The sequence below is a fragment of the Oncorhynchus clarkii genome, chromosome 11 (assembly GCF_045791955.1).
Source record: "Oncorhynchus clarkii lewisi isolate Uvic-CL-2024 chromosome 11, UVic_Ocla_1.0, whole genome shotgun sequence".
NCBI lineage: Eukaryota > Metazoa > Chordata > Actinopteri > Salmoniformes > Salmonidae > Oncorhynchus > Oncorhynchus clarkii.
This window is the reverse complement of record NC_092157.1, coordinates 19,496,619-19,567,046: the sequence shown is the minus strand read 5'-3', so window position 1 is coordinate 19,567,046 and position 70,428 is coordinate 19,496,619. Positions and strand designations below refer to the sequence as shown.

Below are 70,428 nucleotides of genomic sequence, written 5' to 3'. Positions count from 1 at the left end.
AGGTGCATTTATACGGAGACTTGATTACACACAGGTGGATTGTATTTATCATCATTAGTCATTTAGGTCAACATTGGATCATTCAGAGATCCTCACTGAACTTCTGGAGAGAGTTTGCTGCACTGAAAGTAAAGGGCACTCTGTCTCCTAGCTGAATCAAGCACTTTGTTACCACGGTATGGTCAACTTTGTTGAAGGCTTTGCCTAAATCTGCAGTTATTATAGTGCCTATATAATGGTCTTGCATCAATGGATTTTACATCATGTCTAGGATGCTGACCAAGACATCTGTCGTCGACCTTCACTTTTTGCATCCAATCGGTGGCAAATTTGTCAGCCACCTTAGCTCCAGTATTCCAGAATTGTTCCAGTGTATTACAGCTGCCTGTGTTCATGATGTTTCTTAATCATGCTTCTTAATTAAGTTTGGCCCGAGAAATTAGCACCAGAAACAGTGGAGTTTCAATTTCTCACGCTGGCAGTCTATTGAAAAAAGGTCAATGTTATTATGACCATTACAATTCCACAGTAGCCTGTCAAGTACAATATTATTTTGTTATTTGACAGATAGTGACAATATAAGTCTATAAAGAAAAATTATAAATGAAGGCTAACAGAATTCTATCTGATCTAACTAAGAATATGAGGGTCTACACCCTACAACCTCACCCCAACAATGATCATGCCTTAATTTAGAGAATTTTGAGAAATTTGTGAATGCTATTCCTTTTTACATGACCAAAAAAGGTAACCATTTGACTTCAAAGACCCTGTTTACCACAAGATATCCTGTCCTTTTATCGATGTGATCTAAATACACGTATAAAGTCACAAATATATGCTATATTAATAATGGAGATTATAAACTGGGTGGTTCGATCCCTGAATGCTGATTGGCTGAAAGCCGTGGTATATTTAAGCAATAAGGCACGAGGGGGTGTGGTATATGGCCAATATACCACGGCTAAGGGCTGTTCTTACGGATGACACAACGCGGAGTGCTTAGGACACAGCCCTTAGCCGTGGTATATTGGCCATATATCACAAACCCCGAGGTGCCTTATTGCTTAAATATTGTCGTGGCTGAATCAGAATTAGTTAGGTAACATTGATAAATAAGATGTTTTATTTACATAATAATGCTTATGTGAGATATTTGTCATTAGGATGTTTTCTTTTGGATAATACTGTTGGCAGTTGCATTTTCCTCCCTTCTCCCAGGGCTTTGTCACTAGGGGCCCAGAGAGGGGAGAGGTCAGGCTTGTCTTCATATGTCAATATATCTGTTAAACCATGTGATGCTATGAAGAATATCAGAAGGGGAGGAGGACAGAATGGAGGCTTGTCTTCTTATGGGAATGTGTCTGTAACTATTGTATGTCCCCTCTGAGGTTGCCCTTATCTTGATCTAGTATATGACCTAAGAGGCTCACTGTCTTGGTGATCTTGTCCAGGAGAGATTGTATTTGAGATGGGAGTATCTAGAATTGACAATTGAGATATGCCATTGGATGATGTTTTGGTACTATGTTGTACCAAGAATGAGAAGTAGAACCTCGTCTTAAGAGAGCAAACTGAACGATAATTTATAGCTAATGCTGTCTGGCTATGGGATACTCCTCTCTCAAGTAAAGTCTTCCTTTGTAATGTTCCTAAGATATGTTATTCGTCATGTGAGTTGAGAGGGGTGTGTCTTGGCTATAAATGTTACTAAGAATTGTTTTGTAAGCACTCTCAGAGAATTCATTTATAGATACTGAATTGATCTGAGAGTCAAAAAGGGCTATGGTGAAGCTCATATAATTAAAGATGGACTTTATAATATAACTGACTTGTGTGTGGTTTGCCCTCTCATTATTTGGTAATACAGGAAATTTCCACCACAATATAGCACAGCTTTAGGTACGATTACGATGAAAAAGTATGATTAATTTTGATTAAATTATTAAATATGATTAAATAAAATAGTCTTCTTCGGAGTCTTCTTCTGCTCCACCTCATCCTGTGGTCTTTGCCCACCAAAGGGATTTCCAACCCTTACATCTTCAGGTGGTCCTTGCCATTCACCCTTGTCATCTCCATCACCAGGACAGTCCCTTGCTAAATGTCCTGGCTTGCCACAGTTGTAGCAGCTCCAGTCTCCTTCTCCAGAGGTGCATTGCACTCCTCGCCCTCTGCCTCTTCCCCCTTCCTCTACCTCCTCCTCAGTCTCGTCCTCCACCTCCATGGTATCCTCCTCCTCCAGCGAAAAACATCAACTATGCACATTGTAGTTTCGCACCAGTCTTGGAGTTCTTCTGCCTGATCTGTCTTTCTGCATGGGTGATGTGAGGTTTGACATCAGAAAGGGTCTTTGTCTCCCACCCAATGCATGTAGTGGTCACAGCTGTCTTCAGGTCTTGTTGCAGGCCAGTAACCACAGCATGGCACAGCAGGCTGCCATATGATCTTGGTCAGGGGTCTGGCCACGATGCTGGAAGAAGATCTTCTCCATTCGTTCCTGATAGACCTCAAAGCTCTCATCGGCCTTCATCATGGTGGAATGTTTTTTTCTGCCGGTCTGTGTGTTTTGGGTATGTTGTCTTTATATTATCAAACACAGCAGTGAGTTGGTCTGCACGGTTGGCTATGGTTGCATCACTGTTCCAAACTTCCTTACACTGGTTCCACTTGAACTTTAAACACTGACAGAGTATTTCCTAAATTTCACAGGTGATGGGGTTATACATGGCAGTCACGTCCTTTACAATGGCTTTCACCTCATCCACGTCCCAGAGTCAATCCACAGTCATAGTAGCTCCCCCTGAGGGTTTGGTTATGATATCAGGAGGAAGAGCTTCTTGAGTGGGGTCCGCTCGTCTCCTTTGCGGTATTGATCATCATCATCATCATCAGAGCTGCATTCTGGGGGGCTGTCGGCTTTGTCCCTTCATCTTTGTCTAAGGTCGTAGTCAGTCTTTTGTTTTGGCCTTATCTTGGGTTTAGTTTGGCTCTCGCCCCCTGCCCATAATAGGCTGGGGGTGGCTGCGGTGCGGCAGGTTCCATGGTTCTAGAACTGGCCCGTACCCGGGGTTCACTGGTCCGGCAGCCAGGGGTTGGTTTTGGCCTGGCTGTTGGTCATCCCCTCCAAGAGATCTTCCCAGAGTTAACCAGAGGGGGTGATGGCGGGGACCTGGCTGTTGGTTACCACCACCAAGAGGTCCTCTTGGCCTGGCTGTTGGTCACCCCCACCAAGAGGTCTTCCCAGAGTTAACCGGAGGGGGTGATGGCGGGGGCCTGGCTGTTGGTTACCACCACCAAGAGGTCCTCTTGGCCTGGCTGTTGGTCACCCACCCCCACCAAGAGGTCTTCCCAGAGTTAACCGGAGGGGGTGATGGCGGGGGCCTGGCTGTTGATTACCACCACCAAGAGGTCCTCTTGGCCTGGCTGTTGGTTACCACCACCAAGAGGTCTTCCCAGAGTTAACCGGAGGGGGTGATGGCGGGGGCCTGGCTGTTGGTTACCACCAGCAAGAGGTCAGTCTTCTGCTTCTCTCGTCTTCCTTTTATTTGTCTTCCACTTGCTTTACCATCAGTCACTTTACTGTTTTCTCCTTCAGAGAATCTTCTCTCTCCCGCTTTATAAAATCATCTCACTTGACTTTAATCTTCTTATTACTTTTCTCTTGCTTTTCCAGCTGCTTTATTAATTCCACCAATTTGTCAGAGCTCAGGGTGCCATCCTCAAGGAAACCATCATCAGTCCATCCAGTTTGTCAGAGCTCAGGGTGCCATCCTCAAGGAAATCATCATCAGTCCATCCAGTTTGTCAGAGCTCAGGGTGCCATCCTCAAGGAAACCATCATCAGTCCATCCAGTTTGTCAGAGCTCAGGGTGCCATCCTCAGGGAAACCACTATCAGTCCATCCAGTTTGTCAGAGCTCAGGGTGCCATCCTCAGGGAAACCACTATCAGTCCATCCAGTTTGTCAGAGCTCAGGGTGCCATCCTCAGGGAAACCACTATCACTCCATCCAGTTTGTCAGAGCTCAGGGTGCTGTCCTCAGGGATACCACCATCAGTTCAGTAAATTTGTCAACAATACAAAAATCGTTGCACTCACTTAATATTCTTAAATTCCTTAACATAGAGTTCCCAAAACTTTCATGTAGTTCCCAGAACTACTTTTTTATTTTGTATTTTATTTCACCGTTAGTTAACCAGGTAGGCTAGTTGAGAACAAGTTCTCATTTACAACTGTGACCTGGCCAAGATAAAGCAAAGCAGTTTGACACATACAACAACACAGAGTTACACATGGAATAAACAAACACAGTCAATAATACAGTAAAAAAAAGTATATATACAGTGTGTGCAAATAAGGTAAGATAAGGGAGGTTGTCACATCCTGACCATTGAGAGTCCTTATTGTCTATGGTGGAGTAGGTCAGGGTGTGACTGGGGGGTTAGTCTAGTTTATTATTTCTATGTGGGTGTTCTGGTTTTCATGTTTCTAGGTTGGTGATTTGTATGATTCCCAATTAGAGGCAGCTGGTAATCGTTGTCTATAATTGGGGATCATATTTAAGTAGTGTTTGTTCCCACCTGTGTTTGTGGGATATTGTATTTTGATTAAGTGTACGTAGCACCTCTGTAGTCACGGTTCGTTGTTAGTTTATTTGTTTTTGTCTTTGTTAAGTTTCACTTTATCATTAAAATTATGTGGAACTCAACATCCGCTGCGCCTTGGTTAATTTCTACAAACGATCGTGACAGAGGTAAGGCAATAAAATAGGCCATACTGGCGAGGTAATTACGATATAGCAATTAAATACTGGAGTGATAGATGTGCAGAAGATGAATGTGCAAGTAGAGATACTGGGGTGCAAAGGAGCAAAATAAATACAGTATGGGGATGAGGTAGTTGGATGGGCCATTTACAGATGAGCTATGTACAGGTGCAATGATCTGTGAGCTGCTCTGACAGCTGGTGCTTGAAGATAGTGAGGGAGATAAGAGTCTCAAGCTTCAGTGATTTTTGCAGTTCGTTCCAGTCATTGGCAGCAGAGAACTGGAAGGAAAGGCGGCCAAAGGAGGAATTGGCTTTGGGGGTGACCAGTGAAATATACCTGCTGGAGTGCATGCTGCGGGTGGGTGCTGCTATGGTGACCAGTGAACTAAGGCGGGGCTTTACCTAGCAAAGACTTGTAGATGACCTGGAGCCAGTGGGTTTGGCGACGAGTATGAAGCGAGGGCCAGCCAACGAGAGCGTACAGGTCGCGGTGGTGGGTAGTATATGGGGCTTTGGTGACAAAATGGATGGCACTGTGAATGAAATGAAATTCCCAGAACTACGTAAGTATTCTTTGAATACTTACAGACAACGTTGCCGACAAGGTCTCTCTACCCACGCCTAGTCCCCTCTTGGGACTCTGGATCTTTTTCTAAGCTTCTCAAAACAGTTAGAAATTAATTTAAATTGACTTACTGAAATTCAGTTAGTCCTTCCAGGTTTCGTAGATGATGTGTTTTCTCCCGTGCAGCCCACAGTGAGTGGCTGATGTGGGCGGGTCCTCGCCGTCTTTGGTCAGACAGGAATTTCCCTTGCACGCCTTCACATGGAATGTGACACCGGTGTTCCCTCGCAGACCCTCACTGCCAAGCTCCACAGGTAGAGTAAATCATCCTGTTTTGTGACGCCAAATTGTAGTGGAAATTACCACTAAGGACTTCAAGTCAAAGTTAAATTAACAAATCTTTATTATCACGGCCAGAGAGGTTACAACAAACTTAATACTCAAAGTACAAGTCTGTCAGAAGCTCTGAAGGGGTGCTTCATTTTTAGCACTCTTTATACTCATGCACAAACCAGGCATCTCTGCTCTCATTGTGCAATAGGCTGATCATGACCTTGCACACACAGTTTCTAGGCGTTGGGCCAAAGTAAAAATGTGTTCCCTTCTTTCTGTTCTCTTTCTATCAGTTCCCTTCTTGTGAGCAAATTCACAGAACACAATTACAAGAAACAATACCCTACATGTAGTCACGCATCTGCAGAGACACAGAGGACACAAACATTTCCACTACATAATTCACACTGTTGCCCCAGTGGACGGTTTTCAAGCCATTTCCCTACATCAATCTTGAACTATCTCCCTGATTTAGCTATCTACAGTATTATTTCCCTTTCATCTGTATTATCATAACCAGCCTGGCTAGCTAGCATTATGATATTATGTTGTATAACCAAAAGTAGCTACTAGCTAGCTAGTACCAGCTATCTACTTAGCTAATATACTCACCAACCCCAGTGGTTTGATGGTTGACATACAGCAGGAGTGACCATGTCAGATGCATATATCTCCTATGAAATTACTAGAGGGGACTTTGTCATAAACCCTCAGTTCCATAATGGGAAGAAAATGGCTGCCATCTTGGTCTGGGAGAAATCCAAAATTAGTCTATTTGCTTTTACTTATGCAGGAAAATAAAAGTAAGACGTATCAGAAATGTTGTCATCTAAAATAATGTCATATAATTATAAATACAGTTAATATGGGGTTTATGCCAATGTTCTGTATAAATAGTCTCTAAAATATATGGAAACAGACAATAAATGTCTCAGATGTTGTTTTCTTGGAAAGCTGTGAGTGCCATTATATAATACAATACATCAGTATGTGTTGCATTTACACTTTGTCTGTCCTATCATCAAATAATTTCAGCCAGTGCAGGGATGTGGATTGACTGCATTGTTTGAATTGGCAGTTAATCTGACAATTTAATGGACTCATTATTTTCTAAACTGTCTGGCTAGATAGCTAACACACAGTGCAGATAAGTGTAAAACGGTGAATTGGTTGACCAATGGTTGACCAACTCCCTGACCAATATGGCTGTTCTTTGGACCAACATAAGAAGGTTCATGTCAATTCTAGGATTTCTATGGTCAGATGTTGCGTTCCTGGCCACCTGGCAAAATTGTTGAAATGCATTGGAAGTTTGCACCAACTTTATTTTGCCGAGCAAAATGTGCATTGCACCGATATGCAGATATGACAACAAATGTTCACATGGCAGATCACAATGTGTTGTCTCTGTGCAATTGGGCATCTTTGCCAAAAGTGGGCATGTACTGTAAGTAATCCATACCCAACCCCCCAGTAGGCTAAGTCGTGACCAACTCACTTACAAAACTCAGTTTTGGACGTGACTGACTTTATAACCATAATTATCCAATGTACACTTTGTAGTCATTTTTCCCCCACCGGACCCTCCTCCTCCCGTTTCAGGCTGGCCTTCACAGATTATGCCATTATCTCCTGAAGTTGCCAGTAATAGGCTTCACAATATTGTTGTAACTATATTTGAGAAGGTTAAGTAAAAATGAAGAATTATTGTTTAACCTGCAAACCAGCAGAGTTCACCACTGAAGATTGTTTCAGAATCGCGGACAGCGACCAGCGCGGGAGAAAGCGCTCACAAGATTCAGTTTAGCACCTTGGAGAGCGCCACTGCAGCGGCAGCACTCCGCACCTACAGCACCGCTCATGAGCCAGTTCTGCACACCTGTGGCAGAGTGGGGAACTGTATGCTACAGAGACAGAAATGTTTGGCGTGGCAGGAGACGGCTGACGGACGAGAGAATGCCATCTGATTTGTTCCCTTCCCGTTTCCACAAAACGTTGGAATTGGAAATGTGTAGGGAATAAACCCGAAACTGCATTTTTTATCACAATCTTGCTTCTAATCTACTGGTTATACACCACAGGCCTATACTTGTATTTGACAACAACCAGGTAACAACTTTCTAATCGCTTTATCGTGGTAGTTAATCTGAATTAGACCTACAGTAGCCCAAACTAAAACAACCGAAGCTTATCACTGACTCCGAGCACGAATGTCTCTCAAATATGATATATTGCTGAATGGGAAAAATCCAATAGGCAAAAAAATAAAGAGCAGTTAAAAATAAAAAACGAATCAATTATTAAGAACATTGCAGTTACAGCCAGTAGGCTTACAGCCAGTAGGCCTTGTATTCAATCAACAGAGTTTAACAGTATTACAGTAAATATATTGTGTTTAATAACGAATAAATGAATAACAAAAGAAGTTGTAGTCTATGACAACAGTAGACTAGGCTATTTAAAGAAGCTTATGAAATCTAATGCTGAACATAAAATGTATTGTATAGGCCTAGGTAAAAAAATAAACAACGTATATTGCACCATTCCAAATATTTAGCAGCAGCATGCATTATAGCGTCATGTTCTCTCTATCTGCCAACTGTATCGGACTGGCCTGCGTACTCACATAGACCTGGGCTGCCACCTACTTCCCCAATCTTTTCAAGTTATGAGACAGGATTACCAGCTTGTCAACATTTTCTGCAGAAGGCAGCTCCTCATCCGCTCTGATGGAGTGGAGGTAGCGGGATGGAGAGGCGGTATCTCGCTGCTCTGGCCAGCTTCGGATACCTGTCCTAATTTTCCCCCACCAAGTTAGCAGTCCAGCGTTGACATTGATGTAGGCTTCTACCCGTTTTGCATCGTCAAAGAACGAAAAAGCAGCATAAAAGCGGGGGTCTACGGCTTGGACATAGACTATTCTCAAATAGTCGGCGGTGAGCTGTTTCCTCCACCAGAATTTGCTTTAAGACTTAGTGGTGGGGCTGTCATCCCCCACTGAGGCCAAGTGGCGGCGTTTGAGGTTGGCCAGCATGGGCATGGATGCAGATAAAGATGCGTTGTCCTCCTCGGCGTGCAGCGCAAACATGCATGAAGCATGAAACACCTGCACAACACTCAAAATCAATGACATATAATTTTAGAAGCATTAGCTCGCTAGCTAATAATGTCCCTCACAGACATTGGTCTAAAAGCCTTTCATGGGAAAAATATTGAGCAAGAGTCAATCAAGCTAGCTAGCTAACCACTTTAGCTATGGGCTAGTTAGTGACTTTTAAGTGTTTCCAAAAAATGTTGTACAATAAATCTGACAATCAAATATGATGTAAAGTTTAATTGGACTACCAAATGACAACAAGACAAGTTTGTTTGAAACTCACCCTCTATTCTGCCTTCTCCCTACAGTTCTCAGCCATTAGCTTCGCCCACGACTGCCTCACGTGAACTACAATCCCGACGCTGTGTTTGAATGTTCAGAAACGCCAATAATCATCGCTTGTGATACGGCTTTCGAAACACATGGCCCTTATCTTTCAAATGAAAAACACACACGTAACTGTAGCAGTTTTGCACAGATCGATACAGCTATGGAGCCTCCATCTGACACAACTACACTTCCACTTTCAGATCGAGTGTCGGGGATCTTAACAAAACTCCCCCCTACAGAAGACGCCATTGTCCAATGACTCTTAAGTTGTATTCAGAAAGTATTCAGACCCCTTCCCTTTTCCACATTTTGTTATGTTACAGCATTATACTAAAATGGATTAAATAATTTTTCCCATCATCAATCCACACACAATACCCCATAATGACAAAGCATTTTAGATTTTTTTTTGACAATTGAGCTCCGGTGCATCCTGTTTCCATTTATCATGCTTGAGATGTTTGTGCAACTTCATTGGAGTCCACCTGTGGTAAATTTAATTGATTGGACATGATTTGGACATGATTTGGAAAGGCACACACCTGTCTATATAAGGTCCCACAGCCTCAAAAAATGTCTGTAACATAGAAGGTCCCGAAGAACACAATGGCCTCAATCATTCTTAAATGGAAGTACAGTTGAAGTCAGAAGTTTACATACACTTAGGTTGGAGTCATTAAAACTCGTTTTTTTCAGCTCACTTATGACCTCCACAAGAGACAGCCCAAGTTGACTAGGGAAATGTGCAGATACATGTTGTGTAAGGTGCTGTAAAATCTAAAAACAAATTATTGGCTCATCTCAGCGAAGGCTAGAAATAGCTAATAAGACACTTGATAGTGCTGCTGCAAGTTTTATGTATGTTTTTTGTATTGTTCTTTGTGAGTACGTGCAGGTACAGTGCCTTGCGAAAGTATTCGGCCCCCTTGAACTTTGCGACCTTTGGCCACATTTCAGGCTTCAAACATAAAGATATAAAACTGTATTTTTTTGTGAAGAATCAACAACAAGTGGGACACAATCATGAAGTGGAACGACATTTATTGGATATTTCAAACTTTTTTAACAAATCAAAAACTGAAAAATTGGGCGTGCAAAATTATTCAGCCCCTTTACTTTCAGTGCAGCAAACTCTCTCCAGAAGTTCAGTGAGGATCTCTGAATGATCCAATGTTGACCTAAATGACTAATGATGATAAATACAATCCACCTGTGTGTAATCAAGTCTCCGTATAAATGCACCTGCACTGTTATAGTCTCAGAGGTCCGTTAAAAGCGCAGAGAGCATCATGAAGAACAAGGAACACACCAGGCAGGTCCGAGATACTGTTGTGAAGAAGTTTAAAGCCGGATTTGGATACAAAAAGATTTCCCAAGCTTTAAACATCCCAAGGAGCACTGTGCAAGCGATAATATTGAAATGGAAGGAGTATCAGACCACTGCAAATCTACCAAGACCTGGCCGTCCCTCTAAACTTTCAGCTCATACAAGGAGAAGACTGATCAGAGATGCAGCCAAGAGGCCCATGATCACTCTGGATGAACTGTAGAGATCTACAGCTGAGGTGGGAGACTCTGTCCATAGGACAACAATCAGTCGTATATTGCACAAATCTGGCCTTTATGGATGAGTGGCAAGAAGAAAGCCATTTCTTAAAGATATCCATAAAAAGTGCAGTTTAAAGTTTGCCACAAGCCATCTGGGAGACACACCAAACATGTGGAAGAAGGTGCTCTGGTCAGATGAAACCAAAATTGAACTTTTTGGCAACAATGCAAGACGTTATGTTTGGCGTAAAAGCAACACAGCTCATCACCCTGAACACACCATCCCCACTGTCAAACATGGTGGTGGCAGCATCATGGATTGGGCCTGCTTTTCTTCAGCAGGATGGAGCCAAATACAGGACCATTCTGGAAGAAAACCTGATGGAGTCTGCAAAAGACCTGAGACTGGGACAGAGATTTGTCTTCCAACAAGACAATGATCCAAAACATAAAGCAAAATCTACAATGGAATGGTTCAAAAATAAACATATCCAGGTGTTAGAATGGCCAAGTCAAAGTCCAGACCTGAATCCAATCGAGAATCTGTGGAAAGAACTGAAAACTGCTGTTCACAAATGCTCTCCATCCAACCTCACTGAGCTCGAGCTGTTTTGCAAGGAGGAATGGGAAAAAATGTCAGTCTCTCGATGTGCAAAACTGATAGAGACATACCCCAAGCGACTTACAGCTGTAATCGCAGCAAAAGGTGGCGCTACAAAGTATTAACTTAAGGGGGCTGAATAATTTTGCACGCCCAATTTTTCAGTTTTTGATTTGTTAAAAAAGTTTGAAATATCCAATAAATGTCGTTCCACTTCATGATTGTGTCCCACTTGTTGTTGATTCTTCACAAAAAAATACACTTTTATATCTTTATGTTTGAAGCCTGAAATGTGGCAAAAGGTCGCAAAGTTCAAGGGGGCCGAATACTTTCGCATGGCACTGTATGTAGGATATGTATGGGTGTGAATGTATGTGTGTGTGTGTATATATATATATATAAAAAACGTATTATTTTTTTTTATTATATATTTTATTTTTTAAGCCTGTCACATCTGTGAATGTGGAATGTGTTTTGTTGGTTGATTGAAAAACAAGAACTTAATAAAACTTTAAATTGAAGAAGAACATTTTTTTTTTCAACCACTCCACAAATTTCTTGTTAACAAACTATAGTTTTGGTAAGGACACTTTGTGCATGACAAGTAATTTTTCCAACAAATGTTTACAGACAGATTATTTCACTTATAATTCCTTGTATCACAATTCCAGTAGGTCAGAAGTTTACATACACTAAGTTGACTGTGCCTTTAAACAGCTTGGAAAATTCCAGAAAATTGTCATCTGTACCTGTGGATGTATTTCAAGGCCTACCTTCAAACTAAGTGCTTGACATCATGGGAAAATCAAAATAAATCAGCCAAGACCTCAGAAAAATGTTGACTTCCACAAGTCTGGTTCATCCTTGGGAGCAATTTCCAAACATCTGAAGGTACCACGTTCATCTGTACAAACAATAGTACGCAAGTATAAACACCATGGGACCACGCATCTGTCATACCGCTCAGGAAGGAGACGCATTCTGTCTCCTAGAGATGAACGTACTTTGGTGTGAAAAGTGCAAATCAATCCCAGAACAACAGCAAAGGACCTTGTGAAGATGCTGGAGGAAACGGGTACAAAAGTATCTATATCCACAGTAAAACGAGACTTTTACCGACATAACCTGAAAGGCTGCTCAGCAAGGAAGAAGCCACTGCTCCAAAACCACCATTAAAAAAAAGCCAGACTACGGTTTGCAACTGCATATGGGGATAAAGATTGTACTTTTTGGAGAAATGTCCTCTGGTCTGATGAAACAGAAATAGAACAGTTTGGCCATAATGACCATCGTTATGTTTGGAGGAAAAAGTGGGATGCTTGCAAGCCGAAGAACACCATCCCAACCGTGAAGCACGGGGGTGGCAGCATCATATTTTGGGAGTGCTTTGCTGCAGGAGGGACTAGTGCACTTCATAAAATTGATGGCATCACGAGGAAGGAAAATTATGTGGATATATTGAAGCAACATCTAAAGACATCAGTCAGGAAGTTAAAGCTTGGTTGCAAATGGGTCTTCCAAATGGACATTGACCCCAAGCATACTTCCAAAGTTGTGGTAAAATGGCTTAAGGACAACAAAGACAAGGTACTGGAGTGGCCATCACAAAGCCCTGACCTCAATCCTATAGAAAATGTGTTAAAAAGCGTGTGTGAGCTAGGAGACCTACAAGCCTGACTCAGTTACATCAGCTCTGTCAGGAGGAATGGGCCAACTTATTGTGGGAAGCTTGTGGAAGGCTACCCAAAACGTTAAACAATTTAAAGGCAATGCTACCAAATACTAATTGAGTGTATGTAAACTTCTGACCCACTGGGAATGTGATGAAATAAATAAAATCTGAAATAAATCATTCTCTCTACTAGTATTCTGACATTTCACATTCTTAAAATAAAGTGGTAAGCCTAACTACCCTAAGGCATTACATGTCATAAATTGTGAAAAACAGAGTTTAAATGTATTTGGCTAAGGTGTATGTAAACTTCCGACTTCAACTGTAGTTTGGAGCTACCAAGACTCTTCCTAGAGTTGGCCGCCTGATGGTCACTCTGACAGATTTCTAGAGTTCCTCTGTGGAGATGTGATAACCTTCCAGAAGGACAACCATCTCTGCAGCACTCCACCAATCAGGCCTTCATGGTAGAGAGGCCAGACGCAAATCACTCCTCAGTAAAAGGCACATGACAGGCCGCTTGGTGTTTGCGAAAAGGCATCTAAAGGAGAGATCCTTGTTGAAAACCTACTCCAAAGCGCTCAGGACCTCAGACTGAGGCAAAGATTCACCTTCCAACAGGACACCAACCATAAGCACACAGCCAAGACAACACAGGAGTCTCTGAATGTCCTTGAGTGGCCCAGCCAGAGACTTGAAGCTGATCGAACATCTCTGGAGAGACCTGAAAATAGCTGTGCAGCGACCCCATCCAACCTGACAGGTCTTGAGAGGATCTGCAGAGAAGAATGGGAGAAACTCCCCAAATGCAGGTGTGCCAAGCTTCTGGCGTCATACCCAAGAAGACTTGAGGCTGTAATCGCTGCCAAAGGTGCGTCAACATAGTACTTAGTAAAGGGTCTGAATACTTATGTTAATGTAATATTTCATTTATTTTTTTACAAATTTGCTAACATTTCTAAAAACGGGTTTTTGCTTTGTCATTATGGGGTATTGTGTGTAGATTGATGAGAAGAATATTTTTTTTTTTAAATCAATTTTAGATTAAGGATGTAACGTAACAAAATGTGGAAAAAGTAAATGGGTCTGAAAACTTTCTGAATGCACTTTGTGTACTGAGATTCATGATCAAGGGCTGCAAGGTGCGGCCTCATAATGGCGTTGATGAGAATGTTGAAGGCAACAATGGATATTGGTGGGCTGACTTGTTATGTTTCTTAAGCTAATTAGAGTAAAACAATTACACCATAACTAGAGGTTATCTACAACCACACTAGGGGTTGTTCGATACTGCAGGTTGTTCAACCAAATACAGTGTCCTTGCTATCAGGGATCCTTGAGACGTCCCAACTCTGACATCACCTCATTGAAGTTGACATTTTAACTGGTTAGGGTTAGGGTAGGGGTTATGGTTTGTGGTAAGGACGTCCTAAAGATCCAGTATTGCACTAATATATGGGCGTAAATAGTTTTGACACTGCTAATTTAACACTGATTTGTACTCTACTCGGCCTTGTCTCAGGATGGTAAGTTGGTGGTTGAAGATATCCCTCTAGTGGTGTGGGGGCTGTGCTTTGGCAAAGTGGGTGGGGTTATATCCTGCCTGTTTGGCCCTGTCCGGGGGTATCATCGGATGGGGCCACAGTGTCTCCTGACCCCTCCTGTCTCAGTCTCCAGTATTTATGCTGCAGTAGTTTAGCAGTAGTTTATGTGTCGGGGGCTAGGGTCAGTCTGTTATATCTGGAGTATTTCTCCTGTCTTATCCGTTGTCCTGTGTGAATTGAAGTATGCTCTCTCTAATTCTCTTTCTTTCTCTCTCTCGGAGGACCTGAATCCTAGGACCATGCCTCAGGACTATCTGGCATATTGACTCCTTGCTGTCCCCAGTCCACCTGGCCGTGCTGCTGCTCCAGTTTCAACTGTTCTGCCTGCGGCTATGGAACCCTGACCTGTTCACCGGACGTGCTACCTGTCCCAGACCTGCTGTTTTCAACTCTCTAGAGACAGCAGGAGCGCTAGAGATACTCTCAATGATCGGCTATGAAAAGCCAACTGACATTTACTCCTGGGGTGTTGACTAGTTGCACCCTCGACAACTACTGTGATAATTATTATTTGACCATGCTGGTAATTTATGAACATTTGAACATCTTGTCCATGTTCTGTTATAATCTCCACCCGGCATAGCCAGAAGGTGACTGGCCACCCCTCATAGCCTGGTTCCTCTCTAGGTTTCTTCCTAGGTTTTGGCCTTTCTAGGGAGTTTTTCCTAGCTATGGTGCTTCTACACCTGCATTGCTTGCTGTTTTGGGTTTTAGGCTGGGTTTCTGTACAGCACTTTAATATATCAGCTGATGTAAGAAGGGCTTTATAAATACATTTGATTTTACTGTGCAGTGTTTTTTTCAAGAGACCACCTAATTTGGCCACAAACCTTAGTAACCTGTTCAACCCACTTAGCCGCAGAACAAGACCCACCAATTGGACATTGTTGGTGAACTAGGCCTATGTCCCCGCTGTCCCCTAGTGTGGTCGGTCATGCGTGCGGTGTCCGACTCCAGCCAGCAGTTAAAAATGCGCACGCCGACCTGGATGCCTAACCCTAATCTTCTATACTGGCCGGTGTTTCCTGAGGCTCGTGCGTGTGATCTGCCTCTCGGTCTAGTCCGCTACACTTGCACGCAGTGTGTCAGTGTCTGGGTCTCGCTGCCTGTTGGCAACGAGGGAAGGGAAAATCTAGGACCGTTTTTACATACTCAATGGTTGATTGACGACGGACATATACGGTTCTCTCAAGATGGTGGGGCGTACAAGCAATGAAACTCACAAGTATGCATGCGATCCTGTTGCACCGGGTGTGGCCGGACGCAGGAGGGAATCGGGCACGGTAAGTTAGCTAACCAACTGTGTACACTTACCTATAGCCTAAGTGTACTATGACACGATGTCAGGACCATTATGGCACGGGACATAATGGACTTGGGCTATTCGCATGTTAGAAATTAAGTGGACTATCAGATACTTTCTCCCATGTTACTTTTAGTGGCTGTAGTGAGGTAAGCATGGATCATGAAATTCAACACATGACAACCAAAGTTGTCTCTGACTATGAGACAGTGTCTTATATGTTTTTGAACTTTCATTTCAAGATGAAAAGTCTAGGAGACTCTTACATTAAGTGGTTGAAAGACAGAAAGTGAGAGGATGGTCTGGAGGTAGAGAGAAGTAAAGATACACAGAATATACCTTATTACTTCTCTATCAGTGGAATTCAGTGGAAAACAGATACTGTCCCCTGTATATTCTTAAATGTGTTCTCTCCTCTTTTCTCCCATAACAACTGGTCCCCAAAAGCACTGGATAGGTGTGTCTACTGCTGTAAAAGCCTTCTGCTTTCACCTATCCTGATGTGGTCAGAGGAAAGGGGACAAGAAACAGAAGCTGGTTAAGACTGTTGGGACACCGCACAGGGAGGAACCTCAATGTGCATGTATCATATTACTTTCACCTATATTGTGTTTTCAGAGGAGAGGAGAGCAACTGTAGACTATTGAGATATAGCCTCCTAGACATTGATGCTCAATGCCGTCCTTCACGGATGGTCCTAGCCAGCTCAGCCAATCCTTGTTCTCCATGCAAATGATACAGTGGGATCTGTGCACTGATTGGAGCTCTCTCACATATTTGTCGTCGCCATGGCTAGAGTTTGGAGGCGCTTGGCTGCTGGTCTGTGAGTGAGAGATCACTCTGCCAAAGAGAGGAGGAGAGGGGGAGGAGAGAGAGATGGAAGAGGTGGAATAGAGGGAGGGAGAGAAGAGGGCAGTGTGGGTGGGGATACAGAGGGAAGTGAAGAGGGAGGGGGAGAAGGCAGAGGGAGGAAGAGAGGGCGGTAGAGCGAAATAGAGAGAGAGAGCGAGAGGGATCATCTCACTGATGCTGAGTCACAGACACGGGGTTCAGCCGCCGTATCCCATGAGCCTTTAGGGGAAACATGGAGGAGCTCGAGCACACCTGCCCCCAGCCGCGCACGGTAGGGTGTGTTTGTGTGTGAAGGAGAGAAAGAGGGAGAGGCTGGCTAGTCTTCTTGTTATGAAACAGATCCACTGTCTGTGTGTGTCTTTGCGGGATGCTCTGAGTGCTGAATGGACTGTGTGTGTCTGTGTGGAGGATGGGGGGTTGGGCGTGTTTCGCAGTATTGGCAGGGGTGTGTGTATGTGTGGGCATAGGCAGCCTGGCATAGATCTCCTGATGAGGACACAAAATCGCAAGGATACAGAGGGGCGATGCTAGCTCCATGCCAGCTCCATTCAGTCTCTGTCTTTGTTATTCCCTTTTATTCTTTGTGCCTCTCTCCTTCTCGTCATCATATCCTCCTCCCTGTGCCTCTCTCCTTCTCTTCATCATATCCTCCTCCCTATTCCCACATCCCTGTGCCTCTCTCCTTCTCTTCATCATATCCTCCTCCCTATTCCCACATCCCTGTGCCTCTCTCCTTCTCTTCACCATATCCTCCTCCCTATTCCCACATCCCTGTGCCTCTCTCCTTCTCTTCATCATATCCTCCTCCCTATTCCCATATCTCTGTGCCTCTCCTTCTCTTTCTTTCCTCCTGTGTGCTACCATCACAGCGTTGTGGTTGTTTTTTTTAGTTGAGTTTTTTTTATCTTAGTTAATCCTTCTTAGACCAGATGTCTGCTGTGCCCGTTTCAGGGCTTTAGTGAGCACATTCGCTGCTGTCACTCTGATCTGTCGATCGTCCGAGGCCACCGCCTGCCCTTTGTCCACACTGGGCTCCTCCCCCTTCTCACCTTGCAGTGGATTGTGGGAGAAACGTTACCTCAGTGCGTCCTCCTCACTGTTCTGTTCGGTCCGATCTGTTACAATGGGGATGGGAGCTCACAAGGCGGTTGCTAGCCAAGACCATCTGATGATGTTATGATCATCTCCACCTCCTTTCTGTTCTTCATCATCCCTTATCCAAATGGAATATGTAGAGGTGGAACTACCTTTAAATATTCAGTGTTAAGGATGACAAATGTAGACATTAATATGAACAATCTAAGATCCCATTATATCTCTCTCTCTCGCTTTGTCTCTCTTTGTGAATGAGATCTAGTCTCCCAGGGTAACATATAGTCTCCAGTATGTCTCTGTTCTCTCCTGTGTTTGGGAGTGGATCCAAGAAGTTACTGGGGACAGAAAGTCATGCATGTTCCAATTCCTTTTTCTCTCCCCCCTAGAGAAAGAGAGAGATGGAAAATGAGGTGTTGGTAGAGGGAGGGATGAAGTTCCATTTTAGCCAGTAGCAGATCAATAGCACTGGGTGCTGCTCGTTCCCTCATCATGTAATCAATAGTTGTGATAGAGAATAGATATCAGGCCTGATCAATAATCTAATTACTGGAATTATGCCAGAGAGAGACAGGGGATGACTATCAAGAAGGGGACATGAATGTCATTCAACTTTACTTCTCTCCTCCATCGCCTTCCTTCTCTCCTCTTTTTATCTGTCACTATCCTTCCCTGTATCTCCTGTTCTTCTCTTCATACCCCTCTCAAATTACATTTCAGGTTTTATCACATTATTTCCATCCTTTTCTTCCCCTCCTTAACACACTCTTCACCTGTCATGTTGTGTCTCAGACTCCATACCATTTTTGGTTTGTTGAGAGGAGTGAGTTTTGTAGGTGTTTGAATTGGATGCATGTGCTGTTCTAATATGCTGTTGTTAGCACTATTATACTGAACAAAAAGCACTTAACAGTTCAATCTCTCCTCCCTCTCTCAGATGCTGACTGAGCCTGCTCTCTTTGCTAAGGACACCCGCTGTGAGTGTCGCGCCCCTCATGAGAGACTCTCCATTGCTCAAGCCCGCAGAGGGACCCCAGGTATACCTCCTCTCACCCTCTGTTACGCGCCCCTCTCCATCACTCTTTTCTCACTATTCCTCCTCTCATCCTCATTCTTCATCCTCTCTTCCTACCATCCTCAGCATCTTCCCTCATAGCCATCTCCTCTTCTTTTCCGCATCCTCTCCTCCTCACATTCACTTACAACATCATCAGGAGAGGAGAGGAGAGAGTATGTGTTAGATGTACACTCTGTGTGTCTGTCCTCTACAGTAGACCGTCCAGTGCGTGTATATGCAGATGGGATATTTGATTTGTTCCACTCCGGCCATGCCAGAGCTCTGATGCAGGCCAAGAACCTCTTCCCCAATGCATACCTCATAGTGGGAGGTATGCACACACACACATGTAGATATGTACACAAACATTCATAAACATGTGGATATAATGACTCTTAGCAAAACATGTATGAGTTATTCATACTATCTGTTTCTTTGTACCTTTGTGACTGTTTCGTGTGTGTGTGTGTGTGTGTTTGTTTGTCTGTGTATGTTTGTTTGTCAGTGTGTAGTGATGAGCTGACCCATAAGTATAAGGGTTTCACTGTGATGACGGAGGATGAGCGGTACGAGGCTCTGAGACACTGTCGCTATGTCGACGAAGTGGTCCGAGATGCACCATGGACGCTCACACAGGACTTCCTGGAAAAGCACAAGGTGTGTGTTTGTCTATTCCCATCAAAGCTTTCTGTGTGTTTGTGTGTGTAGAGACTATTTATGATGCATGCAGGCATGTCTCTTTTCTGTGTGTCAGTTTATCTGCATGTGTTATTTTGTTTCTCCCGTGCTGTGTGTAGACTGTGCATAGACTTTTATAGAATGTGTAGAAACTGTGTAGAGATGGGGTATATACTGTGTAGAGATTGTGTAGAGATGGGGTATAGACTGTGTATAGATTATGTATAGACTGTATAGAGATTGTGTATAGATTCTTGTCTTGTGTTCTGATTGTTTCTCAGATCGATTTTGTGGCTCATGACGATATCCCATACTCCTCAGCAGGAACTGAGGACGTCTACAAACACATCAAGGAGGCAGGTGAGTGTGTGTGTGAAGCTGTATTTATGATCAGTGTATGTGTTCCTGTGTGCGTGTTTATAATGTGTGTGTTCATGTTCGTCCATGTGTGTATTTATAATGTGTGTTTGCGTGTTCATGTGTGTGTATTTATAGTGTGTGTGTGTTCATGTTCGTCTATGTGTGTATTTATAATAAGTGTATGTGTTTATAATGTGTGTGTGTGTGTTTATAATGTGTGTGTGTTCCAGGCATGTTTGTGCCAACTCAGCGGACAGAGGGTATCTCGACCTCTGACCTGATCACTCGTATTGTACGAGACTACGACCTCTACGCTAGACGCAATCTACAGCGGGGCTACACCGCTAAAGAGCTCAACGTCAGCTTCATCAACGTAAGTGTGTGTGTCTACCTTAAAAATAACGTGTGTGTACTCCGTACACTGGGAACATAACTGATGTCTTTCAACGAGCACACAAACAGACATACAGTATGTTCTGTCTGTATTTGTTGAGAGACACATATAGGTAACTGACAAAATAACGGAAACACCTGAGTTAATGAGGGATACAAAGTATATTGAAAGCAGGTGCTTGCACAAAGGTGTGGAATTAACATCACATCATGCTTAGGGTCATGTATAAAAATGCTGAGCAGGCACAGTTGCCCATTATTTTGGCTACCATGGCTAGAAGAAGAGATCTCAGTGACTTTGAAAGAGGGAGGATTGTTGGGGCACGTTTGGCCAGAGCTTTAGTGACGAAGACTGCTCAACTTGCTGATGTTTCACCATATGCCTTGGCCGTCTGTCACCAGCTCTCAGCCCAACTGAACACTTATGGGAGCGGTGCCTGAGACAACGTTTCCCACCACCATCAACAAAACACCAAATTATGGAATTTCTCGTGGAACAATGGTGTCACATCCCTCCAATAGAGTTCCAGACACTTGTAGAATATATGCCAAGGCGCATTGCAGCTGTTCTGTGGTGGCCCAATGCCCTTTTAAGACACTATGTTGGTATTACCTTTATTTTGGCAGTTACCTGTATGTCAGTTACGTTCCTACAACCTTTCTACAACCTCAGGAGAAGAAGTACCGCCTGCAGAACCAGGTGGACCGTATGAAGGAGAAAGTGAAAACGGTGGAGGAGAAGAGTAAACACTTTGTCTACCGCGTGGAGGAGAAGAGCCATGACCTCATACAGAAGTGGGAGGAGAAATCACGGGAGTTCATCGGTAACTTCCTGGAACTGTTCGGCCCAGATGGAACATGGGTAAGCTAAAGCCTGTCTCTAATGCGCCACTCATGGACATACTCCAATCACTCATCTGACATTTCACTTATTTTTCGCAAATCTGATCTATGAACCTAAACTGTGTTTAGCTTCAACCTCTAGCCTAGTCCTAGTCTTTGAAGTGATAGTTCTCTCACAAACCTCTCTCTCTCTCTCCTTACCTTAACAGAAACAGGTGTTTAGTGAGCGTAGTGGTCGGATGATCTCCTACGCCCTATCACCCCACGGGTCGCCTAGTAACAGTCCCCCCCGGCAACTGTCTCTGTCTCGTTCCCCGTCTCCCCCCTCGCGCTGGCTTCACCCCCGACCAGCCTCCCCTTCCTCACCCAAAGGGGCTTCCGCCTCTTTCAGTAGCATGAGTGAAGAAGATGAGAACGAGAAGTAGGGGCCTGGACTGTGGAACAGACACTTGACACCACACATATACACACACACCTAACAGCTGATGCCATGCATACACACACACACCTAAGACCACATACTCACTTACTGCCTGAAAGGTGCTGTCACACGCACACACATTCTCTCTCTCCGACATCCCCTTCCACACACTGGCAGCAATGACTGGATGCTGAAGGAAGTTGTAGATATACAAGACAGAAGGGGGTCATGGGAAATGTTGTGTAGTGCTGTAGCACGAAGAAGCCATCAGTCTCTGTTGCCTGGGCAACGAAGCAGAAAGGAATGGAGAGAACAGAAGATGATGCGACTGACCTGTTTTTGATTGCTCAGGTCTGACAGACGGTAAATAAAAGAGCGCCTGTTGATTATATAATTCCATCATTTTATGTCCTCCTTTTTCTCTATCCTTTTGATTTTAAATCTCATGTTATGGTCATATTTTAGAGAAAAACCAGGGTAAACATGATAGAAGATATTTTTTGCAATTTCACAACAATCGTCTGCAGTGTGACTATTTGCATTGTGATATTAAGTGATTAGCAGGGTTGGGGTCAATTGCATTTTAATTTCGGACAAACCAAATTCCAATTTGAAATGTTCCTAATTGAAAATAATTTTAGTGTACTTCCTGAATTGAAATGGCCCCAACCCTGGTGAGTAGACCTACACCATTACAGAACTCTCCAGATAGAGATTGAATTTATAGACAAACCGAGACAGTTCTCTATACAATAAGAGAATAGACTGTCTGCACCATTCTGTTTCTAATTGCATCATTCTGTAATGTGATGCATACTGACTGTGCCCTAGTTTGTAGGTTTAAGAGAGAAACACTGTCCTCTAGAGGAGTAAGTAACTGCAGCCTTCCTGGGAGACAAGAGGCCACTTCAGACTACGGACAACCCACAGAATCACAAATAATTCTGTACCAGATTATTTGCCATAGCAACTAGTCTCCCTAGGCAGAAGTGTTGCCTCCCACAGTGTTAGGTGGGAGATTTCCGAGACTACATAGCAACACAAATTAATGGATGTTATATTTCAACAACGGTAACACCATGGAACTCAGTACGTGATTGGTGATTGCATAATGAACAAAACACTTGGAACTTCAGTATCAGGGATGGTCCCCCCCTGCTTTTCCAATATGGCCGCCTGCCCGGCCCATCAATTGTAAACAGTGCTTTCAACTGGAGAAACTGATCTGTCAATTTATTTGCTTTTAGAGAATGTACAATTGTAAGAGCTTATTCAGGAGCCTTCCTTATTAGAAACGAGAGATCAAAGGTTGTATAGTACAGGGATGGCCAGTGTTATCCACAAAGGGCTGGTGTGGTCCTAGAATCAGGTGTTATAACTTGGCTGGAATAAAAGCTTACACCCACACTGGTCCTTTGTGAATAAGATTGACCCTCCCTGCTGTCGTAGAATCATTGTGCTCTCCTCTTGCTAGTCACACATGACCCAGAACTGTTCTTCAACTCGATGTCTCTCGCTACGACACCTCACAGGCCACAACTGTTCCACAGCGGATACCCACATAACATCACTTCCTGCCACACCTCCTGATCCACCTTAGAGACGTTCTTGTCCTGTATGCATTATATGTAATCCTGCACTGTGTGTACAAGATTGGGAATGTGTGTTTCTGTGTGTATTGTCTTATTTTCTAATGTATAATTCCTAATGGCGTAATATGTAAATAAATAGAAAATGAAAGAAGTAGATTGGTGATTGAGAGGAAACAAATCTCTTTTTCAACAGATTGACTCGTTTGCACACACGCATAGAAAAAAAAACTGTCTGTTTTCTTCTCTTTATTGTAGCTTTGGAAAATTGACAGTAGGTATTGCAAGCTTGACCTCATGCTGAATACCTCTATATGGTTGTATATCACTGTGTCTACTATCTACGGTAGCCGCTACTGTAGCACATGTATGCATACAAAAGTTACTGTTTTGTGATAAGATGGGCTGCATACGTCTGCACACACTTGCTCTACAGGGAGGAGGTCATACAAAGTGCTCAGTCATCTCTTACATCAGAGATACAGAAAGGATGTATGAGTAATCACTTCACACCAGTTCAATATATTACCATACTATATATACTATATAAGCTACTAATACCTTAGAGGTACAAAAAGGTAAGGAAGGATTCACTACCTTATCTACAGCTAAGCCCACTTTAAAACTCATTTTAGGTGCCTCCTTGGCAGTGCTGGAATGAGTTGTTCAGGTTTTGCTGAAAACTGAGAATGGATGATGTCAGATCAGCGCTCCATGATTGGTCCAAGTTTGGCCCCACTTTTCATAAACCGGCCAATGAGAATGAGGATAACTAGAAACACAAACAAACAAGCTAATATTATCCCAGAGTTAACTAAGACAATTGATTCTTATCAGAGAGGCCTGAATGAAATGTAATCCACATACGAAGACATTGATGAAGAAAAACGGTATGTGTATACTGTAGATGATGACTTTTAAAATCAAAAAAGAGGGAAAGAGCCCTCTCTGGAATAATCATCATCCAGTTACACAAAAATAAATGCTAAAAAATTGAAGTAAAAAACAAATGATTAAGAATCAACCATTTTCCTATGCAAAAGAACCCTTGTTTCAAGGAACACAATATATTTGTTCAGGTCCATACTCCTGCACAAACAATGGAGTTTCAAAATGCCCGCTGTTGTACACCACAGATTCTTCTTGACACTTAAATACAAATATTAATCTCATCCAATCCCTTCCATCCTTGAAGAGCATTATTCACACACTTCAACCAATGACAGCTATTACATGTCTTATCGGAAAACCATTCAAAATACTAGTTGATGTTCAAGCTCGTTCAATGTTCAGAAGGTTTAGTAATACCACTACTAGGTGAATTACAAGGTTGAGTCGGTGTGGCGTTGTTAGCGATAGTCTTGGTTAACGTGAGAATGTTCATATTGCTTTGCAGGGTTGATGGTGCCACAGATGGACAAACAAGGCTAACAGAATGTAGCCATCTTTAGGATCGGTCATGTAGCCTTTGCATGGTCTTATCAGGGTGTGGAAGGAGCTGGGAGGGTTAACAGTAACACATGTAATGCTGGAGAGGTTTATAAGCAATAAGCTACAGGAAAGACAAGGCTCACATGGTGAACCATCGTTGGTTAACATTAGCATCCTGAAAACATCAATTTTCTTTGAGACTCAGAGCAGTGTTTCCCATAGAAAACCTCCTACATGGGGAACCAAGTTGTCCAATAGAAACCAATTAACATAAAAGGTTTTTAGAAAGGGGGCAAGACAGCTAGGTGGGCTGTCTTTGAGTATACAGTTAACCTTTCAAAGGGTTCAGGAAGGGTCAGTATCGCTAGTTAGGATCTGGGGCAAAGATTGAGGATGCCTATTTCACTAGGTTCTCCTCTCAATCCAACACGTCACAACACAGTAAAAACATAATAAAACAATGGAGTTGAAATGAAACTATAGCAATACTGTCATGCAATACTGTTTCTTAACTCCTCAGAGTTCTAAGTCTCCTCCTCGTTCTGAGATAATGGAATAATAATGAATAAAAAATACATCTGTTTGTTCCGGATTCTTTCTATAATATAATGCAACATGCGTAATGCATAATAACTATCTTTAGTTAGTTTAAAGCTTGTTCCCATCGTTCCTAAAATGTTCTTATAGGTCTAGTTAGTCACTGCAACTCTCTTTTCTATAACTTGGCATTGGCCACGCCACTGTACCCATGACAATCGTAACTATGACAACTACCCACCCTGACCCTCTTTGTGCCTAATTAACCTCGTGCCCGGGTCGAATTGCTGGCACACATAGTCTGGTAACAGGGTGGTCATTGCTATCTGGGATCCTTGCGATGTCCCTACCTTAACCCTTTTACATTTCAACTTCAATGGGGTAGGGACGTCCCAAGGACTCCAGATAGCAGGGACCGTAATAAGGTGGGACTGGTTAGACCTTAGGGGGTGTTGATTTACTGAGTGCCATGCTAATCAAGTCAAATTCTAAGCGAATCACACAACTATGAGGCATGTCTTTAAATTGAGGCAGGAGAGGGTCGTCACTAGTTATCACAGCCACAAAGTCATAAACCCTGCCTATCTCTAAAATGTCTCTTCTTAAACCTAACCTTAACCAAACTGCTAACTTTATGCTTAACCCTAACCTTAAATTAAGACCACAAAGTACATTTTTAAAGTCAATGTTGACTTTGTGACAGTGGAAGCTAGTGGTAACCGAAAGGAAGTGAGAAATATCAACCGTTTTATTAGCTGGGACTTTGCAAAATTGTCAATTAAAATAAATGTTATATTACATAAACACATAAACAATATTATTTTGGGGAAACCCAATTGATTCTGAGTTTGGCGTATAAAGTTTATATATGAAAACAATTTCTAATAGGCATACTTTCAGATTTTCCGAACTCACTTCCTTCTTTAAATCACTAACGCTTTGAAGTCCACAATGTAGCTGGGGTATGTTCTCAGGGTTGGGCTAGATGGCGATGGACAGAGATCAGCCAATTAAAATCGACGTCTGTTTTCGCCGCTCCTACCATAGTCTCCCATTCAAGTTCCATTCTGAGGCGCTGTGAGACCAGACGGATCGACAGAGAGCGCCGGCCGGTGGATGAGATTAGTGCCCATTCAAAACTATGTCCTCAAAGGGAGAAAAGGAGCTCCTTTTCCCTTTTCTCTGTCGGGCCTGAAACCAAACCCTCAGCCTGTCACAGCTGCTTTGTAGGGGAGAGAAGAGAGAAACAGAGGTTCTATTATGTTTGACTGAACAAACCGAGACTGGACACAGAGAGAGCAGAACAGAAACCTTTCCCAGCCCAAAGACAGAGCCTCTAGCTGCAGTAGCTAGAGAGAACCACAAGGGAGTGCTGTGGTCAGTAAAGCTGAAGAAAGCTGAAGATAAGGGATCGAAGGAAAGAGTGGCTGAACTCAACCATCTCAAACTGACTGTCCACCAATCTGGTCGCTGTAGTCCCAATTAAAACAGATTGTGAAGAGGAACAACTGACCAAATAACCTATCAGAGGAGTCAGGGGGTGGGGCTAAAATCCTGTTCCAAAGTCCACCCTGGGACAACAACATCAATGACTGCAGAGAGGGCGTTGTGTCGCCGCGGCAGCTGAAGTTAAACCCATGATGATTTTGTTAGCGAGGGGATCATTGAAGGGGCAGAGTTCAGTGTGCCAGGCAGGTCGGCGGGGGAAGCATTTTAGGGCAGAGTTATCGGTTGGCCTTGTAATTTGATTTGCTGGTGTCTCGTGGCTCTTTGCTCGGGTTGCTCCAATCGTCTGCCTCAGGGCTGGTCTGGTAGTGTCGCCATGCCGACTTATTAAAGACGGGCAGGCGCTCGAACGACTCACTGGACAGAGCCTGATTTGGGAGCGGGACAAAAGAAGAACCAATGAAAAGGGATGGAGTGATGTTGATAGTTAATTGTATTACAGAGCAGAGGTATATCAGAGTCTGAAAATCACAGAGTAACATCAAAATGATTTGTGGTGTGAGAGAAGCCCCTCCTACCTTGAGATAAATGACAGCATCAGTGCCAACCCCTTCCATGGAGTAGAGCTTCAGGTCTCCCTGAAAATACCTGGCATACAACCTGGAGATGGGAAGACCATAGCCAAAACCAGCCTGGAAGCAGGGAGGGAGAAGGAAGAGAAAGTTGGGAGTCAGCGATAGCAGACAAGAGGGGGAGAGAAATGACATAGGTGAGAGTGTAGTATAAGGGCAGTCACTTCTTCAGAAGAAGTTGTTTACAATCACTACAGAAAAACAATGGCATCTGTTACTGGCTTCAGAATGATGAGTCAGAAAAATCAGAAAAATATGGGGAACAATGTGTATGTGTGTACCAGTGGGACAGTGTTGGAGGGTTCTAGGCTGGGCGTGGGCGCAGTAGAGTACATGTAGTTAAACAGACGATCGATCTTCCTCAGAGGTACACCTCCACCCCGATCACTGATCTGACAGATAGATAAAAGAGAGAGGAAAGAGAGAGAAAGAGGATATTTGACACACTGGGTAAAAGATGGTAAATATAACAATTTATAGAGCATTTATGATACATCCCACTCATAGATGGCATGTCTAAGTATTGGCAGGTGTGTGTGTTACCTTTATGGACAGGTCCTCTTTTCCTAGTGTGACTTTGGCCTTAACCGGAGGTAAGCCCTCCTTACTGTCCTCATGGAGCTCCACAGAGGCCCGCATAGAGTTCTACACACACCAAACACTTTTATTAGTATGATGATGGTCGTGCATTGTGTATGTGTACTTGCGTGTGTGCGTGCGTGTCACACCTTGAAGAGTTCAAACAGCATGTGGAAGAGGTGAGAGGGAACATACACAGCATGGATCGATTTGTCTTTGTCTTGTTTCACTGTGACACAGGGAGAGAAAATAAGATCCATCTATATATATATATATATATATATATATATATATATATATATATATATATATATATATATATACACACACACACACACTGTGGGGCAAAAAAGTATTTAGTAAGCCACCAATTGTGCAAGTTCTCCCACTTAAAAAGATGAGAGAGGCCTGTAATTTTCATCATAGGTACACTTCAACTATGACAGACAAAATTAGAAAAAAAATCCAGAAAATCACATTGTAGGATTTTTAATGAATTTATTTGCAAATTATGGTGGAAAATAAGTATTTGGTCAATAACAAAAGTTTATCTCAATACTTTGTTATTATACCCTTTGTTGGCAATGACAGAGGTCAAAGGTTTTCTGTAAGTCTTCACAAGGTTTTCACACACTGTTGCTGGTATTTTGGCCCATTCCTCCATGCAGATCTCCTCTAGAGCAGTGATGTATTGGGGCTGTTGCTGGGCAACACAGACTTTCAACTCCCTCCAAAGATTTTCTATGGGGTTGAGATCTGGAGACTGGCTAGGCCACTCCAGGACCTTGAAATGCTTCTTACAAAGCCACTCCTTCATTGCCCTGGCGGTGTGTTTTGGATCATTGTCATGCTGAAAGACCTAGCCACATTTCATCTTCAATGCCCTTGCTGATGGAAGGAGGTTATCACTCAAAATCTCACGATACATGGCCCCATTCATTCTTTTACACGGATCAGTCGTCCTGGTCCCTTTGCAGAAAAACAGCCCTGATGTTTTCATCCCCATGCTTCACAGTAGGTATGGTGTTCTTTGGATGCAATTTAGCATTCTTTGTCCTCCAAACACGACGAGTTGAGTTTTTTACCAAAAAGTTATATTTTGGTTTCATCTGACCATATGACATTCTCCCAATCTTCTTCTGGATCATCCAAATGCTCTCTAGCAAACTTCAGACGGGCCTGGACATGTACTGGCTTAAGCAGGGGGACACGTCTGGCACTGCAGGAATTGAGTCTTCCATTTCCTAATAATTGCTCCCACAGTTGATTTCTTCAAACCAAGCTGCTTACCTATTGCAGATTCAGTCTTCCCAGCCTGGTGCAGGTCTACAATTTTGTTTCTGATGTCCTTTGACAGCTCTTTGGTCTTGGCCATAGTGGAGTTTGGAGTGTGACTGTTTGAGGTTGTGGACAGGTGTCTTTTATACTGACAACAAGGTCAAACAGGTGCCATTAATACAGGTAACGAGTGGAGGACAGATGATGCAACCATCATCTCTAAATAGGAGCAGTCCCGTGGCTACATCACTTCCCTTTAAAGGTGGAGCTCTGTTATCTCTCACACAGAGAGGGATCAGAGATGTTATGAAACCACAAACATACTGTAAAGTGTGTGTTTCGACAGCATATAGAGATCAAAGATATCATGAGACAGTGAACAAAGTTTGTGTGTGTGTTGACTGTACATTAGTCAACATGGAGGGGGATCAGAGATGTGGTAAAACAGAGAAGATGTCTTACTGTTGAATTCTTGGATCTGGAGTGCAGGGGCAGCAAGGTAGTACTGTTCACACAGCATCTTGGCTGTCTCATAGGCATCTGAAACAGGAAGGCAGTGTCACATGATGTACAGATGGATACATGCCATCATACACACAACTATCTAAGAAAAGCAGAACCATTTAGGGGTGGTAACGAGAGCTGAACAGGGAGAAAGAGGAAGAGACTAAGGGGAGAGAGAGGACTATTGTTTTGCTTCAGAAAACTGCCATCATCACTATTAAGGTTAGAGTTGGGTTAACCCATGGAGCCTGAAAAGATTTGGCATGGGCCCTCAGATCCTCAAAACGTTCTACAGCTGCACCATTGGGATCATCTTGACTGGCTGCATCACCACTTGGTATTGTAACTGCTTGGCATCCGACTGCAAGGCGCTACAGAGGGTAGTGCGTACGGCCCAGTACATTACTAGGGCTGAGCTCCCTGCCATACAGGTCCTCTATACAAGGCGGAGGAAGGACCTAAAAATCTTCAAAGAATTCAGCCACCCAAGTCATAGACTTCTTTCTGCTATCGCACGGCAAGCGGTACCGATGCACCAAGTCTGGAACCAACAAGACCCTGAACAGCTACCACCACCAAGCCATAAGACTGCTAAATAGTTCGTTAAATAGTTATCAATAGCAACCCGGACTATCTGCATTGACCCTTTTTGGGCACCAACTTTGACTCCTCACATACAATGCTGCTACTGTTAATTATCTGTCTCTTTATTCCTAGTTATATGTATAGTACATTCACCACATGACCACCACTTTTCTGGGAAGGCTTTCCACTAGATGTTGGAACAATGTGGCGGGGATCTTGCTTCTATTCAGCCACAAGAGTATTAGTGATGTCGGGCACTGATGTTGGGCTATTAGGCCTGGCTCGCAGTCGGCGTTCCAATTCATCCCAAAGGTGTTCGATGGGGTTGAGGTGAGGGCTCTGTACAGGCCAGTCAAGTTCTTCCACACCAATCTCGACAAACCATTTCTGTATGGACCTTGCTTTGTGCACGATGGCATTGTCACTGAAACAGGAAAGGACCTTCCCCAAACTGTTGCCACAAAGTTGGAAGCACAGAATTGTCTAGAATGTCATTGTATGCTGTAGCGTTAAGATTTCCCTTCACTGGAACTAAGGGGCCTAGCCCGAACCATGAAACACAGCCCCAGACCATTATTCCTCCTCCACCAAACTTTACAGTTGGCACTATGCATTCATGCAGGTAGCTTTCTTCTTGCATCCGCGATTCGTCCGTCAGACTGCCAGATGGTGAAGTGTGATTCATCACTCCAGAGAACGAGTTTCCACTTCTCCAGAGTCCAATGGCGGCGAGCTTTACACCACTCCAGTTGACACTTGGCATTGCACATGGTGATCTTAGGCTTGTGTGAGGCTGCTCGGCCATGGAAACCCATTTCATGAAGCTCCCAACGAACAGTTATTGTGCTGACGTTGCTTCCAGAGGCAGTTTGGAACTTGGTAGTGAGTGTTGCAGCCGAGGACCGCCTATTTTAACGCGCTTCGGCGTTCCCTTTCTGTGAGCTTGTGTGACCTACCGCTTCGCGCCGGAGCCGTGGTTGCTCCTAGACGTTTCCACTTCACAATAACAGCACTTACAGTTGACCAGGGCAGCTCCAGCAGGGCAGAAATTTGATGAACTGACTTGTTGGAAAGGTGCCATCCTATCGAATTTTTACACTTGTCAGCAACGGGTGTGGTTGAAATAGCCAAATCCACTCATTTGTAGGGGTGTTCACATACACTGCATATACAATAGTATCTACCTCAATTACCTCGCACCCCTGCACATCGACTCCGTACTGGGACCCCTTGTATATAGCCAAGTTATTATTCATTGTGTATCTATTATTACGTGTTTTAGCTTTCTATTATTTCTTTGTCAGCGTTGTTGGGAAGGGCTCGCAAGTAAGCATTTCACTGTTAGTCTCCACCTGTTGTTTACAGATCATGTGACAAATACAACTTGATCTGTTACCACTGCTTCTGAAAAACACAGTGAGTCAGACAAAGACACACATCCCCCTTGACCAGTCCTCACCTTTGACTACTTCAGCCACGTTGCAAGTGGGGTCTATGCTGCCTATATGTTTGGGGTGGGCTGGGTTAGTGTCATTGCCGAACAGGAGAGCTGAGGAGACAGACAGACATGAACATAATGGATAACATAGTTCCCCCAAAGACATAACGCCTTTACACACACACTGTCCACATATCTTAAACATCGTCCAGCGGACTTGTGCGTATTAACGTGCTGTAAATGTGTGTCAGAGTGTGTGCTCTCACTGTGTTGGTTGATGAGCATGCGGAAGGATATGCGGTTGGTGTAGAAGCGGTCCAGAAAGTACTGGATGTTACTGCTGATGAAGGGGTCAAAGCCAAACTTCTCCTTGTACTCTATAACCCCCTGGGCCATGGTAGGGACCACGTCATTATGACGATTACGGATCTCGATCAACAACTCTAGGAAACTGAGAGAGAGAGAGAGAGAGAGAGAGAGAGAGAGAGAGAGAGAGAGAGAGAGAGAGAGAGAGAGAGAGAGAGAGAGAGAGAGAGAGAGAGAGAGAGAGAGAGAGAGAGAGAGAGAGAGAGAGAGAGAGAGAGAGAGAGAGAGAGAGAGAGAGAGAGAGAGAGAGAGAGAGAGAGAGAGAGAGAGAGAGAGAGAGAGAGAGAGAGAAGAAAAACAACTTATTTCTGCTGACTTACAGTTTTCAGCTGGGGTTGTTATCAGTGGTTCCTATCTAAATCTCTCTCACATGGTGTGAACACTGTTATGGTATAAATATACATGATTATCTGGACAGGTAAGTCCAGGAGTTTAGCATCAGGCGAGTATGAGGACAAGGACACAGGCAGTTAGCAGTAAGCTACCCTCTACCCCTCCACCTCTTCATAGCTCCCCTCATCCCCCTCTCCTCCAAACATCCTTCTCTCAGGTTCTCACACCTTCTGTCTTCAGTTCAACATCAGATGATTGATCTGTTGAACCAACAAGGAATAAAATATATAGAATAAACATTGTCCTCCATACTCACTCATTGAGGGCCTGAGGATCCTCTGGTTTTCTGTTCTCATACCCCAACAGCTCCACAAAGCTCTGCATGTACCTGAAGGGAACACACACACACACACACAGTTAATTCAATACGTTTGGGGTATGTACAGTGCCTTGCGAAAGTATTCGGCCCCCTTGAACTTTGTGACCTTTTGCCACATTTCAGGCTTCAAACATAAAGATATAAAACTGTATTTTTTTTGTGAAGAATCAACAACAAGTGGGACACAATCATGAAGTGGAAATCAAAAAGTATTCAGCCCCTTTACTTTCAGTGCAGCAAACTCTCTCCAGAAGTTCAGTGAGGATCTCTGAATGATCCAATGTTGACCTAAATGACTAATGATGATAAATACAATCCACCTGTGTGTAATCAAGTCTCTGTATAAATGCACCTGCACTGTGATAGTCTCAGAGGTCCGTCAAAAGCGCAGAGAGCATCATGAAGAACAAGGAACACACCAGGCAGGTCCGAGATACTGTTGTGAAGAAGTTTAAAGCCGGATTTGGATACAAAAAGATTTCCCAAGCTTTAAACATCCCAAGGAGCACTGTGCAAGCGATAATATTGAAATGGAAGGAGTATCAGACCACTGCAAATGTACCAAGACCTGGCCGTCCCTCTAAACTTTCAGCTCATACAAGGAGAAGACTGATCAGAGATGCAGCCAAGAGGCCCATGATCACTCTGGATGAACTGCAGAGATCTACAGCTGAGGTGGGAGACTCTGTCCATAGGACAACAATCAGTCGTATATTGCACAAATCTGGCCTTTATGGAAGAGTGGCAAGAAGAAAGCCATTTCTTAAAGATATCCATAAAAAGTGTTGTTTAAAGTTTGCTACAAGCCACCTGGGAGACACACCAAACATGTGGAAGAAGGTGCTCTGGTCAGATGAATGAAACCAAAATTGAACTTTTTGGCAACAATGCAAAACGTTATGTTTGGCGTAAAAGCAACACAGCTCATCACCCTGAACACACCATCCCCACTGTCAAACATGGTGGTGGCAGCATCATGGATTGGGCCTGCTTTTCTTCAGCAGGGACAGGGAAGATGGTTAAAATTGATGGGAAGATGGATGGAGCCAAATACAGGACCATTCTGGAAGAAAACCTGATGGAGTCTGCAAAAGACCTGAGACTGGGACGGAGATTTGTCTTTCAACAAGACAATGATCCAAAACATAAAGCAAAATCTACAATGGAATGGTTCAAAAATAAACATATCCAGGTGTTAGAATGGCCAAGTCAAAGTCCAGACCTGAATCCAATCGAGAATCTGTGGAAAGAACTGAAAACTGCTGTTCACAAATGCTCTCCATCCAACCTCACTGAGCTCGAGCTGTTTTGCAAGGAGGAATGGGAAAAAATGTCAGTCTCTCGATGTGCAAAACTGATAGAGACATACCCCAAGCGACTTACAGCTGTAATCACAGCAAAAGGTGGCGCTACAAAGTATTAACTTAAGGGGGCTGAATAATTTTGCACGCCCAATTTTTCAGTTTTTGATTTGTTAAAAAAGTTTGAAATATCCAAGAAATGTCGTTCCACTTCATGATTGTGTCCCACTTGTTGTTGATTCTTCACAAAACAATACAGTTTTATATCTTTATGTTTGAAGCCTGAAATGTGGCAAAAGGTCGCAAAGTTCAAGGGGGCCGAATACTTTCGCAAGGCACTGTAAATTGGGGTATGGGGTATGTAAATTGGGGTATGGGGTATGTTTGGGGTATGTAAATTGGTGTATGTAAATTGGGGTATGTTTGGGGTATGTTTGGGGTATGTAAATTGCATGTTTGTGTGTTATGACTCATTCTCACTAGACTGGTCCCATATGTTTTTGTGCTTTTGTCAACTCCATTGCTCATCGTCAAGTGTTTGGCATGATAGCACAAACAGACTGGCACTCAGGCTAAATGTCTCACCATTTCTGCACCAGTTTGATTGAGGGCTGACTGAGCAGGTTATCAGGCAACAGGTTGACCTCTCTCATGGTGTTAGCCAGCCTCACTGGCAGCTCCTTCCTCAGGAACATAAAGGATGTCTTCTCACACGCATTGTCCCGACCTAGAGGAGGAGATGGGAGGGGAAGGGAGGGAGTCTTTTAAAAGTTGACTGGGAAAATGCACTCTAAAAAGCAAATGGCATTCTACCACGATGTTCAACTTCTCTGTCTGAAAAGCAACAAAAGACACCCCTCTATTGAAGTGAACAAATGGACATCCCACCATGGTTTACAATGTGATTAATGCTGGAAATATCAGAGCTGCTGTGTTTTTGACTATAGGCACATCCCAGCATCTCTTTCTCACTTACATACACAGTCCACATGCTATCCATAGATACTTCAATGTGTGTTCGGAAACAGCAATGAGTCATGTTTGTTTAACTTCTAGGGAAAGGCGCCGAAGGTAACTAATGCTGGGCCGAGGCGTGGCTAATTTGATAAGAAAGGCTAAAATAGGCTGAACGCACTCAGAAAATAGGCAGACTGTCTCCCTATTTTCTGAACATGTTCAGCCTATTTTAGCCTTTCTTATCACAGGCAAGTATGCACACACACACACGTGCCACAAACACACAGAGAGAGAGAGAGTTACAGTGGTTCGATAACAGCAGTGGTCCTCCTGAGCAGTCTCTGGTTCCCAGGCCCAGACACAAAGGCAGGATTATGAAACAATTCCAGTGACGCAACAAGACACGAGCTGTTATCACTGTAGACCTGTTAAACTAGTAATAAACAGCCCTCTGTATACCTGTGAGTGTAGCCTATCTGTATGAAAGATGGAGAGAGAGAGGGGGGGAAAGAAACAGAAAGCTTTCCTTTTGACTTCATTAACTAAACTGTTGCTTAGCAGTCAGAAACTGATGATTTAACAGAAGGCACATAGGGGAGCATGTTATTAACCCATACTCAGCATTTGTGTCTTCTGACTGGACACAATGCCCCAGTCATACTGTAGCTATAGGCTATAGCCCCAGTCTATACTGTAGCTGTAGGCTATAGCCCCAGTCTATACTGTAGCTATAGGATATAGCCCCAGTCTATAATGTAGCTGTAGGCTATAGCCCCAGTCTATAATGTAGCTTTTGGCTATAGCCCCCAGTCTATACTGTAGCTATAGGCTATAACCCCCAGTCTATACTGTAACTATAGGCTATAACCCCCAGTCACACTGTAGCTATAGGCTATATCCCCCAGTCTATACTGTAGCTTTTGGCTATAGCCCCAGTCTATTCTGTAGCTTTTGGCTATAGCCCCCAGTCTATAATGGTAGCTATAGGCTATAGCCCCCAGTCTATACTGATGGACTGATAGGCATATTGCTCATGACTACAAACAAACAAAAAATGACATGCTAATTGTAGCTAAAAAAAAATAATCATACAAATTATATCAGAACAGAATTATCATTGAGTACTGTGGTACTATAAAAACATGTTGACCGAATTCAAGGGAATAAAAACAACACTTGCAAGGATGTTCACCTTCAGAGATTCACATCGCCTTATGTTTGTTCGTCAGGATTTCATTAATATTACAGAATAGACAACAACCTAAAATTAAAACACATTGATAGTGACAGCCCATTACCAAGAGAGGGTCGGCCTAGTCTAGGCTACTTACCAAATTCCAAAAATTGCTTGATGGAGAGAGGCGACGGTGAAAATCTTGAATAATATTCAATTTTTTTGGTGTTTTTCAATAAAACCGTAAACAGCCTCATTGTGAAAAGTTGCTATTGTAGATGTCGTTCCGGAATGATGATGGTTAAATTAAAAACACTCCACCACATCCAATGACACTGACAGCGACGTGCATCCTCCACAGACAACGTCTTCATTTGACGTTTCTCTCTGTCTAGACCTGCAAATCACTGAACGATATAACTAAAAGTGTTACTGTAGCTTAATCATACAATATGTAACACTTCTATTTTCCGGAATGTCTTCGATTAAATATTGTTGCACAGGACAGTACGTACTGTCGCGAGCCCTAACTCAATCGCGCATGACTCTGAATCTGTTGATGTTTAACGGTGATTGGTCGACACTTGCTCTGTTAAACCCGGAAAAGAGAAAATGGGAGATAGCGATTGAAGTGTTGGTCTGTCTGCCAGAAAGGGGCGGGTCTGTAGCAGTTTAACAGACCGGTTAATTGGATAGAATTAAATGTTGCTTTGAACCGTAGCCGTTAATGTGTATCCTTGATAACGGATGCCAACACGCATGAAACTGATCCAGTTTGTGTGTATAGCCGATCATAAACGTCAGCTAACCTTGAATAAGTAATGGAGAGGGCAACAGATCAGCAACACAACTAGCGTACATAGAACACCTGTGGATACAGTACCCAATGTTCATACTTGAGTAAAAGTATAGATACCTTAATAGTAAATACGACTCGAGTAAAAGTCTAAAAGTTTTTGGTTTTAAATATACTTAAGTAAATGTAATAGCTAAAATATACTTAAGTATCAAAATTATAAATCCTTTCAAAGTAAGTTTTTTAAGCAAAGTAGAAGGCACCATTTTCATGTTTTTAAAATGTATGTATTGCAAGGCACACTCCAACACGCAAGACATTATTTACAAAAGATGCAATTATGTTTAGTCAGTCAGACAAGCCAGAGGCAGTAGGGATGACCAGTGTTCTCTTGTTAAGTGCATGCATTTGACAATGTTCCTGTCCTGCTTAGCATTCAAAATGTAACAAGTACTTTTGGTTGTCATGGGAAATGTATGGAGTACATTTTCTTCAGGAATGTGGTGAAGTAAAACTACTCAAAAATATAAATAAAGTAAAGTACAGATACCCCCCCCCAAAAAAGAAGTATTTTAAGTACTACTTAAGTAGTTAAGTACTTTACACCACTGGATACAGTAGCCTTAACTAGAAAGTGGTAGAGCTTGGAACAGTTCAAAGTAATCTACTAATTATCCTTTACGATAATACAAATTAGAAAAATTATTTAACATTTCAATTTGCACCTATCATTTGTTACTAGTAAGTATGGTCACCTAGAGTTCTAAACCTGATCTGCAGAGTGCATCTGGGTTGTGATAACGCAGATTCCACAAGATGAAGGTCTAAAGACGAGAGAATAAAGAGGTGTGTCTGTGTTGATCTGTCAATGATCATGATAGAATGGCCTTATCCAAATGTTATCAATGTAGGCCACTGCTCAGTGTCACTGGCAGGTGGACCCATTGGTTCATACGGCCACCTAGTGGAGCAAGTTTAATAATACACTATAATGTTTAACAAGGCTATGGCAAAAGATACAACTTCTGAGGAAAAATACATTTCTGAAATAATTCTTAGATTACAGTTACATAACAGCAACACTTTCCAAACACACTGGCTGAGGGATTATGACTTCTGATTCATTTTAACAGCATTGCTCACCCAGAAAATGCCATGACTGATTAAATGCTTACTGCAGACCTGTGTAACATAACATACACACACACTCTTTCTCTTGAACACACAGTCTTTCTAACAAAACCACACGCACACTTTGTCTCTACTACATGCACAGATACAGTCTCTCTTGCCCTCACGCTATGTCAGATTTATCGGCCGGTATAACCATCTTGGTGTGTTCATCGTCATTCTCGTCGTCAGGGAGTGGGTCATACTGGCGGCGGTACAACAGGCGGGTTACCAAGGTGATGATGAACATCTCCAGGATCAACAACTGTTGACTCATCACTACACACAGAGAGATAAAGGAAGAGAAAAAGAGAGAGAAAGAAAGAGAAAGAGAGAGAGAAAGAAAGAGAAAAAGAAAGAGAAAGAAAGAGAGGATAGGTCACTTAAGTTATGTGCTTGCCTGAGAGCAGTAGAGTTTGTGTGTAATAAGGTATATAGTGATGAAGGGATGGATGGAGATAAGACTCACAATATCCCCTGGCCTGTGAGGAGTATGGTGGCGTGCAGGCGATGGTTCCATTCATAGCCAGGATGTTGATGATGGCCGACTGGAGCTGACTCAGCACCAGCACCAGCTACACACACAGCATCATGGGTAAAAACCCAACAACATAACATAGGTAAACACAAAAAAGGACAACACTCTGCCGAGGTAAACAAGTAAACACAAGTTATCATTTGCTGAAACTGTTGTCATTTCAGGGAATTAATTAACTGACCTCTGATTGGTTGAAGAGGGCCTTACTGTATATCTTTCCTCAGATTGGTTCATTTATATGGCATGTGTGTAATCTTACCTGGTACATGGCATATTTGGGGATGATCTTGAGGCTGCGCAGTGTGATCCTGAGGTGCATGAACATGATGGCTACAGGCCACAGTGCTATGATGGTCAGGACCCCCACACCTGGGTTAATCCAGATGGCTGCTCCCGTTATCGCCATCTGGAACACACACACAGTGTTGGGAATGTTTGTATTGAGAATGTGTTCTCTTCTTTTGAAGCCCAATTTTGTGTGTGTGTGTGTGTGTTGACACCCCACACTCACATCTGCGATGTCGAAGTTGCCATTGGTCCAGAGGATGATTGATAGTATGGTGAAGGCGATCTTTAGCACGGCAAACTGGAACGATCCCAACTTCAGCAGGAACAGACTCCGTCTGGGGAAAACCAGAGGAAAACGTTCAACAAATATTTAAAATGGAAAATAATAATTCATTTGTACATATTTCTAAAATTTTGTTATAGGCCATGCCTATAGGGGACAATGACCAGTAGGTGGCATACTTGGAGTGATAATGTTGTCAGATGTGCTGTGAGACATGGAGGGGCCCATACAGAGCCAGAGTGAGTGGCCAGGGGCACATTCAACCTGCCAGATCCTTTACAAATCCAGCTACTGTTTTACTACTAATCTAGTAGCTGGACTCTGACGCAACTAAGAAACAGGTCTTGCTATGAAGTACATTTGATCCTAAACAGTGTGTGCGTGTGAGTACGTGTTTGTGTATGCACGTGTTACCGTGTGATGTTAACATGGGGTAGACAGGGGCAGCAGCAACAACAGGGACCAGTACTGATCCTCAGTTTGTTTTTCCCTGCTCGCCGTAGAAATGCCTCGTCACCCCCCACTTCCTCAATCATCAGCACCAGGAACTTAAACACTACGATCGCAAAATAGCTGCAGAGACAGACACACGTTACACACCCACACCACAAATATACAACAAGGGAAGGAGGGAATAAAAGATGAACAGAGGGAGAGATGGGTTTGGAAAGAACGACACAAGCACGGATTTAGACACTCAATATTGTAATAGTGTTTTTAGTATCGCTCTGTATGTTTTGCTGACACAGTGTGTGTCTTCCTACAGAGTTTCCTGCCTGTCACAGCAGGGGTCTGAGATCCAGAGAAGCCCAGTGCCACACACAAACAGACACTGGGAGAGAAGGAAGGTGGAGGAAAGGAAAGAGGATATGTCAAGAAAGAGAAACTGATATGTAAAGAAAGCAAAAGACAGAAGGAAAGAGAGAAGAGAAAAGGAGCGAAGGATGAGTGACATACCAGGCAGAGGTCATGTCAGTGAACATGGTGGCTCGGGGAATCCACATCCCCAGACAGGACATGGTGGCGATCACCTGACACACACAGACATACAGACTTAGTCTGGATGCTTTACCAATGCATCCTTCCTAACCGTGCTACTGCCCTAGAATTTCCTAGTAAATGGACAGGATGGGACCTGTTCACTGGACGTGCTACCATATCCCGGATCTGCTGTTTTGGACTCTCTCTCTACTGCACCTGCTGTCTAACTCAATGATCAGCTATGAAAAGCCAACTGACATTTACTCCTGATGTGCTGACCTGTTGCACCCTCTACATCCACTGTGATGATGATGATGATGATTATTATTATTATTATTATTATCATCATCTGACCCTGCTGGTCATCTATGAACATATTGGCCATGTTCTGTTATAACCTCCACCTGGCACAGCCAGAAGAGGACGGGCCACCCCTCATAGCCTGGTTCCTCTCTAGGTTTCTTCCTAGGTTCTGGCCTTTCCCAGGGGGTTTTAGGCTGGGTTTCCCTACAGCACTTTGTGACATCGGCTGATGTAAAAAGGGCTTTATAAATACATTTGGTTGATGGGTCACAAGTTCACAAAAGTTTTGTTTTTGTTTTTTGGCCGCATGTGTTTGTACTGTAGCACAATGAGTTGTCACAGAGAGGACATGAAAGTAGTAAGTACCAGATTGCACCTTTAAAGCCTCCTGATAAATCGGTATGTTCTTACCGGCGCTGCCCCGTTGACCCAGATGATGGCGCTCTTCTTGTGGGAGGGAACCTTCCGGTAGATGTACCAACACTCCTCTATGTAGACCAGCATGGACACCACTGCCATGAAGGTCAGCACAGAGTACAGGATGATACCAAATATGTCCAACTCTAAGGACAGAGAGAGAGAGAATAGAGAGAGAGAGGTGTGAAAACGAGAGAGAAAGAGAGGTGTGAAAACGAGAGAGAGAGAAAGAGAGAGAGAGGTGTGAAAACGAGAGAGAGAGAGAGAGGTGTGAAAATGAGAGAGCGAGAGAGAGAGGTGTGAAAACGAGAGAGAGAGAGAGGTGTGAAAACGAGAGAGAGAGAGGTGTGAAAACGAGAGAGAGAGAGAGAGAGAGGTGTGAAAACGAGAGAGAGAGAGAGAGGTGTGAAAACGAGAGAGAGAGAGAGGTGTGAAAACGAGAGAGAGAGAAAGAGAGAGAGAGGTGTGAAAACGAGAGAGAGAGAGAGGTGTGAAAACGAGAGAGAGAGAGAGACAGAGAGAGAGAGGTGTGAAAATGAGAGAGAGAGAGGGGTGTGAAAATGAGAGAGAGAGAGAGAGAGAGGTGTGAAAATGAGAGAGAGAGAGAGAGGTGTGAAAATGAGAGAGAGAGAGAGAGAGAGAGAGAGAGAGAGAGAGAGAGGGGTGTGAAAACGAGAGAGAGAGAGGGGTGTGAAAACGAGAGAGAGAGAGAGAGAGAGAGAGAGAGAGAGAGGGGTGTGAAAACGAGAGAGAGAGAGGGGTGTGAAAACGAGAGAGAGAGAGAGAGGTGTGAAAACGAGAGAGAGAGAGGTGTGAAAACGAGAGAGAGAGAGAGGTGTGAAAACGAGAGAGAGAGAGAGGTGTGAAAACGAGAGAGAGAGAGAGAGGTGTGAAAACGAGAGAGAGAGAGAGAGGTGTGAAAACGAGAGAGAGAGAGAGACAGAGAGAGAGAGGTGTGAAAATGAGAGAGAGAGAGAGGTGTGAAAATGAGAGAGAGAGAGGGGTGTGAAAATGAGAGAGAGAGAGGGGTGTGAAAATGAGAGAGAGAGAGAGAGAGAGAGAGAGGTGTGAAAATGAGAGAGAGAGAGAGGTGTGAAAATGAGAGAGAGAGAGGGGTGTGAAAATGAGAGAGAGAGAGGGGTGTGAAAATGAGAGAGAGAGAGAGAGAGAGAGAGGTGTGAAAATGAGAGAGAGAGGTGTGAAAATGAGAGAGAGAGGGGTGTGAAAACGAGAGAGAGAGAGGGGTGTGAAAACGAGAGAGAGAGAGAGAGAGAGAGAGAGAGAGAGAGAGAGAGGGGTGTGAAAATGAGAGAGAGAGACAGAGAGAGAGGTGTGAAAATGAGAGAGAGAGAGAGAGAGAGAGAGAGAGAGAGGTGTGAAAATGAGAGAGAGAGAGAGAGAGGTGTGAAAATGAGAGAGAGAGAGAGAGAGGTGTGAAAATGAGAGAGAGAGAGAGAGAGGTGTGAAAATGAGAGAGAGAGAGAGAGAGAGAGAGAGAGAGAGAGAGAGAGAGATGTGAAAATGAGAGAGAGAGAGAGAGAGAGAGAGAGAGAGAGGTGTGAAAACGAGAGAGAGAGGGGGGTGTGAAAACGAGAGAGAGAGAGAGGTGTGAAAACGAGAGAGAGAGAGAGAGAGAGAGAGAGAGAGAGAGATGTGAAAATGAGAGCGAGAGAGAGAGAGAGGTGAAAATGAGAGAGAGAGAGAGAGAGATGTGAAAATGAGAGAGAGAGAGAGATGTGAAAATGAGAGAGAGAGAGAGAGAGAGGTGTGAAAATGAGAGAGAGAGAGGGGTGTGAAAACGAGAGAGAGAGAGAGAGAAAGGGGTGTGAAAACGAGAGAGAGAGAGAGAGAGGGGTGTGAAAACGAGAGAGAGAGAGAGAGGTGTGAAAATGAGAGAGAGAGAGAGAGAGAGGTGAGAGAGAGAGAGAGGTGTGAAAACGAGAGAGAGAGAGGTGTGAAAACGAGAGAGAGAGAGAGAGAGAGGTGTGAAAACGAGAGAGAGAGAGAGGTGTGAAAACAAGAGAGAGAGAGAGGTGTGAAAACGAGAGAGAGAGAGAGGTGTGAAAACGAGAGAGAGAGAGAGGTGTGAAAACGAGAGAGAGAGAGAGGTGTGAAAACGAGAGAGAGAGAGAGAGAGAGAGAGAGAGAGAGAGAGGGGTGTGAAAACGAGAGACGGGTGTGAAAACGAGAGAGAGAGAGAGGTGTGAAAACGAGAGAGAGAGAGAGAGGTGTGAAAACGAGAGAGAGAGAGAGAGAGAGAGAGAGAGGTGTGAAAACGAGAGAGAGAGGTGTGAAAACGAGAGAGAGAGAGAGAGAGAGAGAGAGAGAGGTGTGAAAACGAGAGAGAGAGAGAGGTGTGAAAACAAGAGAGAGAGAGGTGTGAAAACGAGAGAGAGAGAGAGGTGTGAAAACGAGAGAGAGGTGTGAAAACGAGAGAGAGAGAGAGAGAGAGAGAGAGAGAGAGAGAGAGGGGGGGGGTGTGGAAACGAGAGAGGGGTGTGAAAACGAGAGAGAGAGAGAGAGGTGTGAAAACGAGAGAGAGAGAGAGAGAGAGAGAGAGAGAGAGAGAGAGAGAGAGAGAGGTGTGAAAACGAGAGAGAGAGAGAGAGAGAGAGAGAGAGAGAGAGGTGTGAAAACGAGAGAGAGAGGTGTGAAAACGAGAGAGAGAGAGAGAGAGAGAGAGAGAGAGAGAGAGAGAGAGAGGTGTGAAAATGAGAGAGAGAGAGAGAGAGGTGTGAAAATGAGAGAGAGAGAGAGAGAGAGAGAGAGAGAGAGAGAGATAGGTGTGAAAATGAGAGAGAGAGAGAGAGAGATGTGAAAATGAGAGAGAGAGAGAGAGAGAGATGTGAAAATGAGAGAGAGAGAGAGATGTGAAAATGAGAGAGAGAGAGAGAGAGAGAGAGGGGGGGTGTGAAAACGAGAGAGAGAGAGGGGTGTGAAAACGAGAGAGAGAGAGAGAGAGGTGTGAAAACGAGAGAGAGAGAGAGGTGTGAAAACGAGAGAGAGAGAGAGGTGTGAAAACGAGAGAGAGAGAGAGGTGTGAAAACGAGAGAGAGAGGTGTGAAAATGAGAGAGAGAGATGTGAAAACGAGAGAAAGAGCGAGCGAAAGAGAGAGAGAGAGAGGTGTGAACACGAGAGAGAGAGAGAGGTGTAAAACGAGAGATAGAGAGGTGTGAAAACGAGAGAGAGAGAGGTGTAAAAACGAGAGAGAGAGAGAGGTGTGAAAACGAGAGAGAGAGAGGGGTGTAAAAACGAGAGAGAGAGAGAGGTGTAAAAACGAGAGAGAGAGAGGTGTGAAAACGAGAGAGAGAGAGAGGTGTGACAACGAGAGAGAGAGGTGTGAAAACGAGAGAGAGAGAGGTGTGAAAACGAGAGAGAGAGAGGTGTGAAAACGAGAGAGAGAGAGGTGTGAAAACGAGAGAGAGAGAGGTGTGAAAACGAGAGAGAGAGAGGTGTGAAAACGAGAGAGAGAGAGGTGTGAAAACGAGAGAGAGAGAGGTGTGAAAACGAGAGAGAGAGAGGTGTGAAAACGAGAGAGAGAGGTGTGAAAACGAGAGAGAGAGGTGTGAAAACGAGAGAGAGAGGTGTGAAAACGAGAGAGAGAGGTGTGAAAACGAGAGAGAGAGAGGTGTGAAAACGAGAGAGAGAGAGGGAGGTGTGAAAACGAGAGAGAGAGGGAGGTGTGAAAACGAGAGAGAGAGAGAGGGAGGTGTGAAAATGAGAGAGAGATGACCAAAATCCAGAAAAGAACCATTAACTTCTACAACTACCTAAAAAGATGTGATTCTCAAATCTTCCACAACAACGCCATCACCTACAGAGAGATGAACCTGGAGAAGAGTTCCCTTAGCAAGCTGGTCCTGGGACCAAACAGAGCCCCAGGACAGCAACACAATTAGACCCAACCAAATCCTGATAAAACAAAAAGATAACTTGACACGTTGGAAATAATTAACAACAAAAAAGACAGAGCAAAGGACTATAGAGTGGCAACAGTCTAAAGTAGCTTCCTTTCCTGGTGTCCTCTCTTCACCTACACTGGTGATACAATAAAACAGATTGATGAAAGCAATAGGATGGAGCCCACAAAGCTAAAGGACCTGTCCAGCTTTAGGGACAATACACAGGCGTCATCTAGGGGCTTGGTGATTCACTTTACCATTTTCTCTGGAACTCATTTCTGACCTCCCAGTTCCAAAAAAAGCATATAATTGAAGAGCTGTGTCAATTTCAGCAAAAGAGAAATAGTTGTTTTCTGGAAAACAAGGGTGTTTATGTGAAATCAAAACAAGTAGTAAAGAAGAAGAAAAAGTTAGAAAACAGCACAAAGCCCTTCTGCCAAAGACTGAGTAACTAACTCACACATGCAAACACAAACTAAGACTGCACTAACACATACACAAATACACTTCAACACAACACATGTGTCAGCAGACAAAGCCATGTGTTATGGATGTGGGGAAAGAAAGTCCTTGCTCTGATTTCTGGGAAGAGCAACTTGATTTGTGTAACAGGCATAGACAGACACATAAGGACATGATTAGAGAAGAATGGGGGAGTGAGATGAGGGCAGCCGCGTAGGCCCTCATCCCAAAATGATTGAGAAGAAAAAATAAAAAAATGCTCTCTACTTGTCAGTGTTCCAAATGGGACACTTGTCTTTTTACCTAAATTGAATTCATGATGCTAGATACATAGGAAGTTTCTACATGAGTGTGCTATGTAGATAAACAAGGGAATGCTGCTCTCTCCTTACATACAAATAGATACAAAACACAATGGCGAGTTCTATAACCATCACCAGTCAGAAACCTAAGGGCACAATTGAAAACAGCATCTAGTGCTGCATGCATATAGATAATATCCCCATAATCAAAAATCGACATACCTAAACATGCAAACACTATCAGATAGAATTCATAGCAAGAAGTGCACTGGAATGACTTTCAATCTCATGGGATGGGTGGCCAAAAATAACTAACTGAAAGCCACACCACCAATAAGCCACGAATATGACCACATTGAGGCATGTCACTGAGGTTCACTGGCTAAAAGCACCATGCCACTGCCTACTTCATTTGTACTGTGTTCATCAGTCAACACATGTATATTTTAGCTTTAAAATAGCTATAGAACTGCACATTTTCCTCTCAGCCTCATGGCAAAATGTGTAGAATACCATGAGATTAGCTTTAAAAAAATGCACGTATCTCTTTGCCCCATGGCAAAATGTAGGACGTTAACTATCCCCCTGCCCCTGCAATGTTACAGACGCCAGTAACAGATGTTTTGATGCAGTGTTGTGAAATCATTGCTTCTTCACTTCAGCTTAGTTTACCACAATTTAACCATTAAGGAGGCAAACACACCCTCCTTTCCAACACACACACACACACACACACACACACACACACACACACACACACCTCATGACCAGATTCAGAGCTCAGGTGATGGGGTACAATATAGAACTGTTGACCCTCATCCTAAAAACCCTACTGGTATGTTAATTCTACATTATAACAGCAGTTTGAAATCAGCAGGCACAGGAGAGTTTACAGTGGTTAAAAAAAAATCATAAACAAGTCCCTGCCTGTCAGATTGAAATTATTTTATTGGATTCATGGGATTATTCGATTTGAAAAAGGTTAGGCTAATCTCTCCAAACTCCAACAGTCTCAAAGGTGATTGAATTAATAAACAGCTCAATCTGTATCAATGTCGCCTAAAATTCTACCTTACCTAAATGTGTGTTTCATAGCCCAGTGACATGGGTGGCAATGCATGTTTACGTTATGAGTAGGCCTAACCACTGGCAGATTGAAGAAAATAACGGCACTTGTCCCAGAACAGTTGAAAAGTTATCGATAGGCTAGTATAAAGAAGACGCCTATAGAAAACATAGGCCTATTCGAGCGGTTCAACTCACGGGAAATGATGTCGATGGCCACGGGAGGTCTGTCCCTGCAGCTCGGGTCGATGGTTCTGTTCCCGTCCATCCTCAGCCGGTCTGAGTAGAGAGAGGGCGCCGTTGACGAAAACAAAAAACTATCTATCCGTGCTCTGTCCCTCTACCACCCACATGCACTCAGTTGGCAGCAATGTCAATATTGATAGAAAACCTCAAAATAAATTATGTTGGAATGCTGCAAGGAACATGGGCTGCAGTTCACCTCTGGACTGCAACTGCGGGCAAACTCAGAGAAATCACCAGTTTCTAAAAACTTGGACCCGCCCTCTGCCCGGCTGCAGCGCACGTCATTTTCTGTGAACAGAGTTGTCTCTAAACGTAGGGACACCTCCACAGGGTCAATTGTGAAATCACACCCAGCTCGTAGATTTTCATGCTGTTGTAGGAGGCTTATTGTTGAGTTCTTGTGGTTCAATCAAACTATATTTATAGAGCACATTTCTTACAGGGGATGTATTTCAAAGCGCTTAACAAATAAAATAATAAAAGGGCAGAAAGATAAAAGCACAATACGTTTTCTAAAATTACACAAATTAAAATAGTAAAACAATATTACAATAAAAGTAGGCTAGACATGGGCCTCCCGAGTGGCGCAGCGATCTAAAACACTGCATCCCAGTGCTTGAGGCATTACTACAGACCCGGGTTTGATCCCAGGCTGTAGCGACTGGGAGACCCATGAGGTGACTCACAATTGGTCCAGCATCATCTGGGTTAGGGGAGTGTTTGGTCAGGGCTTTACTTGACTCATTGTGCTCTAGCGACTCCTTGTGGTGGGCCTGGCGACTGCAGGCTGACCTTGATTGTCAGTTGTTTCTTCTGACACTTTGGTGTGGCTGGCTTCAGAGTTAAGCGGACGGGTGTTAAGAAGCGTGGTTTGATGGGTCATGTTTCAAAGGAACATATATATATATATATATATATACACACACATATATATATACACATACATATATAGTCCCAGTCAAAAGTTTGGACACACCTACGCATTCAGGGATTTTTCTTTATTTTTTACAATTGTAGAATAATAGTGAAGACATCAGAACTATTACATAACACATATGGAATCATGTAGTAACCACAAAAAAAAAGTGTTAAACAAATCAAAATACATTACATATATGTTTGATTCTTCAAAGTAGCCACACTCTGCCTTGATGAAAGCTTTACACACTTTAGGCATTCTCTCAACCAGCTTCACCTGGAATGCTTTTCCAACAGTCTTGAAGGAGTTCCCGCATACGCTGAGCACTTGTTGGCTGCTTTTCCTTCACTCTCCGGTCCAACTCATCCCAAACCATCTCAATTCGGTTGAGGTTGGGTGATTGTGGAGGCCAGGTATTCTGATGCAGCACTCAATAACTCTCCTTCTTGGAGGTATGGGAGCCTGACGAGCCGGCTGAGACATGGAAGCCTGACGAGCCAGCTGGGGCACCCCCAGTTGCTTCGGCAGCGGCACTTGTACCCGACATTACCAGTAAAAATGTAAAATACCTGTTGCTTCCCCTTGGTGAGGCGTTATTCTATAACGTGCATGCTGGGAGTTGGGAAGCAAGTACAGAGAAAGCAAATTAAATAAATAGAACATAGAACAAAACAATTAACACGAAAAGCATAGACATGAAACAGAGTCAATAACACCTGAAGAAAGAACCAAGGGGAGTGACAGATATAGGGAAGGAAATCAGGAAGGTGATGGAGTCCAGGTGAGTCTCATAAAGTGCATGTGTGCGTAACGATCGTGGCAGGTGTGCGTAATGATGAGTAAACTTGTGACAACGAGCGCCAGAGAGGAGGAGCGGGAGTAGACGTGACATGAGCTAAGTGCAAACCAGATGGGATGGTGTATCGCTGCAGAATAATGTGGTAGCCATGCTGGTGCCTTGAATTCTTAATAAATCAAAGACAGTGTCACCAGCAAAGCACCCCCACACCTCCTTCTCCATGCTTCACGGTGGGAACCACACATGCAGAGAACATCCGTTCACTTACTCTGCTTCTCACAAAGACACAGCAGTTGGACTTATCAGACCAAAGGACAGATTTTCACCAGTCTAATGTCCATTGCTCGTGTTTCTTGACCCAAGCAAGTCTCTTCTTCTTATTGGTGTCCTTTAGTAGTGATTTCTTTGCAGCAATTCAGCCATGAAGGCCTGATTCACGCAGTCTCCTCTGAACAGTTGATGTTGAGATGTGTCTGTTACTTGAACTCTGTGAAGCATTTATTTGGGCTGCAATTTGTGAGGCTGGTAACTCTAATGAACTTGGGTCTTGGGGGACTCTGGGTCTTCCTTTTCTGTGGCGGTCCTCATGAGAGCCAGTTTCATCATAGCGCTTGCTTGATGATTTTTGCGACTGCACTTCAAGAAACTTTCAAAGTTCATGTCTTAAAGTAATGATGGACTGTCGTTTCTCTTTGCTTATTTGAGCTGTTCTTGCCATAATATGGACTTGGTCTTTTACCAAATAGGGCTATCTTCTGTATACCACTCCTACCTTGTCACAACACAACTGATTGGCTCAAACGCATTAAGAAGGAAATAAATTCCACAAATGAACTATTGACAAGGCACACCTGTTAATTGAAATGCATCCCAGGTGACTACCTCATGAAGCTTTTTATTTTATTTATTTAACCTTTCATTTAACTAGGTAAGCCAGTTAAGAACAATTTCTTATTTTACAATGATGGCCTATCCCGGCCAAACCCTCCCCTAACCCTATGGGACTCCTGATCACGGCCGGTTGTGATACAGCCTGGGATCGAAAAAGGTTCTGCAGTGGCGCCTCTAGCACTGAGATGCAGTGACTTAGACCGCTGCGCCACTTGGGAGAGAGAATGCCAAAAGTGTGCAAAGCTGTCATCAAGGAAAAGGGTGGCCTCTTTGAAGAATCTCAAATCTATTTTTATTTGTTTAACACTTTTTTGGTTGCTACATGATTCCACATGTGTTATTTCATAGTTTTGATGTCTTCAGTATTATTTTACAATGTAGAAAATAGTAAAAATAAAGAAAAACCCTTGAATGAGTAGGTGTGTCCAAACTTTTGACTGGTACTGTATATAAAATTAAAATAAAGTATGACATATACAAGTAATCCACTAAGAAAATGTAGGCAATTTAATGGACAGCAACTTCATCAGTGATGGTGGGGGTTTTGGCAAATGGAATCTCATGGGAGCTTGAGCCTTGAACAACACTAAATGATTGGAGTAAACTGACTATAAATATCATTCTATAGGTTTTTGAGTGTCTATGTAAAATATTTACAGATATTATTAGACAAGGACAGCCAGAGCAACATATAGCAGGTAGTTCCAATATGATCTGAAAACTACAGACAGGTGAAAATAGGGATCTCAAGTTTTCAAGTAGGATCTCAGGGATCCTACTTGAAAACGTCACAAGGGAAGCAATTTCCAGATTTGCTCATCACTAAACAGTCAATAGAAATGAAAACTGTGTAGGACATCACTAAAAACTTCATAATAACAACCCAAATGTTAAAAATGGTGGAGTTTCCCTTTAACATAAAGCCAGCCAAAAACCCCAAAGAGCAAGATGCAGATGCAGAAGCAAAGTGGCTAAGAAAAACTCCCCAGAAGGCAGGAACCTGGGAAGAAACTTATAGAGGAACCAGGCTCCAAGAGATGGCCAGTCCTCTTCTGGATGTACTGGATGGAGATTTAAAGAGTATATGCGGACAAGACATTCAAACGTTCATAGATTACCAGCATGGTCTAGTAATAACCGCTATGGCTATAGAGGGTGCAACAGTTCAACACCCCAGTAGAACTGGATCAGCAGCACAAACGAATGGACTGGGGATTGGGACAGCCAGGAATGGTCAGGCCAGGTAGCCCTAAAACATGGTCCTAGGGCTCGGGTGCCCTGGGAGGGGAGGCATAGAGAGAAAGAGGGAAATTAGAGAGAGCATGCCTAAGATCACACAGTACAGCAGACTAGATACTGCCCACTGGACACAGACGTCAATTCATCATTCTTAAATGGAATACGTTTGGAACCACTAAGACTCTCCCTAGAGTTGGCCGCCCAGCCAAACTGAGCAATCGGGGGAGAAGGGCCTTGGTCAGGGAGGTGACAAAGAACCCGATAGTCACTCTGAAAGATCTACAGAGTTACTCTGTGGAGATGGGAGAATCTGAAGGGCAACCATCTCTGCAGCACTCCACAAATCAGACCTTTATGGTAGAGTGGCCAGACGGAAGCTACTTCTCAGTAAAAGGTAAATGACAGCCCGCTTGGAGTTTGCCTAAAGGCTCCTAAAAGACTGTCAGACAATGAGAAAAAAGATTCTCTGGTCTGATGAAACCAAGATTGAACTCTTTGATCCTTGATGAAAACCTGCTGCAGAGTGCTCAGGACCTCAGACTGGGGCGAATGTTCACCTTCCAACAGGACAACGACCCTAAGCACACAGCCAAGACAATGCAGGAGTGGTTTTGGGACAAGTCTCTAAATGTCCTTGAGTGGCCGAGCCAGAGCCCGGACTTGAAACCGATAAAACATCTCTGGAGAGACCTGAAAATAGCTGTGCAGCTACGCTCCCCATCCAACCTGACAGAGCTTGAAAGGATCTGCAGAGAAGAATGGGAGAAACTCCCCAAATACAGGTGTGTCAAGCTTGTAGAGTCAAACCCAAGAAGAGTTGAGGCTGTAATTGCTGCCAAAGGCGCTTCAACAAAGTACTGAGTAAAGGGTTTGAATACTAATGTAAATGTGATATTTCCGTTTTTTTTTTTTTGTTGCATAAAATAAAATATCAACTGTTTTTCCTTTGTCATTATGGGGTATTGTGTGTAGATTGATCAGCAAAAAAACAAACAAATTCAAACCATTTTAGAATAACGCTGTAACGTAACAAAATGTGGAAAAAGCCAAGGTGTCTGAATACTGTAAATAATGCACTGTAAATATTGCTCCAAGCATTGATCAAAGCTCAGAACTCTTATATTCTTGATCTGACTGAGTTCTAATGGCACATGCCTCTTTGCAAATGAGTGGATTACTGAATAGTAGTCTGTTGGTCATGTTTGCCTAAGTCCCCTGGATTTGCCATTTTAGCAGCACATTCACCACTCTCTCAAACATCTAACTCTGTCATCTCGCGGCACAGGAATATATGTGTCCTGTTATGTAATGTAAAGATCTCACATTAGCAGGTATAACTGATTAAACTAAATGAATCATAGACGTCTTATAATTCATGACTCTTTATATTCAGATTTGTCTTTACATTTGAGTTGCCCTGGTTGTGTCAGTATACAGTATCTTTGAACAAACGAATGACATGTTGCACTAACTTACTACCTTGCAGATGTGCCAAGGAGGAGGACAGATGCCAACAGCAGGCCAGTGGAGCACTTAGAACACAAGCAGCCAGGGGCAAATGGTGGGTAAGAGGATGATTTAGGTGACCCAGACACATAACCAAAACAAGTTAAGCTACCCCAGTATCCCGTTGACCGTTTTGGATTGCAGAAGACACACACAAGACAAGACACAATCTGAGAAACGTCCCTGGAGCTTCTTGCGCCACTTGAGGATGAAACTAAAATCTCTCTTTCTCTCGATATCTCATTCTCTCCCACACTCTGTCTTCCTTGCTTTCTTTCCTAAATCTGGGATCTCTGAGCTGCAAGTGCAAATACTTAAAGATTTAGATGCAAGCATGCATGCCCTAGCCCACGCTGGTCTGGTCAGGCCCAATTTAGGCCCAATGAATGACACCGGAATCCCCCTACTAGACAGATGTGAGTCCGTGACTGGTGATCACACACACCCGTGGAACACCTTATTTGGCCCAGACCCACTTGGCCAGAGACGGCAGGGCAATACTGAGCCAAGACATAATGAGGGGGAACTCAGAATGCCTCTCAATAGTCTGGAATGGCTTCCTCTCCTGGTCTTGTGCATTTTTTTAAAGCAGGCAAGTCAACAAATTATTATTTACAATGACAGCCTAGGAACAGTGGGTTAACTGACTTGTTCAGGGGCAGAACGACAGATTTTTACCTTGTCAGCTCAGGGATTTGATCTAGCAACCTTTCGGTTACTGGCCCAACACTCTAACTAGGCTACCTGCTGCCCCAGGTAGCATTGTTTCAGCGTGCGTGTGTCTGTGTGTGATGCAACAGTACAGGGTGGTTACAGTGGCCTTGTGGGGTTGCCAGTGGGTCGGTCTGGTGTTGAACTGAATGGTGTTTGCTGTCTTCAGAAGCTCCGTGTGTCAGATCAACAGCACAGAGGTTATTCACCCGAGAGTACATTCAAACGCAGACATGCACAATCACACACATAATACTCATGTCTTTACACGTGCCCATACCCATATCAAATCAAATCAAATTGTACTGTATTTGTCACATGCGCCAAATACAATATAACAGGTGTAGACCTTACAGTGAAATGCTTACTTACAAGCCCTTAAACAACAATGAAGTTTTAAGAAAAATAAGTGTTAATAAGTAAAATATAAAAATAACAAATAATTAAAGGGCAGCAGTAAAATAACGGTAGCCAGGCTATATACAGGGGGTACCGGTACAGAGTCAATGTGGAGGCTATATACAGGGGGTACCGGTACAGAGTCAATGTGGAGGCTATATACAGGGGGTACCGGTACAGAGTCAATGTGGAGGCTATATACAGGGGGTACCGGTACAGAGTCAATGTGGAGGCTATATACAGGGGGTACCGGTACAGAGTCAATGTGGAGGCTATATACAGGGGGTACCGGTACAGAGTCAATGTGGAGGCTATATACAGGGGGTACCGGTACAGAGTCAATGTGGAGGCTATATACAGGGGGTACCGGTACAGAGTCAATGTGGAGGCTATATACAGGGGGTACCGGTACAGAGTCAATGTGGAGGCTATATACAGGGGGTACCGGTACAGAGTCAATGTGGAGGCTATATACAGGGGGTACCGGTACAGAGTCAATGTGGAGGCTATATACAGGGGGTACCGGTACAGAGTCAATGTGCGGGGGCACCGGTTAGTCGAGGTAATTGAGGTAATACGTATGTGTAGGTAGAGTTAAAGTGACTATGCATAGATAATAAACAGAGGGTAGCAGCATCGTAAAAGAGTGTGAGGGGGAGGGTGGACAATGCAAATAGTCTGGGAAGCCATTTGATTAGTGTGTTCAGGATTCTTATCGCTTGGGGTAGAAGCTGTTAAGAAGCCTTTTGGCCCTAGACTTGGCAATCCGGTACCGCTTGCTGTGCGGCAGCAGAGAGAACAGTATATGATTTGGGTGGCTGGAGTCTTTGACAATATTTAGGGCCTTCCTCTGACACCGCCTGGTACAGAGGTCCTGGATGGCATGAAGCTTGGCCCCAGTGATGTACTGGGCCATACACAGTACCCTCTGTAGTGCCTTGCGGTCGGAGGCCGAGCAGTTGCCATTCCAGGCCGTGATGCAACCTGTTAGGATGCTCTCAACGATGCTCTCGACTTTTTGAGGATCTAAGGACCCATGCCAAATCTTTTCAGTCTGCTGAGGGGGAATAGGCTTTGTCGTGCCCTTCACGACTGTCTTGGTGTGTTTGGACCATGATAGTTTGTCGGTGATGTGGACATCAAGGTACTTGAAGCTCTCAACCTGCTCCAATACAGCCCTGTTGATGAGAATGGGGGCGTGCTTGGTCCTCCTTTTCCTGTAGTCCAACATCATCTCCTTTGTCTTGATCATGTTGAGGGAAAGGTTGTTATCCTGGCACCACATGGCCAGGTCTCTGACCTCCTCCCTATAGGCTGTCTCATCGTTGTCGGTGATCAGGCCTACCACTGTTGTGTCGTCGGAAACCTTAATGATGGTGTTGGAGTCGTGCCTGGCCATGCAGTCATGAGTGAACAGGGAGTACAGGAGGGGACTGAGCATGCACCTCTGAGGGGCCCCCGTGTTGAGGATCAGCGTGGCAGATGTGTTGCTACCTACCCTTACCACCTGGGGGCGGCCCATCAGGAAGTCCAGGATCCAGTTGCAGAGGGAGGTGTTAGCTAAGCTTAGTGATTAGCTTTGAGGGCACTATGGTGTTGAACGCTGAGCTGTCGTCAATGAATAGCATTCTCACGTATGTGTTCCTTTTGTCCAGGTGGGAAAAGGCAGTGTGGAGTGCAATAGAGATTGTATCATCTGTGTATCTGTTGGGGCAGTATGCAAATTGGAGTGGGTCTAGGGTTTCTGGGATAATGGTGTGATTTGAGCCAAGACCAGCCTTTCAAAACACTTCATGGCTACAGACGTGCGTGCTATGGGTCGGTGTCAATTAGGCAGGTTACTTTAGTGTTCTTGGGCACAGCGACAATGGTGGTCTGCTTGAAACATGTTGGTATTACAGACTCAGGGACATGTTGAAAATGTTAGTGAAGACACTTGCTAGTTGGTCAGTGCATTCTTGGAGTACACGTCCTTTTAATCCGTCTGGCCATGTGGCCTGGTGACTGTGGACCTGTTTAAAGGTCTTACTCACATCGGCTACAGAGCGTGCGATCACACAGTCGTCTGGAACAGCTGATACTCTCATGCATGCATCAGTGTTGCTTGCCTCGAAGTGAGCATAGAAGTGATTCAGCTCGTCTGGTAGGCTCGTGTCACTGGGCAGCTCACTGCTGTGCTTCCCTTTGTAGTCTGTAAAAGTTTGCAAGCCCTGCCATATCCGATGAGTGTCGGAACAGGTGTAGTACGATTCGATCTTAGTCCTCTATTGATGCTTTGCCTGTTTGGTGGTTCGTCGGAGGGCATAGCGGGATTTCTTATAAGCGTCTGGGTTAGAGTCCCACTCCTTGAAAGCGGCAGCTCTACCCTTTAGCTCAGTGCGGATGTTGCCTGTAATCCATGGCTTCTGGTTGGGGTATGTACATACTGTGGGGACGATGTCAGCGATGCACTTATTGATGAAGCTAGTGACGGATGTGGTGTACTCCTCAATGCCATTGGAAGAATCCCGGAACATAATCCAGTCTGTGCTAGCAAAACAGTCCTGTAGCTTAGCATCTGTGTCATCTGACCAATTCTTTATTGACCGAGTCACTGGTGCTTCCTGCTTTCGTTTTTGTTTGTAAGCTGGAATCAGGAGGATAGAATTATGGCCAGATTTACCAAATGGAGGGCGAGGGAGAGCTTTGCACGCATCTCTGTGTGTGGAGTAAAGGTGGTCTAGAGTTTCCCTCTGGTTGCACATTTAACATGCTGGTAGAAATGAGGTAAAATGGATTTAAGTTTCCCTGCATTAAAGTCCCCGGCCATTAGGAGCGCCGCCTCTGGATGAGAATTGTCCTGTTTTCTTATGGCCTTATAAAGCTCATTGAGTGCGATCTTAGTGACAGCATCGGGTTGTGGAGGTAAATAGACAGCTACAAAAAATATAGATAAAAACTCTCTTGATAAATAGTGTGGTCTACAGCTTATCATGAGAACTCTACCTCAGGCGAGCAAAACCTTGAGAATTCCTTAATATTAGATTTCGTGCACCAGCTGTTGTTTAAAAATATACACAGACCCCTTGTCTTACCGGAGGCGCCTTTACTATTTTGCCGAAGCAGCTTATACCCCACCAGCTGTTTGTTATTCATGTCGTCGTTTAGCCACAACTCTTTGAAACATACAATATTACTGTTTTTAATGTCTTGTTGGTAGGATATTCTTGATCGTAGCTCATCTATTTTGTTATCCAATGATTGTACGTTGGCTAGTAGGACTGATGGTAGATGCAGATTACCCACTCGCCGTCGGATCCTTACAAGGCACCCCGACGTACGTCCCCGATATCTCTGTCTCTTTGTCATGCGAATCACGGGGATTTGGGCCTTGTCAGGTGTCTGAAGTAAATCCTTCCAGTACGAAATGAGTAATAGCTGTCCTGATATCTAGAAGCTCCTTTAGGTCATCAGAGACTGTGGCAGAAACATTATGTACAAACATTACACTGTTGATTTTATGTGCATTTAAAGGGAAAATTATTAGACCAAATTATTAGACCAAAGGTGAATACACAACACCTGACACAAGACTGAATCCAAACATTACACTGTTGATTTTACAGTGCCTTGCAAAAGTATTCACCCCCCTTGGCGTTTTTCCTATTTTGTTGCATTACAACCTGTAATTTAAATGGATTTTTATTTGGATTTTATGTAATAGACATACACAAAATAGTCCAAATTGGTGAAGTGAAATGAAAAAAAGAACTTGTTTCAAAAAATTCAAAAAAATAAAAAATTGAAAAGTGGTGTGTGCATATGTATTCACCCCCTTTGTTATGAAGCCACTAAATAAGATCTGGTGCAACCAAGATCAGGGTTGGTTATAAAAATAATCAGAGACTTTGAACATCCCACAGGGTACCGGAATATGGCACCACAACAAACCTGCCAAAGATAACTTGTTTTATTTTTGACAATTTTAATTGAAAACAATCACAATAAGGTATTTACGTTGTACCCAGAAATGATTTGATATTGTGATAAAAACGGCTGCATTGGACCTGAAACCCTTTACACTCGTACCTGAATATGTCTTGAAAATGGTGCTATAATTTAGAACGTAGTGGCTGTTCAGTAACACCTGCTATTTCTAACTCTGAATGCTCGGCTATGAATAGCCACGCATTCAGAGTTAGAAATAGCAGGTGTTACTAATTGATTGTTTTCAATTAAAATTGTCAAAAATAAAACAAGTTATCTTTTTATTTAAAAAAAAACATTTTTAGTGGGTAGATCAGCTTTAATTTTGCAGATAGACTGTAGCTTCCATCAATGTAATTGTCTATATCATTTCCAATCCCCCATATATTTTTGAGGTAAATATATATATAATATATACTATATACTGTACTGATGGCGCAAAAGCCAGGGAGACATAGTGGAGTGGTAACGCGCGTGAAAGCAGTTTCTCCCGACGCCACTTGTGTATCCTGCAGCATCCACCAAGAGGCTCTTTCTGCCAAGGGAATGCCTGACAGCTTGAAAGACGTTTTGGACACTACAGGGAAAATGGTTCACTTTGTTATAGCAAGACCACTGAACTCTCATGCATTTTCTGCACTCTGCAATGATATGGGCAGCGACCATGTAACGCTTTTACAACATTCAGAAGTGTGCTGGTTATCAAGGGGAAAAGTACTGACACATTTTTTATTTCTTGAGAGACGAGCTTAAAGTTTTCACTGACCATCATTCTCACTTGTTTGACCGCTTGCATGATGATGAGTTTCTCACACGACTGGCCAATGTTTTTTCTCGCCTGAATGATCTGAATTTAGGATTACAGCGTCTCTTCGCAACTATATTCAATGTGCAGGACAAAATTGAGGCTATCATTAAGAAGTTGGAGCTGTTCTCTGTCTGCATTAACAAGGACAACACACAGGTCTTTCCATCATTGTATGATTTTTTTTTGTGTGCAAATGAACTCAAGCTTACAGACAATGTCAAATGTGATCTAGCAAAACACTTGAGTGAGTTGGGTGCGCAATTACACAGGTACTTTCACGAAATGGATGACACAAACAATTGGATTTGGATTTGGATTTGTTATCCCTTTCATGCCCTGCCTCCAGTCCACTTACCGATATCTGAACTCATCGAAATTGCAACAAGCGGTTCTGTGAAAATTGAATTGAATCAAATCCAGATTTCTGGATCGGGCTGCGCTCAGAGTATCCTGCCTTGGCAAATCGTGCTGTTAATACACTGATGCCCTTTGCAACCACAGTACCTATGTGAGAGTGGATTCTCAACCCTCACTACCATGAAAACTAAATACAGGCACAGACCATGTGTGGAACATGATTTAAGACTGGGACTCTCTCCAATACAACCCAACATTGCAGTTATGTGCATCCTTTCAAGCACACCCTTCTCATTAACCTGTGGTGAGTTATTCACCATTTCCGATTAAGAAAAAGTTTTATATGTCAGATGGCTAAATTAAGAGCAAAATTATTGATTATTATTATATTATTATTTGTGCCCTGGTCTTATAAGAGCTCTTTGTCACATCCCACGACCCAGGTTGTGACAAAGACTCACACTCATTCTTGTTTAATAAATGTAGCATATAATGTGTGTGTGACAGGCTTACAATGATGGCAAAAAAACAAACATTTGAGTGTGCTGACCCTGGTGCTAGAGGGGGTATGCAGCTGGAGGTTGAATGTTTGAAGGGGTACGGGACTATAAAAAGTTTGGGAACCACTGCTATATACATTTTACAGACACAATTTATTTTACAATAGTTCTATTTTGTTTGCTTTAAGTCCTGGCCTCCACCTCTAACACCCACCTCCACCAACTAGTTCTGATGTTCATCCAGTTTGATTTCATGTTGCCATATATTTTTAACTGTGCTATTTCACAAAAGTTCTGAACCTATATGAATAGCTTCTTAGCTAAGAGCAATTTCTCAAGCAAGAATTGTGCTAGGATTGCTTGGGAGTGGTCTAAGTAAGGAGGGGGAAAATTACAACCAGCTGTTATTAGCAGAGAGGTTTGGAACTCTTTCTTATTGGTGTATTAACTCATGGCACCAGGCAGGCCAAAGCTCTTTCAAACAGCTCTTACGCTAAAAGGGCATTATAATAATTTTCAAAATATTATTCCAACCTCACAGTGTGGAAATAAACACAGGATAATCTAGTTTTTGACTGCACTGGGCATTTAACATAATCAGGCAAGTAACACGGTAGCAATCCAGTACAACAGTGTTAGAGGTCTGGAGAGAGGATCATGATAAAGATGATCAGTGGCACTGCTCTGACTAACCTGGGATGGGTCCCATCGGAAGTGTGTGTGTGTTCTTGCAGATTATGATGAAATTAGAATGATTATGTGTGTGTGTGTGAGTGACTAACCAATGTTGCAATACCAAGACTGACTCCTGTCTACCTTTCACTCTTAAAGATGTGCTCCGGAACTTTGGCAACTAAGTATTTTTGGATCCTCCCGCTTTGGACTAGATATGTCAATGTGTAGTTCATATTTGCATAGTCTATGGAAAGAAATACCTCAATTAGCCATTAAATCCCTAGTTTGAAAGCAACTTTTCTGGAAGCTGTGCTGTGCCATTTCCCCCCCACATGGGCCAGCCCCCTAGCAATTTGAGGTCAACCAATGAACTTCGGCCCCTCGCCATATGAGTGACAGCTAGCAAGATGCACATGATGCACACACAACAGAGCGAGAGAAAGAGCAATGAAGTGGTGCACATATGTAATTTAGGCAATTTTTGGGGACCACTCTTGGCTCGTGAGCGTTGCTTTCAGAACTACTGGCTAAAAAGTATATAAAAGTACCAGAGAATTCCAATCTCTTTAGAGCAGTGTCAAAACCCTTTAGAGCACCAGAAAACAATGTGCAATTTTCTAGTAGTATGTGAATTACGTGCTGTAAAAGAAAATGATTACTTTGCCATGTTACAGTGTATTCAGACCCTTTGACTTTCTCCACATTACAGCCTTATTCTAAATTTTTTTTTTTTTTTTAAATGTTGTTTTCCTTCATCAATCTACGCACAATAATGACAAAGCAAAAACAGGTTAAGATTTTACATAAGTATTCAGACCCTTTACTCAGTACTTTGTTGAAGCACCTTTGGCAGCAATTACAGCCTCGAGTCTTTTTGGGTATGACGCTACAAGCTTGGCACATCTGTATTTGGGGAGTTTCTCCCATTCTTCTCTGCAGATCCTCTCAAGCTCTGTCAGGTTGGATGGGGAGCGTCACTGCACAGCTATTTTCAGGTCTCGCCATAGATTTTAGATCGGGTTCAAGTCCAGGCTCTGGCTGGGCCACTCAAGGACATTCAGAGACTTGTCCCGGAGCCACTCCTGCGTTGCCTTGGCTGTGTGCTTAGGGTCGTTGTCCTGTTGAAAGGTGACCATTTGCCATAGTCTGAGGTCCTAAGCGCTCTGGAGCAGGTTTTAATCAAGGATCTCTCTGTACTTTGCTCTGTTCATCTTTGCCTCGATCCTGACTCGTCTCCCAGTCTCTGATTCTGAAAAACATCCACAAAGCATGATAATTCCGCCACAGGGCTTCCCGGGTGGCGCAGTGGTCTATGGCACTGCATCGCAGTGCTAGCTGTGCCACCAGAGATTCTGGGTTTGAGCCCAGCCTCTGTTGCAGCTGGCTGCTCCATGGGTCCATTTTTCTATTTAAGAATGATTGGAGGCCTTCAATTGCTGCAGATATTTTTTGGTACCCTTCCCCAGATCTGTGCCTCGACACAATCCTGTCTCAGCGCTCTACGGCCAATTCCTTCAACCTCATGGCTTGGTTTTTGCTCTGACATGCACCTTCAACTGTGGGAGCTTATATAGACAGGTGTGTGCCTTTCCAAATCATGTCCAATCAATTGAATTTACCACAGGTGGACTAAAATCAAGTTGTAGAAACATCTCAAGGATGATCCATGGAAACAGGATGCACGTGAGCTCAATGTTAAGTCTCACAGCAAAGGGTCTGATTCCTTATGTAAATAAGGTATTTGTTTTTTATTTATGTGCAAAAATTTCTCCAAACTTGTTTTCACATTGACATTACCGTGTATTGAGTGTAAATTGATGAGGGGAAAAAATGGTTAATTCATTTTAGAATAAGGCTGTGAAGTAACAGAATGTAGAAAAGGGTCTGAATACTTTCCAAATGCACTGTAAATTGTGACTTTCCAAAAGATAATGGAGGCAGCCTGCAGGTTTTAAAAAACATTTATTGTTATTTTTTTCCACGTTAATAGTTTAGAGGCATGTACTTCATTCACAAAATAGGAACAGGAAAAATTAAAATCAGACAAGAAAAATAGATAGGCTGACCTTTTTTTTTTACATTATCAATATATATATATATATATATATATTACACACAGTACACTTTGTAAAACATGACATTGAAAAAAATGATAGGTCAAAGCTTGCAATAAGCAGAGTACAAATACATCTGCACTGTACATGCAGAAGACACATGGGTGTGGGTTAGTCAAATCAACCCCCCTAAAATATGACAAGAATGATCCGAATCTTCTTCCGTTTTGACAGGAGTCATTACTGTGGATTCAGGTATAATGGTGGGAACAGTTGATGGAGTCTTGTAGGGTCAAACTAAATGGATCTAGTTGTATAAATAATATGGCTGTTTTAACACCACAACCTCCCATCTATCCCCATAAACACATTTCCAGCTGAGCTCCATGCTGATGAGCATTAGCCGCATGTTATTTACACAGACTTTGATCAAAATCTAATGTAAAGGCCACGTATGTTCAATGAAGTGTATTCTCCCAGAATTAAAACAGAGCACTCCAATTAATGTCAAACAACGAGTTCTTAGTCTCTGGGTCAAGTAGTTCAGAGTGTAGCTGTAAGTAAATCTATTAGGTAGAAAAAATAGTGACCATATGAAAAGAAACAGCATTTTAATTATGGGTTCTAGAACACAAAGTGTAGAACACAGGGATAACTATTCAGAGTTCCAGCAGAGTGAATTTATAAACCTTGTCCGGTAGCAACTTTACCTCAGTATAACCAAGGTCACCATTCTGAGTGAAATAATCCTGTCTCGGGTTCATTGGCTTATGAGGGAGGAGCTAAACAAACAATGACCATCGCAGGGGTCAGGAGTTCAAACTAGAATGAAAGAACAACTAGAGGAGGTTCAAAAGGCCTCATTCCAAATTGGATCCCTTGCCACTCAACCAAGAGCACTTGTCGAGATGCAAAGGACTGGATAGGTATAAGCAATATGGTGGTAGCTTTTCACCATATTGCTTATACCTATCCAATCGTTCCAGAATTACACAAGAACCTAGAGGTAGGGGTTCCATAACTGTATAAAATATCATCATTATCCCTCCTTATTACATTCAGAACTTAAACCACAATATGCAATGACACACACCCCTATGCCTACAACTATCTTAACCCACACCTCTGGTCTGTAAACTTGTACATTGCTATGGCCAGGAGTAATCTACGGGAAATGTCCTATATCACTACCTTTATAACGGTTGTCTTCACTTTTGACTTCAACTGAGGATAAAACTGTAAAGTTTTGAAACGCTTTTCCATTTATCTAAAACCAGTTGAGGAAAATATCCCCCCCCCCCACAGATTCTGTCCACCCCTGTCACTGACAGATTCTGTCCACCCCTGTCACTGACAGATTCTGTCCACCCCTGTCACTGACAGATTCTGTCCACCCCTGTCACTGACAGATTCTGTCCACCCCTGTCACTGACAGATTCTGTCCACCCCTGTCACTGACACCTTCCAATCACAGCTGTTTTGACACATGGACACACTACACCACCACCTCACAGTTCACGCAAACTGAGCCCCGAACACTTTCACATCACAGGGAATCTTACTGCATATAATACATACTGGTCCACTTTAGACCTAAACTGTGAGGCACCTCGTTTTGGAGGAACAACAAGTACTGTACAACAGAAGGTCGCTAGACAGCTGAGAGGTGTCACCACCTGCTGGCCAGCATCAGTACCGCAGGGTGGCCAAGCCTCAACAGTTAGGCACTGGGCACATATGGGTAAACCTTAAAAACATCAAGTCACAACGATAAGCAGTTAAATTTGGTTTCCATGACACAGGCCAATGACGTGAGAGCAGAGATGTATCAAGCATAGAACTAGAATGACTAGAATACTAAAATGGACATTCCCATTCAATGGTCTATGATTCTAATTCTATGGCATCTGGTGTTGTAAACACTCCCAGTTCAGAGGTCAGAGCAGCTGATTGGTCAGCCCTTTATTTGGCAATGAATGGTGACCTCGGGCTGATCTCAAATCACAGCCTATTCCCCATATAACAAACAAGTTTAACCACAAACCCTACACAGCTCTGGTCAAAAGTACACTATATGGAGAAATAGGGTGTAATTTCAGACACAGCCTTCGTAAAAAGTGATGTTCAAGGTTGTAGTCTCTGATGCGTTAAAAATAATCATTGATCAACGTGTAATAACTTGACCATGAGCTAGAACTGGTTGAGGAGCTTGAGGCTATACTGTATACTCTCACATAAGACACCCTTCAGCAGCTTGGGAATGAGTGTAAACCAAACTATCAATCCATCCATCAACTAACATCTGAAGCTGATCCTTCTAGGATGTTAGTTACAGCAAGCACCTGCCTGCACGCACACACACACACACTCTCTCTCTGTCCTAACAAATCTGCCTACATACACACTCATGCAGACACTCCCTCTTTCCCTCTCTTCACAAATCTGACTACACACACACCCACTCAAGGACACACCTTTCTTAATCTGTTTTTGGACATGAAGAATGCAGAACATGATGGATAATAAAATGTAATCTTGAGAGTGCAAATGCGCCATGTTGTGTGATGACATGATCAAAACCCGGTTGGAGACCCCCCATTTCACTTTAAAATTGGTTTAGTCCAGCATCCCCTCCAATGGGTCTTTGTATAGTCCAGGTTGTCTTTTAGGCACCCTTTGTAACGTCTATCGATAGTACAAACCAAACACCCCTAAATTATTTGTAAACAAAATTAGGTTTCTTGGTGATATCTTCCAGCTTCATGACATCCATTTTATAAACGTTGGGTGAAAAATCTGTACAAAATGATTATGTCCCAGTACTTCCCAGCTCAGATTTCGTCTTCTCCCAGTCCAGGTCCTTCCTCAGCCCTGGTCCATTTAACACCCAGTCTGTCAGCTTTTGGCACAGGCATTCTCCTCCGCTCTGAAGTGTGAAGACTGATTACTATTCCTGCCATCATCAAATGATGCTGAGATCCATTAACAGTCCTGGGTGGACAATCGGGTCACAGTCAACTAAAATAAAAATATGCTTACAGTAGGCTGTGCGTGGTTCTTCTGTGCAACTGCATAAATAGTTGTGTGTGTAACTTTCTGATGATTAAAAGACAAGGCTATATCTATGGTGATGCGTGAAAGGAGTCCGTTTCCATGGTTATGCTGAGTGTGACATTTTCGGAACTACAGGGACGCGTTGGGAGACTGTTTCCATGGTGCCAAAAAAAATAAAAAATGGTGGTATACTTAAGGCATCATATTAGATGGCTGGTTTCTTCTCCTGAGAAGAGACAGAGATACATTTAGTTGATTAAATCTAGCCTCATATAAGACAGATGTAGTCAGGGGCAGAACTTGTGTTGGCTCACCTTGTTATGACTCCCTCTCCATGATGATTGTGATGGTCTCACTCCCAGCTGTAACACAGAGGTCAGATGTCTTTATGACCAAAACTATCCATTAGCTACCATCAATACCATTCAGAGCAGAACCTACCGATCAATTGTGAGCAGATACCTACTGTCATTCTCCAGGTGTTCTGTGACGTTGTTGGCATGCTGCTCGTTGCCAAGGAGATGGTTCTGAGACTCGCTGAGAGGACTGGCCGGGACGTCTTCAATACTGGGAAGAAAATAATCTATTTAAAAACATCTGATTGATAATGCATTACTGAACATGTTTAGATCATATTTGATAATATGTCAAATTGAAGTTCTCAGGTTTCAGCTTAATCTTAAATCTGACAGCCGTTTGTTGGCATTGATGGAACTATTGATCATATTTTATTACCTTTTATTGGCCTCTGGTTGCAAGCTGACTGTGGGCTGTTCTGGGTCAATGTTGACAAGCCGTGATGGGAACGTCAGTCCATCACCCTGACTGTATCACATCACTCAGTATCACATCACCCAGTATCACATCACATGACTCAGTATCACACCACACCGTATCACACCACACGACTCAGTATCACACCACACGACTCAGTATCACACCACACGACTCAGTATCACACCACACGACTCAGTATCACACCACACGACTCAGTATCACACCACACGACTCAGTATCACACCACACGACTCAGTATCACACCACACGACTCAGTATCACACCACACGACTCAGTATCACACCACACGACTCAGTATCACACCACACGACTCAGTATCACAACACACCACACAGTATTACAACACATGACTCAGTATCACATCACACCACACCGTATCACATCACACCGTATCACATCACACCACACCGTATCACATCACACCACACCGTATCACATCACACCGTATCACACCACACCACACAGTATCACGTCACACCGTATCACACCACACAGTATCACACCACACAGTATCACAACACACCACATCACACCACACAGTATCACAACACATCACACCGTATCACACCACACCACACAGTATCACAACACATCACACAGTATTACAACACGACTCAGTATCACACCACACCGTATCACACCACATCACATCACACCGTATCACAACACATCACACCGTATCACATCACATCACACCGTATCACGCCACACCGTATCACGCCACACCGTATCACGCCACACCGTATCACACCACACCGTATCACACCACACCGTATCACGCCACACCGTATCACGCCACACCGTGAGAGAGGAGAAAGAAGTTAAGAGAAACTCTGGGTTAGAGACTGGAACTCTGGGTTAGAGACATCCCTCACACTAACCTGGTGAAGATGGGTAGCAGCCAGAACTTCCTCTTGTCTCCAAACACCTGGGCGATGTTCTTCCCAAAGCCCAGAGAGAAACCGTTCTTATCAGAACCTGTTCTGAACACTGGAGCCCTGAATGCCTCTGAGGGAGAGAGAGGGGGGGTGTAGAGAGAGGTAGAATGAGTATGTGTTGAGGGACTATGTGTTGAGGGACTGTGCATGAGTTATTTATATTTTAACCTTTACTTTAACCTTTACTTAACTAAGCAGTTAAGAACAAATGATTATTTACGACGGCCTACCCCAGCCAAACAGGGACGACGCTAGACCAATTGTGTGCCGCCCTATGGGACTTCCAATCACGTGATACAGCCTGGAATCGAACCAGGGTCTGTAGTGACACCTCTAGCATTGAGATGCAGTGCCTTAGACCGCTGCGCCACTTGGGAGCCCTTAAAAAAAGAGTGCGTGTGGGACTGTGTGTGTTACCTATGGTGGACCGGTTCTTCCCTACGAGCCACAGGTGGTAGCTGAAGAGGGAGAGAATGCTGATGCAGAACATGGCCGCCACAAAAAAGAGAAACAAGACATGGAATTTGGCGTGAGTGTCTGGCAGCTCATTCTGGGGAGGAGAGGAGGAGAAGAGAAAAAGAGAGAGAGGGAGAGTCAATGTCAAAAACCACATGGAGGGAGGGGAGGGGGTGAGAGAGAGGGAGAGAGGCGGGGCGCCTTGATAACCACGTCAACACAACAAAACACAGCAAACACACAACGCCATCACACAACATCCACAGGTGCACTTCATGCCCTGCAACAGCTACACTAAGGCTCTGGAGGCTGGGTTACCTTGGGGCAGTTCTCTGCCGATTTCCTCCGGCAAAGCTTTAGTACAAACAGAGACAAGACTGTTAGACACCAGGAGAGGTCAGACGGAGGGAGAGAAAGGTAGAGATTGAGGGGGAGGTGGTGAAGTGTTGGAAAATGGTTCAGGGATCATATAGGAGTCACCTGGAGTGAAATAAAAACGAGGTGGAAGAAAGAGAGAAGGTGTATTAAAAGAGGACAGAGGAGCAGGCAGAGTCCGGGCTGGTGAGATGGCATGGACAGGAGGACATGGTAGAAATTAACAGAGAGAGAGGAGTGGGGTAGACAGAACAATAATAATGTGTGTGAGGAAAAGAGGGGGGTCAGAGGGAGAGCAAAATGTGAAAAGCTGGGAGGGAGGCCAAGAACTAAGAGAACAAGGAGCGGAAGGCGGGCGGGCGGGGGGGGAACAAAAGAAAGAAAGAGGGAGCTGCATAACAGTGAAGCAGTACAGCTGTGAGGCCACAGTGTTAAGCAGCAGGATGTGGGACAATCCAAGCGGTTACAACAAACACAAATAGTAGCATTTAACACACACACACACACACACACACAGTGTAGGAAATGCTACAGTATCTTATATGTGGGAAAAAGCACGCACACACACCCACATCTGCAGCATTGAATGTATGGGTGGGTGGGGAATAACAAGACTAAAGCAGTGGATGCCAGAACAGATGCAGGCTGCAGTGAATGTGAGACCATTACTCACTGTCCAGAACTTGATGAAATACTGCAGTACGGTGGCTGCAATGAACAAACAGTACACCAGAGAGTAGCACAGGAACAGAATAAAGAATTTGTAGTTGGAGAATCCCACACAGTTGTTCACCCTGAGAGAGAAAGGAGAGAGAGAAAGAGAGAGAGGAGACAAAAAGTAAGTTGAGTTATGATCATACTTCCTCAGAACATTAGAATACATTGATCTACTGTGGACGTGAGGAAACAGACAACATACCAGGGGCAGTGATGGTCCATCTTCAGCACACACCTAATACATGGAAGAAGAGAGAAGAGAAAGAAGAATGAAAAAAAAATCAGAATCAGGCCTTTCAACAGGAAAAGCAAGACTGGAAGAGAGAGGAGAGGAGACAGGAAATAGCAGACTCACATGTCGCAGGCAGAACAGTGGTGGCAGCGGTCTGGTTTAATCACCTGACACCGGTCACAGTAGCGGATCGCTGTACACAACACATTAAACCAACTGATAAGCTACACACTCAACGGGCCAGGGCTGGATCAATCAACTGGGAGAGAGACAGACAGACACACACACACAAACATAGATAGACAAGACAGATAGAGACAGACCTCCAGCCCCGGTGCGTGTGTAGAGGGGCAGGTTAGCGGCAGCCCTCCACAGGATCTCCTGCTGCGACTCTGGTCTCTCCTCCTTCACATACTGCTCCTTCTCTGCCTTAGGCAAGCAGAACTAACAGGAGAGAAAGATGGCAGAGAGAGAGGAGAGATAAACAAAACAGACACAGGAAAAAAACTTCAATTATGGTTAGTCCCTTAGCAACATTGTCCATCCACCTGTGTCATTGGAATAAATCTACTCATAGACATCTATCCAGTGAAGCTGTGAGCTACAGCCTTGTAGATGTTTCAGGGCAGGTATCTAAAAAGGCAGGGTACCTCTTTGGAGGGGTTGGCTGGTCTGGTGAAGATGGTCTTCCAGTAGGACCACACAAACATGACGAAGGACAGATGGAAGAACACCATGTAGATGACTGTAAGAGACACACAGACAGAGTCAGAGACACATTCACACCTGGCTTCAACATAGCAGATATTCATATTTTGACTATCTGCACATGCATAGGTCAAGTGTAAGGGCGCAATTTAGTAGTGTCTACAGTGTGTATGTGTGTTAACGTGTGTCCAAATTGAGCCCAGTCCAGCCAGAGTAAATAAAACTAACTTCAGCCATGGCCCTTGAGCAACAATCCCAATGAGCAGCAAATGGGCCCATGTCAGTAAAAGCCAATCAACCAGTAGAAATCCATCCCATCCAATAGCCACTACTTACTCTTTTCTGCTATGCTGGGGATGGTGACTGCAGGGGGGAAGGAGATAAAAGAATGTTACGTTTGCATCTGGTGTATGTTGTGGGGTCAGACATACTGCATGCAGATAGCAACAACAAGACACATTCCTGTGGACATTGAGCCATTCAACATTATTTTTCTGGCATTCCTGGCACGCTTTCACCTGTCCAGTTCTTGGACATCAATGCAGAGGAAGGAGAGGGAAGCCACGCCCACTTGAAAAAATAATAAGCATTCTTTATCTTTGCTTCTTCGTCTTTTACTTAGGTACATTGTTGCAGGTAGAAAATCATGTGAACAGTTCTCTACATCTGGCAAGATGTCGACAGAATAACAGATAACTGAGGTTGGTAGGCTATCGTTGTACCAATGTATGATAGCTTTTAATGAAGTGCTAAAATTGAACAGTTTAATTCGCTAGCTAGCTAACGGGTAGCTACAGAAACAGATTATTTGGCTAGCTATAGCGCTACATTGGCAGGATCAAACTAGCTAACTAGCCAAGCCTTTGTTATCTAGCAGCAGTCGCTCCATTCACTTCCTGTGGCCAGCTAACGTTAGCTAGCTAGCACAAATATCAACCATAACACAACGACACTCGCAGTGAAAAGCATTTTTTTTATACTTACAAATGCAGAGTTCTACGACGTACGCATAGTAAGACCAACATACGACTAGGGCGATAAAAATCACAGGTATCCAAGCTAAGCCCCGTTGACAGCATCTCAATACGTGGGTGGGCGCCATCTTTACTCTTCCACCAAACCGAAGGGAGTGTTTGCGTGACGTCACGTACCAAACTCCCATGTGCAATTCCCTTCGTCTCCCGGTAGAGTGCGCAAGTGTCCTACACTTGCAAGTGCAGTCCAAACAGCAAAGCTGGCCTGGACAGCCAACTAGTTGTTTTCCCGCCCCTAAAGTGGGGCTGTAGTGGAGCAAGTTCCTTGGTGTTCACATCAAAAACAAGCTATCGTGGTCCAAACACACTAAGACAGTCATAAAGAGGGCACGTCAAAGCCTATTCCCCCTCAGGAGACTGAAAAGATTTGGCATAGGTCCTCAGACCCTCAAAAAGTTATACAGCTGCACCATCGAGAGCATCCTGACTTGTTGCATCACTGCCTGGTATGGCAACTGCTCGGTCTCCGACCTCAAGGCACTACAGAGGGT

The 70,428-nt window shown here is 43.6% G+C and overlaps 4 protein-coding genes and 1 long non-coding RNA gene across 8 annotated transcripts in view; 1 reads left to right on the top strand and 4 right to left on the bottom strand.

Moving 5' to 3' along the window:
* LOC139420332 (uncharacterized) overlaps positions 1-5,599 on the bottom strand; it is a 15,370-nt gene extending 9,771 nt beyond the window's left edge. The window contains exon 1 of the long non-coding RNA XR_011635505.1: positions 5,466-5,599. This is a non-coding gene — a long non-coding RNA (uncharacterized lncRNA). The remainder of the gene's footprint in view (positions 1-5,465) is intronic.
* Positions 5,600-15,552: 9,953 nt separating this feature from the next.
* LOC139420667 (phosphate cytidylyltransferase 1B, choline a) lies at positions 15,553-23,261 on the top strand. 3 transcript variants are annotated; one of them, XM_071170882.1, is made up of 8 exons: positions 15,553-15,802; positions 18,704-18,803; positions 19,038-19,154; positions 19,329-19,480; positions 19,783-19,861; positions 20,092-20,234; positions 20,928-21,116; positions 21,307-23,261. In XM_071170882.1, exons 1-8 carry the CDS (start codon positions 15,713-15,715, stop codon positions 21,520-21,522), a joined length of 1,086 nt encoding a protein of 361 aa, XP_071026983.1. In that variant the 5' UTR covers positions 15,553-15,712; the 3' UTR covers positions 21,523-23,261. The 3 variants fall into 3 exon arrangements, with proteins under 3 accessions (XP_071026983.1, XP_071026984.1, XP_071026985.1); XM_071170883.1 differs by having other exon boundaries at positions 19,041-19,154; positions 21,307-22,311; XM_071170884.1 differs by lacking the exon at positions 15,553-15,802 and adding an exon at positions 16,731-16,945.
* An 80-nt stretch (positions 23,262-23,341) lies between these two features.
* On the bottom strand, positions 23,342-36,615 carry LOC139420330 (pyruvate dehydrogenase kinase, isozyme 3a). The gene is made up of 11 exons (XM_071170314.1): positions 36,205-36,615; positions 34,502-34,643; positions 32,553-32,624; positions 31,804-31,988; positions 31,559-31,648; positions 29,473-29,550; positions 27,882-27,961; positions 27,697-27,798; positions 27,435-27,545; positions 27,100-27,213; positions 23,342-26,949 (listed from the first exon to the last, which is right to left on the bottom strand). Exons 1-11 carry the CDS (start codon positions 36,302-36,304, stop codon positions 26,800-26,802), a joined length of 1,224 nt encoding a protein of 407 aa, XP_071026415.1. The 5' UTR covers positions 36,305-36,615; the 3' UTR covers positions 23,342-26,799.
* A 493-nt stretch (positions 36,616-37,108) lies between these two features.
* On the bottom strand, positions 37,109-47,028 carry LOC139420329 (organic solute transporter subunit alpha-like). The gene is made up of 8 exons (XM_071170312.1): positions 46,754-47,028; positions 40,818-40,969; positions 40,080-40,153; positions 39,537-39,695; positions 39,063-39,174; positions 38,811-38,957; positions 38,483-38,588; positions 37,109-38,292 (listed from the first exon to the last, which is right to left on the bottom strand). The coding sequence occupies exons 1-8, from the start codon at positions 46,821-46,823 to the stop codon at positions 38,138-38,140; spliced, it is 975 nt and encodes a 324-aa protein (XP_071026413.1). The 5' UTR covers positions 46,824-47,028; the 3' UTR covers positions 37,109-38,137.
* A 14,486-nt stretch (positions 47,029-61,514) lies between these two features.
* On the bottom strand, positions 61,515-70,019 carry LOC139420327 (zinc finger DHHC-type palmitoyltransferase 20b). Of its 2 annotated transcripts, XM_071170308.1 has the most exons (14): positions 69,888-70,005; positions 69,240-69,266; positions 68,846-68,940; positions 68,519-68,639; positions 68,319-68,388; positions 68,166-68,198; positions 67,920-68,040; positions 67,190-67,225; positions 66,833-66,965; positions 66,359-66,485; positions 65,415-65,504; positions 65,146-65,246; positions 64,994-65,041; positions 64,680-64,905 (listed from the first exon to the last, which is right to left on the bottom strand). In XM_071170308.1, exons 1-13 carry the CDS (start codon positions 70,003-70,005, stop codon positions 64,998-65,000), a joined length of 1,116 nt encoding a protein of 371 aa, XP_071026409.1. In that variant the 3' UTR covers positions 64,680-64,905; positions 64,994-64,997. The 2 variants fall into 2 exon arrangements, with proteins under 2 accessions (XP_071026410.1, XP_071026409.1); XM_071170309.1 differs by lacking the exon at positions 67,190-67,225 and having other exon boundaries at positions 61,515-64,905; positions 69,888-70,019.
* Between the last annotated feature and the right edge of the window lie 409 nt (positions 70,020-70,428).

Excerpts from the sequence above, each read along its gene's own strand:
- LOC139420330 (XM_071170314.1), bottom strand. The coding sequence starts at position 36,304 with ATGAGGCTGTTTACGGTTTTATTGAAAAACACCAAAAAAATTGAATAT. Across the intron at positions 31,989-32,552 it reads GATCCTCAGGCCCTCAATGA|TTTCCTAGAGTTGTTGATCG; the intron begins GTGAGTATGGAG and ends TCTCTCTCTCAG. Across the intron at positions 27,546-27,696 it reads AAGAGGACCTGTCCATAAAG|ATCAGTGATCGGGGTGGAGG; the intron begins GTAACACACACA and ends TCTATCTGTCAG.
- LOC139420329 (XM_071170312.1), bottom strand. The coding sequence starts at position 46,823 with ATGGACGGGAACAGAACCATCGACCCGAGCTGCAGGGACAGACCTCCC. Across the intron at positions 40,970-46,753 it reads GGCCATCGACATCATTTCCC|AGTTGGACATATTTGGTATC; the intron begins GTGAGTTGAACC and ends CTCTGTCCTTAG. Across the intron at positions 40,154-40,817 it reads GGGTCAACGGGGCAGCGCCG|GTGATCGCCACCATGTCCTG; the intron begins GTAAGAACATAC and ends TGTGTGTGTCAG.
- LOC139420327 (XM_071170308.1), bottom strand. The coding sequence starts at position 70,005 with ATGGCGCCCACCCACGTATTGAGATGCTGTCAACGGGGCTTAGCTTGG. Across the intron at positions 68,640-68,845 it reads CAGCCAACCCCTCCAAAGAG|TTCTGCTTGCCTAAGGCAGA; the intron begins GTACCCTGCCTT and ends CTCTCCTGTTAG. Across the intron at positions 65,505-66,358 it reads CTGCTACCCATCTTCACCAG|TCAGGGTGATGGACTGACGT; the intron begins GTTAGTGTGAGG and ends GATGTGATACAG.
- LOC139420667 (XM_071170882.1), top strand. The coding sequence starts at position 15,713 with ATGGTGGGGCGTACAAGCAATGAAACTCACAAGTATGCATGCGATCCT. Across the intron at positions 18,804-19,037 it reads AGCCCGCAGAGGGACCCCAG|TAGACCGTCCAGTGCGTGTA; the intron begins GTATACCTCCTC and ends TGTCCTCTACAG. Across the intron at positions 19,155-19,328 it reads TGCATACCTCATAGTGGGAG|TGTGTAGTGATGAGCTGACC; the intron begins GTATGCACACAC and ends TTTGTTTGTCAG.